We start from the raw sequence: 72,089 nt of genomic DNA, 5'->3' as shown, positions 1-72,089 counted from the left end.
GCAAGATCAAAAACATAAAACCACATAATAACAAGGAAAACAAACATCAAAATTAAAATTCCTAATTTACCGTAATTACTAGAAGTTAGAAAAATGAAAAAGAAAAGCAAAACTCAAACGACGGGTTGCCTCCCGCAAGCGCTTCTTTTTGTGCGAGTCTTGAGCTAGACTCCCAACTTAATAAACTTCCAATAAACTCAATGCAAATCCATCCGTTGCATTGAATATCTTCTTTGATGGACCAATTTGTAAAATTTGGCTCTTTGCTTCTAAAATTGGCTAAACGAGCTTGAATATATAAAACCCAAGAATCTTGATAAGGGTTGGAAGCGGTCGGGTACTAATCAGAAATGGATCGTGATTCAGAACTTTCTCCAAAGTTGGAATCGTCACTCCATGCTTCGAAACACAATCTGGGAAAATAGGGGGCCACGTCGTGATAATGGTCAAACTGCGACTTGGTTCCTACAACTCAGCTTGTTCGTGTTCTTCATCTGACCTCTCTGCTAGCAATCTTTCCAACTCCTCCAAATCTTTTTCTGGATTAAATTCTTCATCTTGTAGAATTAGCTCTTGTAACTCAGATTGCTCTTTTGTGTTGGGCAAGATGTTATCTAACCATCTTCCAAATTCCTTCAAATCATCATCTGAGTCATACTTCTCATCTTCTTGCTCAATTTCCTGTACTACTTCCTCAAGAAAAGCATCAAGAGCATCGAGATTCGGAAAATACATAATAAATAAAAATAAAAATAAAAATTAAACTAAATAAAAAAATTAATCAACAAATAAAAGAATGATAACAAGTAGCAAATAAAATTAACTATTTAGAACCGTTCCCCGGCAACGGCGCCAAAAACTTGATGTGTGTAAAACAAACTTGTTTTAATCCTAACAAACTCAAATGAAAACAAACACACGCAGGCATTGTACCTATCGATAGCAGTTTAGTTTAAGCAAGTAGGGTATCGAACACAGGGAACGGCAACAGCTAAGATTAATACTAATATTATCTAAATAAAACAATTAATAAAAGTAGGGGGTTTATCTAGTTTTGCAAGACTAGAAACTTAAACAATCAATTAACACTTAAACAAAGACAATTAACAACTAAGAAAAACAAGAACAGACAACTAGATTCAATGATAAAAGAGACTTCTGTTCAGATTCGATTCACTTATTCTTATGGTTGATTTCGTGGCAAGTGCAATGGATCGATATGTCAATGGTTACCGATTCCTAATGTGATTGGGTTCATGTTCACTATTACCAATCCTTTAGTAGACAAGTTAATTCAAACAGTAGCCAGTTGATTAAACTAACAAGTTTCCTAGTGTTCAATTCATATCAAGTAAGACTTGTAATAATAGCTAATCAAATTTGTTCAATTCAATCAACTCATATGTAGTTGTTCATCACACATGCTCACACATTGATTTACATATTTTCTAGTTAACCCTAGTTTCATGTTCACTATTCCTAGGCATACAATCTTGTATTCACAAAACTATATGAATCAAGTAATCAATAAGATGTTCATGCAACCCAATAACTTACTTAATAACAGAAAACATTTATCATCAATACACGAGGATCTTTAACAAGCTTAACAAGATGAATAACCAATTTAATATTAATCCAACCACTCAATCAAACCATGTTCATAAGATTATCTCATCCAAACAGAAGTAAAAAGCTTTTAGCTCATATCTACAGCAAGTAATAATCTAAAATCAAAATCTAATGATTCAGACATGGTTGAAAACAAAGATTAAGAAAAGGAGAATGATTATTTGTCTTTGATTCTCTTCTAAATTGTCTCTTAGGTTGCAATCTCGAAAACTGAAGCTTCAAGAACCCTTCTGGTCTTCAATAATCGCAGCTAGCCTCCACAAAAAGTTAGGGTTCGAATGAGAAGTGTTTTTATATATAAATTCTTAAAACATGGCCAACTCGACGAGTTTTCACCACAAAATCGTCGAGGTTTTTTGATAATCCGCATATACAGCGTGTACGGCAAGGCATCTTCGAATCGGGAACATTCTAACCAACTCGTCGAGTTTAGGCCCAACTCGTCGAGTTCTCTTGGAATCAACATTTTCTCAAAACACAAAAGTCGTCCGAAATTGTGTCTAGTTTTCATAAAATTTTGAATCTCGTCAATCGGAGTTACGGTTCATGAAATATGGCCAAAACACTGACGAGGGGTCAAGCTGTCCAACAACATCATTCTTTCTTCAAAATCCAAGATCCAAGCTTCCAATCGCCAATTCCGCTTCCTTTTCCTTCCGAGCATGTCTTTATTGCTGAAAATGAAATATTTAAGCTAATTAAGCACCTTTTGTTCATTAAATGAGATAAAATCAACATAAAGTATTCAGATAATGCATGCAATTTATAACTAAATATGCCCATATCAACAATCTTCATCAGACTCTCCGAGTTATTCTTCCACTCATCGATTCCAAGCTCATAATCATATGACTCGCCGAGTTCACCCATGCGACTTGCCGATTCACTATGCGACTCAATGTCTAAAGCCCTAGCCCAAATCGCCGAGTCATCTCCCAGACTCACTGAGTTGATACAGGTATTCCCATAATCGACAAATAGAGATCTACTCCTTTGCTCCAAGCAATAGATCTAGGTCCCTAGAGTGCATTAGCAACATAAAGTTTCTACCTTTACGTGCTTCATGTCCCATAATTCCAAAAACCAAGCTAGAAAGGAACTTAACTCATGGGGAATGGCTTTTGCATAGCAATTAGAAGGGCTTTCTGCATATTTGATCCAAATAGAACTCAGATCTAGAGTTTCAGCTCCAGATCTAACTCATGCACCAAGATCTCATCATATTATCTCCAAACAAACCCTAAAACTCCATGAAAGATGGATCTAGAAAGGAGAAGGCCAAGGATAACGATTCATTACCTCCAATACGACCTCCCACTGAAGAATAAACCGAATCTCCACAAATCTCCTTGATCCAAGCTCCTTGATCTTCAAGATCTCTTCACAAAATCACTTCTCTAAGCTCCAAATTTCTTTCAAGGACTCTCACTCATGATTTTAGGATTTCTGGATCTCAAAGGGTAGTAAGGGGGCTGAGGGGAGGACATTAAGTCCTTTAAATAGGGTGCAAACCCTAAGATTAGGGTTTTCCTCTTCCAGCACTGACTCGTCGAGTCCAGCCGCCGACTCCGCGAGTCAGGCCACTTATCACGTGCTCTTCACACGCTCCGACTCGACGAGTCATAGATCTAACTCGTCAAGTCCATCCTTCTAATAAAACTTTACACCCTTGAACTCTTGCTTCTGAACTTGGGGTGTTACAATTCTCCCCCACTTAAATTAGGCTTCATCCTCGAAGCCTGCTGCAGCACACAATTCCGGATGATACCCCCACAATGCATCCACTGATCTGACACAGCCCAGATTCCTTCAAACACTACTATCGAATCCCTATAAAATCCATCTCTTCCCCTACAGGGTCCTGACAACTCCCTCAAGCCAGCCGTCGACTTCTTTTTTCTGATGACAACACTCATCAACTAAGTACTTGTTGGATAAGGTGTCTAAGTCCATAACTATTTCGGGCTTGTACTTGACCCGACCCGGCATGGTCCATTTGGGTTGCATGGCACCATGCAATTGGATAGACTAAATGAGAGAAATAACACTTGGAGATTATTAAGATATTATAAGTTCTAATATATTAATAATATTATTTGATTAGTTGATCAAAGAATTAATTTGGAATTAATTAAGTGATCAAAGGATAACTAATTAAATATATGGGTTGATTATGTAAATCATCCATATCTTGTATAGTGGGCTAAGAGGCTCCATGGATCATCAAGTTGGGTTCTAACCATAGGATGCTCCATGGATGCTCCATGGGAGTTACAAACCCATGGGTCATGGAAATGAAGAGTCATGACACATTAGGGTTTACATGGTGTAACCCTAGATGTGTCAACACTATATAAGAATCATATTCTCCACCAAAATTGGCTACACTAAGAAACTAGAGGGCTTGGCCGATTTTGAGAAGTGTGTGTTATCTCAAGAGTCTTTCCAAGAGCATTTGGTGTTGTGTGAAGCATTTGAGGCATCACACTTGGGGTGCTAGGCTCACAAGGTTTCAAGGAACACAAGCAACAACAAGGTAAGTTATTCTATCTATGATTCAAGTTAAAATTGTTCCCCATGTATGCTAGATAGGAATATAACCTTGGAATTCAACTTTGCATGATAATTAGACAAACATAGATCCAAGGTTATTAGGGTTGCATGTACACTTAGGAAGTGTTAGAATGCTCAAAACCCATCAGTGGTATCAGAGCCTAGGCTTGTTTGTTTGTTATTTGTGCTTAAAAGTTGAAGAAAGTCGAAATTTCTGCTGTCTGACTGATGGACTCGGCGAGTCCATGGGGAGGACTCGTCGAGTTCATGTGTATCTTCAACCTACTCGGCGAGTAGGTTTATGCACTCGGCGAGTAGGGTCGACAGAGTGCAGAATTTCGACTTGAGTTGCTGGAAATGGATTAGAATCATTACCCTAAAATGTTTTGGTACTTGAAAACTTGTTTTAGAAGATGTAATGTCTTTTCTAACTCATTTACAACAACTAGTTATCAAAATTACAAAGATTAAATGTGATTTTGATTCTTGAAAGTGTTCACATTCATATTCTTGTTCTTATGATGTTTAGATGATCATAGGAATTATTTGTAACCTATGTGGTAGATTAATTCATGATCATAATGTGTTTTAATGGAGTCCATAACTTGTCCTCAAGTTATGGAAAACCAAAAGTCTCTTGGGTTAAAAACCATTAAAAGAACACAAGAGTTAGGAAAAATGAAAAGTCCTCATTTTATTACTCTATTAAACTCATAAGTTACAAGAAATGAAAAGTTTTGAAAGTTTACAAAACTTGCCCTCAAGTTTTGGAACAAGTAAAGTTAAGTTAAAACTTTAGTTCCAACCCCTAGAATTTTAAAAAGTTAAAATTCAACCCTTATACTTATATTATTATGATTTAATAATTATATATATATATATATGTATAAGAACAAAGTCGTCTTACCGCTAGTACGCCTCATTCACGAAGCCGGTCTATAAGGTGGGTATAAGGTTGTTGCCTATAAAATGGTGACTTAATGGGTGTCCACTCTCACCCACGGCTTGCTTGATCGGTGGAGGGTCGTTAGCCGAACGGGTAAGACAAGGACTTATTAATTCTCATTCAAAGTATGATGAATATTATAAAGTAACTAAATGTTTTATTAAATTCCTAATCTTAGTTACTTTAGGAAAAATGTGAATAAGGTGCTATTCCATGAAATTACACTTTACACTTTGATTAAGTCGTTGGTGGAGCGTGTGTGGTTAACCGGCACACTAACTTGGACTTAACAAGGTAGGTAAAGGGTGACTTAGGGTTTATTATAGTATCGATGGAGCGTGTGTGGTTTACCGGCACATCGATTGAGTGATAAACTTTAAGGGTACCAAGTGATTTGCATGGTTACTTCACACCTCGTTTTGTGATCCTCGGTATCCCAGTCACAAAACTTGGAGGGCACACTCGAGATTGAAACATGCCTTTGAAAAGTTCATTGAATCTCAAAGAATCTAGGAATTTCTAAGAACCATTCAAAAACCTAATACTAAAATATTGCGGTTTTCGTGGTGGAAATTGGTGAATCGTCATTCACCTACCTTTCAAATATGATATAGCTTAGATTACGGCATACCTCTTCTAAGTTATATTATATTGTGATTGGATCCTAGCCTTAATATTACATTTGGGTGTTTTATTAAGGACTCTCTTATATCTAAACTAATCTTGTCCTCTTTTCTTCAGATGTCTTTCAACAATGCTTCTGGCTCTAATCCTAATGGCTCCTTTACCCTTATGAACTTGTGTGGGAAAGTCACCTTTGATGGATCCAACTTCAATGAGTGGATCAGAAACATCAGGATGATTACCCGCTACGAGGACAAAGAATATGTCCTTGACAAGGAGCTTAAGGAGATTGATGAGTCCACTGCAACTCCTCAGGAGATCGCTGAATTTTGGGCACATGAAAGGGATGCTACGAAAGTGGCTTGCATCATGATGGCCACGATGACAGCGGAACTCCAAAAGTCTTATGAGGATTTCTACCCTTATGACATGCACCAAGATTTGATGGAAAGATACCATCAAAGTGCAAGACAAGAGAGGTATGAAATCATCTGCTCCATGATAACAACCATGATGAAGGACGGGGAATCCGTCACGAGCCACATGCAGAAAATGCAAAGGTATGTGGATCGTTTGCTGAAGCTTAATGTGAACTTCCCGGAGGATCTTGCAATAGATATTATTTTGCATTCCTTACCATCGTGCTATGATCAATTCCGCATGACATATCACATGAACAAGGAAGAAGTCACCCTCAGCAAACTTCAGGGACTTCTCAAGACCGCAGAATCAGGTCTTAAGGGGAAGTCGGTTGCTATCACTCCTACTCAAAACTCTACTCCGGTTTTGGCAATCGGGAAAAGTCGAGGGAGGAAGAGAAAGAGCTCTTCTAAGGGTACCAAGGTTCGGACCCTTGATGGCTCCTCTTCAAGTGGAACCAAGAAAGGTTTCATTACTCCTTCTTCTGACCCAAAAGAGGCTGAATGCTTCTATTGCCATGAAAAATCTCATTGGAAGCGGAACTGCCCAAAATACCAGCAAGATGTGAAGGATGGGAAAGTTAAACCCAACCATGCAGGTATTTACACTATCATTTCTAATAACTCACCCTATTCTAATTCTTGGGTCCTTGATACCGGGTGTGGTATTCATATTTGTTGTGACTTGCAGGGACTAAAAAGAAGTGAGGATGTGGAGCAAGGAAGGATAAACTTAATCATGGGGAATAGGAAAGCTATACCTGTTACCAAGATTGGAGTTTATACTTTATCGCTAAGTAGTGGGTTTAGTTTAGATTTGAATAAATGTTGTTACTCGCCAGGAATGGCAAGAAATATTATTTCCTTTCATGCTTTGTACAAACAAGGGTTTACCTTTTCATTTAATAATGAAGTTGGTTCTATTGATGCTTTCTTTAATAATGTTCTTTATTTTAAAGCATTACCTTGTGATGGTGTGTATGAAGCTGTATCTGTTGTAGATAACTTAGGAAATAATGTTTTGTGTATTGATTCTACTAATAATAACTTGGATAAAGCATCATTATGGCATTGTCGTCTTGGACATATAAGCAAGAAGCGCATAGGCCAACTCCAAAAGGATGGAGTCTTGGAGTCGTTTGACCTAAAGTCAGATGATAGTTGCGAATCATGCTTACTTGGAAAAATGACAAAGTCACCCTTCACAGGTTCGTGTGAGAGGGGTGAAGGTTTGTTGGACCTTATACACACGGATGTGTGTGGACCATTCAAACATGCCACAAGGGATGCTAATCGTTATTATTTGACTTTTACTGATGATTATAGTAGACATGGATATGTCTACTTGATCAAGCATAAGTCAGAGACTTTCGAGAGGTTTAAGGAATTTAAACAGGAAGTCGAGAATCAATTGGGCAGGAACATTAAGATGCTTCGATCCGATCGTGGTGGTGAGTATCTTAGTTCAGAGTTCCTCGACTATCTAAGGGAATGTGGGATAGTCTCACAATTGACACCTCCCAGGACACCACAGTTGAATGGTGTGGCTGAGAGGCGTAATCGAACCTTGTTAGATATGGTTCATTCCATGATGAGTCGAGCTACGCTACCAATCTCATTCTGGGGGTATGCCTTAGAGACTGCCGCCCATATTCTTAATCTAGTCCCTACAAAGAAAGTTGTCAAAACTCCTCACGAGATGTGGACTGGTAAAGTACCTAAACTAGACCACATCAAGATTTGGGGTTGCGAGGCTTTCGTGAGACGCGAGACTCATGATAAGCTCGAACCTCGAAGCGAGAGGTGTATTTTCATCGGTTACCCACAGCGATCCTTTGGTTACCTCTTCTACAGACCTAGTGACAATGTGGTCTTTGTAGCAAGAAGAGGAGTCTTTCGAGAAAGAGAGTTTATAAGCCAAGGAGACAGTGGGAGGCAAATTGATCTTGAAGAAATTCAAGAATCAAGCGGTGAAGGAACTTCAAACTCTAGCCCTCAACTTGAGGAGGAAACTCCTGTTGAGCCAATTGACAAATCTGTACCTCTGAGACGTTCCACGAGAGTTAGGAGTGCACCTGAGCATTACTATGGATTTCATATTACTGCAGAAGGTGAGACACTTATTAGTGATGGGACACTAGTAAGTCAAGATGACCCTAACAGCTACGAGGAAGCCATGGCAGGCCCCGAGTCTGCTAAATGGAAAGAGGCTATGGATAGCGAGATACAATCCATGTATGACAATCAAGTTTGGAACTTGGTTGAAAATGTACCAGGTCGTAAGACAGTAGGGTGCAAATGGGTCTTCAAGAAGAAGACCGACATGGATGGTAAAGTACACACTTATAAGGCTAGACTGGTTGCAAAGGGCTTCTCTCAAATTCCTGGAGTGGATTATGATGAGACCTTTTCTCCGGTAGCCAAGATTAAGTCTATTCGGGTTCTGTTAGCCATAGCTGCATTTCATGACTATGAAATATGGCAGATGGATGTCAAAACCGCTTTCCTTAATGGAAAGTTGGCTGAAGATGTTTACATGAGTCAGCCAGAGGGTTTTGTCAGCAACGAGTACCCTAATAGAGTGTGTAAGCTTGAGAAATCCATTTATGGATTGAAGCAAGCACCTCGCAGATGGAATCTTTGCTTTGATGAAAAGGTCAAGGAATTTGGCTTTTCTAGGAGTGAAGATGAATCTTATGTGTATGTCAAGGCTAGTGGGAGTATAGTTAGCTTTTTGGTATTGTATGTGGATGACATACTACTCATGGGAAACGACATTCCAACCCTGCAGGAAGTAAAGTCCTGGCTTGGGAAGTGTTTCGCTATGAAGGACCTTGGTGAAGCTGCCTATATTTTAGGGATAAGGATCTTGAGAGATCGGAGTAAAAGACTAATTTGACTTAGTCAGAGTACCTACTTGGATAAGGTGCTGAAGAGATTCAGCATGCAGGATTCCAAGAAAGGAGAGTTACCCATCCAGAGTAACACCAGATTGAGTAAGACACAAAGCCCTAGCACTGAGGCTGAGATAGCAGAAATGAGTCGAACACCTTACGCTTCGGCTGTAGGATCGATCATGTATGCTATGACGTGTACTCGACCCGATGTAGCTTTTTCCTTGAGCATGGTTAGCAGGTATCAGGCGAACCCTGGCAAGGCACACTGGACTGCGGTAAAGAATATCCTCAAGTACCTGCGGAGGACTAAGGACTGGGTTCTTACCCTCGGTGGGAGTGATGACTTGAGAGTTGTAGGGTATAGTGATGCTAGCTTCCAGACTGATAGGGATAATTTCTGCTCTCAGTCGGGCTGGGTCTTTACCCTAAACGGAGGAGCAATTTCTTGGAAGAGTTCCAAGCAAGAGACAGTCGCAGATTCTACTTGTGAATCAGAGTATATTGCAGCTAGCGAGGCAGCAAAGGAGGCGATATGGCTGAAGAACTTCATTGGAGACCTTGGAGTTGTACCAGCTATTAAAGAGCCAATGGAAATTTTCTGTGATAGTGAAAGTGCTGTTGCCTTAGCCAAGGAACCAAGGGATCACGGGAGATCCAGGCACATCGACAGAAAATACCACTTCATTAGACATCGGATCGAAGAAGGACACCTCGTGGCAAAGAGGGTATCATCAGATGAGAATCCGGCAGATCCCCTCACAAAGGCACTGACTCGGGTTAAGCATCTTCAGCATGCTCGGAGCATAGGGCTGAAGGATGATATTAGATTTAGTAGTTAGATAACCCAGAAATTTGTAAAGTGTAATTGACATTAGATGATGAATAAAAGATGTTTTATTTATGAGTAAAGTGTTGCTATCTCTTGTCGATCGTTTACTATATTTCTTTTGCATGTTTTGACTTCCAGTATAATTTTGTTTGGTATAACATATTATTCAAACCTCCACAGTCGGTCATATGTTGGAAGTAGATATGAATCAAGACTGTCATGTTTGGTTGTAGAGGTATTGGACAAGGCTACAACAATCATGAGTGCTCATAAGTTCTGAGCATTGGACTCAACCCACGCTCACTGGAATCACTTCATGGAATTCTATCTCGAGTGATCGTGAGACTGTAATATCATATAAGTCTTCAAACCTAGAGATATGATTTGTTACTTACAAGTTGGTTATGCATTGACTGTACGAAACCGCATTGGTAACTCGATGTTATAAAACGTACTTTTGTGTGTAATTCAATGAGTGGTAGAACAAACATATGAGTCGAAGTTTATCTGTTCCTTCTTGGATTAGAAGCTGATATCTGGGCCCCTCGATGATTTTGTTTTGACCCATGTACCGGGCCCGGTCAGAACTAAGTTGATGTGTTCAATTAAGTTCTATGTCAAACAAATCGGAAATCGGGAAACAAAAGCTGGACAATAAGCAAGACAATGTTCCATGTATTTGTCCGACTGATATCTAGAACGGAGGATTATATGATTACTTATCTTAAATGGCGTACCATCATCTTCTCAGTTCCGAGAGACCTTGAAAGAGCTACGATTGCCGGTCGGTTCATGAAGTACTAGAGATATAGTTATTAGACTTATCCAAGTGGGAGACTGTTGGATAAGGTGTCTAAGTCCATAACTATTTCGGGCTTGTACTTGACCCGACCCGGCATGGTCCATTTGGGTTGCATGGCACCATGCAATTGGATAGACTAAATGAGAGAAATAACACTTGGAGATTATTAATATATTATAAGTTCTAATATATTAATAATATTATTTGATTAGTTGATCAAAGAATTAATTTGGAATTAATTAAGTGATCAAAGGATAACTAATTAAATATATGGGTTGATTATGTAAATCATCCATATCTTGTATAGTGGGCTAAGAGGCTCCATGGATCATCAAGTTGGGTTCTAACCATAGGATGCTCCATGGATGCTCCATGGGAGTTACAAACCCATGGGTCATGGAAATGAAGAGTCATGACACATTAGGGTTTACATGGTGTAACCCTAGATGTGTCAACACTATATAAGAATCATATTCTCCACCAAAATTGGCTACACTAAGAAACTAGAGGGCTTGGCCGATTTTGAGAAGTGTGTGTTATCTCAAGAGTCTTTCCAAGAGCATTTGGTGTTGTGTGAAGCATTTGAGGCATCACACTTGGGGTGCTAGGCTCACAAGGTTTCAAGGAACACAAGCAACAACAAGGTAAGTTATTCTATCTATGATTCAAGTTAAAATTGTTCCCCATGTATGCTAGATAGGAATATAACCTTGGAATTCAACTTTGCATGATAATTAGACAAACATAGATCCAAGGTTATTAGGGTTGCATGTACACTTAGGAAGTGTTAGAATGCTCAAAACCCATCAGTACTACCTGATGATACTACCATACTTTCGTCTTATGCATTCATTCGCCGCCTGCGAAAACTGGATACCATTATAAATCACCGGGTCCTGACCCAGTATTAACCCGCTATCCTTTGTCCAACTGGCGCTACTTCTATCAAATTGCACTGATGGAAACTCATCCTGTTTCCTCCCTGAATCAAATCCCTTACTGCGCTGATATGATAATACCTCCTACAGCTTCCGCGCAACTTCCATGAACACCCATCCATAATGCATAAACACATCGTACCTGGCCCAACAGCCTTGGGTTGGAAAACGAGGTACGCCTACGATGGGTCCAGACATCCCTAGGATGGGACATCACCACATACATAACTCATGACCACAACCATACTTGGATCCCAAGGATCTACCCTTGCATCACTTTCCGAACTCCTCTGATTTGACATCAACGCTAATCATTTCATAACCTCAACGAACACCCAACCCGGGTGTGCTTCCATACAACTGGTACAATCTCAATGCTCACTACCAATAACTGAAAAACTTTCGATCATCCATTTACACTACTGCTTTCCTTCAGATGACCAACACTCCTTCCCGGAGCCACATACCCTTCCCTTCCATTTTTCAAGGAAGTCTACTCAACGAACTTTACCACATCAATAAGTGCCATGGTGCTAAAACTCAACTTTACACCACCCATGCAGAGCAACTGCTACTCCCTAACTCCCATATACTTCGAATCTGATCACACAGCTAACGAAGCCCATACATGGCCTTTAGCTAACCCCATCATTATGATCAATACTTGGGGCCAGACCTTATTGATTGCTATTTCACGGCGACATACTCACTCATTCTCCGCATATAGGTCTACTAACACATATAGAGTCTTCAGCATGACTGGACCACCTTACCAGGCCTTCAGCTGATTTGGACCACTCTTAGAACCTTTAGCATGTCTGGACCGCCCTTCTGGGCCTTCAGCCTGTCCGGACTGTTCTTTGAGCCTTCGTCCTGACTGGTACGCCCACCGACCTTCAGTCTATCCGGACCGCTCAAAATTATCGTACATCACTTTGAACCATTCCTCCCGGGAATCTCTCCCATGCAGTCTGTTCTAGCCCTCTAAGGGTTCCGAACTCCAGATCCATTCTATGAATTTCTACCCCGGCCTAATCCCAGGCCTTACGTCGATCAACTACCTTACCTGAAACCATGGTTTGTTCCCTGACCCATATGTCTATCACCTGCTCTAACCATACCGCACACTCGGCTAATGACACTGCTGAATCCAAACACTTAACCCACCTTGGATGCTTGCTGTTTCATCTGAGAATTTTCCAATTCTCCCCACTTAGTGCACCAACTACTAACTACCGATGACAAAACCGGCATGGCTCGATCGACCCTACTTGATATAGTCCCCCTTCTCCATGAACTGGTTCCCTTCAGAGTGAGCAACCTCCACAGAACAACTCTCCCATCATCGCACATCCCAAACTCTAAGGAAGTTCGAATCTCAACTGAACACTTCTCACATCGCAGCCGCTATTCCTAGCAGCGAGATCATATATCTTATCTTTCTATCATCAATCCTCCTGGACACTAACCGACTACCACTCCTAACTACTAAGATCCTCAATCATACTACGAATCATGTTGGGAAAGGCAGACAGGTTTACAATATCACACAAATAACAAGATAACAAGATGGAAACATACCCGCAACTGCATCTGGCTCCGCCCTGGCCTCCTCTGCTATAAGCTGGAAAATGCGTCCCTGAGCCCTCGGAGGCTCCGCTCCACCCTGACCCCCTCCCGTAATCCTCAAATTGGCCGGTGCTGGAGCCTGCACCGGTCTTGCAACAAACTGTGGACAGTTATACCTCAAGTGTCCAACCTGATGGCAGTGATAACAAATCCTCATATCCTGAACCGGGGCCGACTGACGGCAATCCCTCGCATAATGCCCCTCTCTCCCGCACTTACGACATGCACCACCGAATCTGCAAAATCTGGCATGACCCTTCCCACACTTCTCACAAGTGTGGCTGCTTTGACCTCCAATCCTAGAGTCAACGGTTTTGGACAATTTCGGCGCCGGCTGCGACTGTACCGGGGCCTACCTCTGCTCTCGTAACTGCAACTCAATCTCCAACTCACGCCGCCTGGCGGCCTCCTGCAACTCCAACAAGGTATCAGGACACAAACTGTCGGATATCCCTCTTGAGCATACTCAGATATCGGGAAATCTGAGCCTGCTCCGAAGTAAAGTCAGGGCAGAACATCGTCCTCTTAGTGAACATCCTGGTGATCTCCGTCACCGACTCTGAATCCTGCTTTAGCTCCAAGAACTCCTGAGCCAACCTCTCTCTCAACCCGCAGAACATAACGAGTACTGAACATCTCCCGGAACTAATCCCAAGTAACTGCAGCCCGCTGCGGATCAGAATAAGATCATGTAGTCAACCTCCACCAATCTTTCTCTTTAAGCCTCAAAAGGTTCAGAGCACACCTCACCCTCTGATCCGCAGGGCATGAACACGTGAAGAAACAACCTTCCACGTCTGACAACCATCTCATACTAATGATAGGATCCTGAACTCCATCAAAGGTAGGGGGCTTCGTATTATCGAAGTCCCGATACTGAAAACCTCGACCGGTTCCTCCCCCTGCCGCTGCTACAGCCGATGTAGCTGCCGCGGCAGCCGTCTCCGCAAGAGCTGCATAGCGCTCATCAAAGTACTCAACCATGGCGGTCTTGATCGACCCAAACATCTCCGACAACTTAGCCCGGAACATAGCAGCAACCTCATCATGTAGGATCTCATAAATCCTGGCATCCAAATCATCCGTACTCATTTGACCAATGACCTCGGGTGGTACTGGTCCATCCTGATCACCCCCTCCTGATCCTGATCCCGAACTAGATCCTGCCCTGAAACGTCTCGTAATCGCCATACTGCAATACACCAACAAGACCCTTAGACACATCACATACCCACCCGGGGAACTATCTCATAAGCGACACCCTAGAGAGTTGTGACCTCCTTGATACGCGCATGGGTCATGTGCTTTCAGTAGTACGGGCCCATACTACCTTCCACACCTACCCATATTTTTCTCAAGTATCAGCACAACACCCTAACCATATACACAGACAGCGAGCGCTCAATCCTCACTCCTAGAGGAAAGCTGAATATCTCATATAAGGGAAACCCTAGGCTAGTAGGCATCACATAATCAGGAAATTCTATCATGCAATTCCTGAAGATCCCTAGCCTAGTACTAGCATGTTGTTCTAAAATATCATATAATCAAATAACTTGTATGGTATTTTGGGGTCTACTTACTGGCTCTGGCTGATCGTACCCTCTGCATCCTCCTTTACTTATTTCGAAAACCTTTTGAAAACCATTTTGAAAATCCCTCCTTGATTTGAGACTGGATTCACACGAATGTTCCTCCAATTCACTCAAACCAAGGCTCTGATGCCAACTTGTAACACTCATAAAAATTTGCACCAATTTAAAACATTTTAATTCCTTCAAAAGCCATTAAATTATTACAACTTGTTTTCAAAAGAGTTTAAACATCAAAGTATCCCCAAAACCAAATCACAAAATCATGAAGTATGAGGAGCGGTACGATCACACATTCGCCTTGCCACGATCTCCTGAAGCACCTGAAACCAAAACACTACAACTGTAAGCCCGAAAGCTTAGTGCGTTACCCCCAAAATACAAACCACATATTACCACACTCATAACATATCACAAAATAGAATAGGCATGCATATCGAGTCTACAGTGTGATTGGTCCGCCCACATCTGGCCTTTAATCCACTTGGTCCACTCTCTGAGTCTACAATATGACTGGTCTGCCCGCACCGGGCCTTCAGTCGGCCTGGTCCACTCTCCGAGCCTCGGCACGTCTGGACCGCCCTCTTGGGGCCTTCAGCCTATCCGGACCGCTCGATGGGCCTTCGGTCTATCCGGTCTGCCCTAGGTATGTTGGCCTACAACACAAAGCAGGACCCGCTTCAACCCAAACCCAACCAAACTGTTGGGTTTTGAGCATTCTAACACTCCTATGGTGTACATGCAACCCAATAAACCTTGGATCTATGTTTTCTCTATTATACATGCAAATAAGAACTTTCCAAGGCTTTAATCCTAACTAGCATAATATGAGGCAACTATACTACAAAGACTGATGGGTTTTGGGCATAAGAACAATCCTATGTGCTCATACAAACCTTAATGCTTGGATCTAGGTTTCTCTATTGTACATGCAATGAATCCAACACTAATAAACCCTAGAGCTAACATATAATAAAGTGAATTAGGGTTTAGAGAATTACCTTTGATTGTTATATAGCAATAACAATCAATTCCTTGCTTGGATTGGCTTCAAAAGCTTAGTGCCTCAAGTGTTGCACCTCTAATGGAGTCACAAACACCACTAAGCAACTTGGATGAAGAGGGGAGAGAGGGGAGGCACCAAAAACGGCTGGAAACCCTAAGGAAAGTGTTGTCCACGTTTTTGGGGCTTAAGGGTCCTTTATATACATGTAGGCTATTAGGGTTTACAACTAGAAAACCCTAATCTGACTTCTTAGGCCCTAAGCAGCCCATGGACTCCTTAAACATATCCCTTGGACGATTTCTAATGGACTTCCCATAGAATTCGTCCAACCTATATATTATTAGGTGATCCATAGCCCAATTATAATTATCTTATAATTACAACTTCAGTCTCCTAAGTTTAATTTATCTCTTTTAGCCACAAAATTAATTCTTAATTAATTCTTTGACTAATATTAATTAAACAATATGATTTCTCCTTTAATATATTATTCACATAATATATTAATAAATCATATTTAAACCTTTCTCTCCTTAAATAATCCTACATATTGCTATGGTGAAGGCAACCCAAAAGGACCATGCTCATAATCGGGTCAAGTACATACCAAAATAGTTATGGACTTAGACACTAATCCAACAGTCTCCCACTTGGATAAGTCTAATAACTATTTTCCGTATGACTTCAGAACCTGATCAGCAATCGTAGCTTTCAAAAGCCGCTATCAACTCTGATCTTATCAGATAGCGTGTCCTTTAGATAAGGGATTATATATTCCTCCATTCTCAAGATATCGTATAGACATAAGACATGAATTTCAATCATTCTCTCTATACTGATTCCCAACTATCAATTTACGACGACTGATAACAGACTACAATTGAACACATCAACTTAGTCCCGGCTTGGCCAAGCGCTTAGCTGTCATCACTAAATCATTGAGAGGCCTACAAATATCGCTTTTATCCCACATTGAATAAAAAGAATGAATAAACCTCAACTCAAATGCTCGCTTGCATTTACTAATCGAATTACACACAACAATAAGTTTTATAACACCAAGTTACTGGTACGTTTACTTATTATCAATGTGTAACCGACCAACAAATAACAACTCACACGTCTCGGTTTCAAGAATATACAATATGATCGTCTCACTAATCACTCGTGATAAATTCATGAATTGATCCAAGTGAGCGTGGGTTTAATCCAATACTCTAATCTTATCAAAGCACTCATGAACTCTGCAGCAAACTTGTACCATGTCTAAACACTTCAGACAATCTACAGACAGATTCATGACAGTCTTCCTTCATACTTACTTCCAACGTATGACCGACTGTGGAGGTTCGAATAACCCAGTTATTCTGGAAGTCAAAACATTCAAATTGAAACATAACAATAATACTTAATCCTATATGGCCTCAAACTTGTGAGAGTAAATAAAACACTTCTATTTAACCACCATATTGATTACTCATTATTATCATTTACTGTTTCAAAAAATCAACTTATTACTCAAATTGCAACAATAGTTGTCCCATGCATAAAGCATGCACACTATGTTTCCTATGGTCCTTACTTTGTGAAATAGATCAATTGAAAACTTTTCCAATGATGCTCATTTCACAATTCCCAATCCTTATCATTAGTGTAAGAACATAAGGTTCTTTGCTACTATTAGAATATGCTAGATTCTAACATTTTATGCAACGATCCTTTCGTAAAATCATAGCACAAAAGGCACCAAGACTTGGCTAATGAAATTATGAAGTACTCTATCGGAAATTGTTACAAGACAATTCCATAGACGTGAAGTCTCACATTCAAAGTACATTCATTTGAACATCCTTCTTGCATAAAATTTTCTAATCTAGGCATAGACTCTCAATATCCAACTCCCAATATGGAAACATTTCCATATTTGCCATATAACAACTCGTTCTTAATAAAATCTTATCTATTCATAATAATGTCGATATGGTCCATCCAATACCATACTTCCAACTACTCACAAGCGACCAATCCTCAGCGAACTTTGGATCGTCCTTTGATAGTTGTTTAATTATTTTAGTCAAAACCAATTCTAGTCCTTTTTCCCTCTTAATGGGCTAGACATTTGGAAAATTTTAGAGGTGGTGAGTATTATGATCCAATTTATTTTGAATCAACTGGAATAATAGATCAAACCACAGCTCCTTATACACCACAACAAAATGGTGTAGCTGAAAGAAAGAATAGGACTTTGAAAGAAATGGTTAATTCCATGTTGTCTTATTTTGGATCAAGTGAAGGGTTTTGGGGTGAGGCAATGTTAACTGCATGTTACATCTTGAACAGAACTCCAAATAAAAGGAGTAAGAATACTCCTTATGAACTTTGGTGTAAAAAGGTACCAAATTTGAGTTATCTCAAAGTTTGGGGTTGCAGAGCAGTTGTAAGGCTCACTGAACCCAAAAGGAAAATATTGGGTGAGAGAGGTATAGATTGTATCTTTATTGGATATGTCGAGCATTCCAAAGCTTATAGATTCTATGTTTTAGAATCTAATGACTCTGTGTCTGTTAACACTGTTATAGAGTCAACAGATGCTATCTTTGATGAAGAAAGATTTACATCTATACCTAAACCAAGGGACATGATTCAACAATCTTTCAACAAAAACACAACTCAAGCTGGAGATGATTCTGGGGGTACAAGTTCTGTGCCTGAACTTAGAAAGAGTACTAGAGCTAGAAAAGCTAAGTCGTTTGGATCTGATTTTCAACTTTATCTAGTTGAAGGAACAAGGAATGAGACTATATGTGAACATCAATATTGTTTTAATATTGAGGAGGATCCAAAAACTTTTATTGAAGCTATGGGTTCTAGGGATGTTCATTTCTAGAAAGAAGCAATTCAGGATGAGATTGATTCTATCATGCATAACAATACTTGGGTATTGTCAGATTTACCTCCTGGTTGCAAGGCATTGGGAAGTAAGTGGATCCTCAAAAGGAAAATGAAGGTGGATGGCACAATTGATAAGTATAAAGTCAGATTGGTTATCCAAGGCTTTAGGCAGAAAGAAGGCATTGATTTCTTTGATACTTATGCTCCTGTTGCTAGAATTTCCACTATTAGATTATTGTTAGCTCTTGCAGCTATACATAATCTTGTGATTCACCAAATGGATGTGAAAACTGCATTCTTGAATGGTGACTTAGATGAGGAAATTTACATAAAACAACCTGAAGGATTTGTTATGCCTGGTAATGAACATAAGGTGTGCAAATTGAAGAAATCATTATATGGTTTGAAACAAGCACCAAAACAATGGCATCAAAAGTTTGATGATGTTGTCTTGTCTAATGGTTTTGCATTAAACCAAGCTGACAAGTGTGTATATATCAAATTTGATACTTCTGGTAAAGGAGTCATGATTTGTTTATATGTAGATGATATGTTGATATTTGGTACTGATTTGGAAGAAGTTGATAAAACTAAGAAATTCTTATCATCTAGTTTTGATATGAAAGACATGGGGGAGGCTGAGGTAATTCTTGGTATAAGAATTAGAAAAGGAAAAAATGGGATTTTAATTTCTCAATCTCATTATATTGAGAAGATATTGAAAAAGTTTAACTTTGAGAATTGTTCTGCTGTTAGCACTCCTATAGATCCTAGTCTTAAGCTTCTACCTAATAAAGGATCTCCAGTGTCTCAACTTGAATACTCAAGGGCTATTGGTTGTCTAATGTATGCCATGATTAGTACTAGACCTGATATAGCTTATGCTGTAGGAAGACTTAGTAGATATACTAGTAATCCTAGTTCACATCATTGGCAAGCTATGAGTAGAGTATTCAAGTATTTGAAAGGGACCATAAATTATGGTTTAACTTATAGTGGATATCCTTCTGTTTTGGAAGGTTATTCAGATGCCAGCTGGATTAACAACTTAGAGGATCACTCTTCTACTAGTGGTTGGGTGTTTCTTCTTGGAGGAGGTGCCATTTCTTGAGCATCCAAGAAACAGACTTGTATTACTAACTCAACCATGGAATCTAAGTTTGTTACATTGTCTGCTGCTGGTAAAGAAGCTGAGTGGCTAAGGAATTTGGTTTATGAAATTCCATTATGGCCCAAACCGATATCTACCATTTCTATCAGATGTGATAGTGCTGCAACTTTGGCTAAGGCTTATAGTCAAGTATACAATGGAAAGTCTAGACATTTAGGTGTTAGACATAGCATGATTCGTGAGCTCATCATGACTGGTGTGATATCTGTGGAGTTTGTAAGAACTCATTTGAATTTGGCCGATCATCTAACCAAAGGGTTAGCAAGAAATCTTGTGCACAAGGCGGCTGTAGGGATGGGTTTGAAGTCCACTTAAAATCTTTTATATTGAGATACCCAATTCCCATCTAATGTAATATTAGATGCTGAATTCAATGTGGAAAGCTTGATATTTGAAGATTGGAACACATTTTATCATCATCCCAAGGTATGTGTTCAGTACTGCAAGTTAAGAAGGTTGAAGTTTTATTTCTTAATAGTTCTTTGAAAAATTGCATTTGCAGGTGCAAGAACAAAAGAACTACCTATATAAGTATGAAGTTTAGCTGCTTCAAGAAGTTGGGACTTGACTTTGATATACTTATTGAAGGATGGGACACAAGCTAGTAAAATATAGTGTCAAGTTAGAACTTATGAGAATGTAAATTGTTGTGTGTATTATCTTCATGTATTCACTATGAATAGAAAGGGTTCAATCCGCAGTGACACCCTAATATTCGGATATTTGGAATGAATAATATACTAATGTGAAATTCAATCGTCACGACATTTAATTTATGCATCGATTTTGTTGTTGTTATGTTTCATTTTAAGTTAATCAAGATTATACTTAAATGGGGGAGGTTTGTTGGTGATTTTGATCATCAATGTTATTTAAGTGTAATGAGATTACTTTGTGTTGACCAAAAATGATCTTGATAAATATTAAACAAGTAAGGAAGGTGTGGAGTACACATTTGTTTGAGTTTGATCAAGTTTCAAAGTACACTGTCATTTAGGGGCGAAGCCCCTAAACGAACGGGGGTCTGGGGGCAGTGCCCCTGGGAGCGGGGTCCAAGGGGCGGCAGCCCCTGGCGGGGTCCAAGGGGCAGAGCCCCTGGCTGGGATTGAAAATTGATTTTTCAGATAATTGACCATTGGTTTGACCCTTATCCATATATTCGTTTTTATGACAGTTTTTATGGTTTTATGACAGTTTATAACTGTCATATGACAGTTTTTAGACAAAGATATTAAAGTTGGTTTTGGTCTCATTTTCTGGTACATACGAAAATATCATCAAACATTCTCGGTTCTTGTCTCTCTGAGTCTTATCCAATTGAAGATTTGGGAGTACCACCAAATACTTCGATTTGAAAGTGATAATCACAATTCTCAGAATTTCCAAGCCTTTCTACACCCAAATTTCTAACATAAATCGAAGTATTCTGTGATCATGGCAAGTGGCGATTCTGTGAAGGATATGACAAGCAAGTTTGACAAATTGAATAAGTTTGAAGGGCAAGATTTTCGTAGATGGCAGAAGAAGATGCACTTTCTCCTTACCACTCTGAAAGTGGTATATGTTCTGAGTACACCCATGCCAGTCTTACCAGAATCTGTTGAAGATGAACCTTTGGAGGCAACAAGAAGGAGATCAAAGTGGGAAAATGATGATTACATATGTCGTGGTCATATTCTCAATGGTATGTCTGACTCTCTTTTTGATATCTATCAAAATTTTGAATCTGCAAAAGAACTGTGGGATTCTCTTGAATCCAAATACATGGCTGAAGATGCTTCTAGTAAGAAGTTTCTTGTCAGTAACTTTATGGGTTACAAAATGATTGATTCTATGCCCGTTATGGAACAATTCCATGAAATGTTAAGGATCCTGGGACAGTTTGCTCAACACAATCTGAAAATGGATGAAGCCATTTCTGTGGCTGTGATTATTGACAAACTGCCCCCTTCCTGGAAGGATTTTAAACACAATCTGAAACATAACAAAGAGGAATTAACTTTGACTCAACTTGGAAGCCATTTACGGATTGAAGAGTCCTTAAGGACTCAAGAACTTGATAACAATCCCAAAGGCAAGAACCAAGTTGGTTCCTCTTTGGTGAACATGGTGGATGGAGAAGGATCAAAGAATCAAAAGAAGTCTAATGGAAAAAGGAAGTTTAAAGGAAAGGATGACAAGTCTTCCAACAAGAAGGTTAAAGTGGTGTGTTGGAATTGTAACAAACCGGGTCACTTCAAGAAAGATTGTCGTTTGCGTAAAGTGAACAAGGATGGTGCAGGACCAAGTGGATCCAAGGATCCAGAGAAGCAACAAGGTCAGATTTCTGTATTCATGCAGAATTCTAAATATATTCAGAATTATATTTCTGTGATTTCTGAAGCATTTTATGTGCAGGATGATAATGTTGCATGGTGGGTTTTCTGTATTCAAGATCTCTTCACAAAATCACTTATCTAAGCTCCAAATTTCTTTCAAGGACTCTCACTCATGATTTTAGGATTTCTGGATCTCAAAGGGTAGTAAGGGGGCTGAGGGGAGGACATTAAGTCCTTTAAATAGGGTGCAAACCCTAAGATTAGGGTTTTCCTCTTCCAGCACTGACTCGTCGAGTCCAGCCGCCGACTCAGCGAGTCAGGCCACTTATCACGTGCTCTTCACACGCTCCGACTCGACGAGTCATAGATCCAACTCGTCAAGTCCATCCTTCTAATAACACTTTACACCCTTGAACTCTTGCTTCTGAACTTGGGGTGTTACAATTCTCCCCCACTTAAATTAGGCTTCATCCTCGAAGCCTGCTGTAGTACACAATTCCGGATGATACCCCCACAATGCATCCACTGATCTGACACAGCCCAGATTCCTTCAAACACTACTATCGAATCCCTATAAAATCCATCTCTTCCCCTACAGGGTCCTGACAACTCCCTCAAGCCAGCCGTCGACTTCTTTTTTCTGATGACAACACTCATCAACTAAGTACTACCTGATGATACTACCATACTTCCGTCTTATGCATTCATTCGCCGCCTGCGAAAACTGGATACCATTATAAATCACCGGGTCCTGACCCAGTATTAACCCGCTATCCTTTGTCCAACTGGCGCTACTTCTATCAAATTGCACTGATGAAAACTCATCCTGTTTCCTCCCTGAATCAAATCCCTTACTGCGCTGATATGATAATACCTCCTACAGCTTCCGCGCAACTTCCATGAACACCCATCCAAAATGCATAAACACATCGTACCTGGCCCAACAGCCTTGGGTTGGAAAACCAGGCACGCCTACGATGGGTCCAGACATCCCTAGGATGGGACATCACCACATACATAACTCATGACCACAACCATACTTGGATCCCAAGGATCTACCCTTGCATCACTTTCCGAACTCCTCTGATTTGACATCAACGCTAATCATTTCATAACCTCAACGAACACCCAACCCGGGTGTGCTTCCATACAACTAGTACAATCTCAATGCTCACTACCAATAACTGAAAAACTTTCGATCATCCATTTACACTACTGCTTTCCTTCAGATGACCAACACTCCTTCCCGGAGCCACATACCCTTCCCTTCCATTTTTCAAGGAAGTCTACTCAACGAACTTTACCACATCAATAAGTGCCATGGTGCTAAAACTCAACTTTACACCACCCATGCAGAGCAACTGCTACTCCCTAACTCCCATATACTTCGAATCTGATCACACAGCTAACGAAGCCCATACATGGCCTTTAGCTAACCCCATCATTATGATCAATACTTGGGGCCAGACCTTATTGATTGCTATTTCACGGCGACATACTCACTCATTCTCCGCATATAGGTCTACTAACACATATAGAGTCTTCAGCATGACTGGACCACCTTACCAGGCCTTCAGCTGATTTGGACCACTCTTAGAACCTTTAGCATGTCTGGACCGCCCTTCTGGGCCTTCAGCCTGTCCAGACTGTTCTTTGAGCCTTCGTCCTGACTGGTACGCCCACCGACCTTCAGTCTATCCGGACCGCTCAAAATTATCGTACATCACTTTGAACCATTCCTCCCGGGAATCTCTCCCATGCAGTCTGTTCTAGCCCTCTAAGGGTTCCGAACTCCAGATCCATTCTATGAATTTCTACCCCGGCCTAATCCCAGGCCTTACGTCGATCAACTACCTTACCTGAAACCATGGTTTGTTCCCTGACCCATATGTCTATCACCTGCTCTAACCATACCGCACACTCGGCTAATGACACTGCTGAATCCAAACACTTAACCCACCTTGGATGCTTGCTGTTTCATCTGAGAATTTTCCAATTCTCCCCACTTAGTGCACCAACTACTAACTACCGATGACAAAACCGGCATGGCTCGATCGACCCTACTTGATATAGTCCCCCTTCTCCATGAACTGGTTCCCTTCAGAGTGAGCAACCTCCACAGAACAACTCTCCCATCATCGCACATCCCAAACTCTAAGGAAGTTCGAATCTCAACTGAACACTTCTCACATCGCAGCCGCTATTCCTAGCAGCGAGATCATATATCTTATCTTTCTATCATCAATCCTCCTGGACACTAACCGACTACCACTCCTAACTACTAAGATCCTCAATCATACTACGAATCATGTTGGGAAAGGCAGACAGGTTTACAATATCACACAAATAACAAGATAACAAGATGGAAACATACCCGCAACTGCATCTGGCTCCGCCCTGGCCTCCTCTGCTATAAGCTGGAAAATGCGTCCCTGAGCCCTCGGAGGCTCCGCTCCACCCTGACCCCCTCCCGTAATCCTCAAATTGGCCGGTGCTGGAGCTTGCACCGGTCTTGCAACAAACTGTGGACAGTTATACCTCAAGTGTCCAACCTGATGGCAGTGATAACAAATCCTCATATCCTGAACCGGGGCCGACTGACGGCAATCCCTCGCATAATGCCCCTCTCTCCCGCACTTACGACATGCACCACCGAATCTGCAAAATCTGGCATGACCCTTCCCACACTTCTCACAAGTGTGGCTGCTTTGACCTCCAATCCTAGAGTCAACGGTTTTGGACAATTTCGGCGCCGGCTGCGACTGTACCGGGGCCTACCTCTGCTCTCGTAACTGCAACTCAATCTCCAACTCACGCCGCCTGGCGGCCTCCTGCAACTCCAACAAGGTATCAGGACACAAACTATCGGATATCCCTCTTGAGCATACTCAGATATCGGGAAATCTGAGCCTGCTCCGAAGTAAAGTCAGGGCAGAACATCGTCCTCTTAGTGAACATCCTGGTGATCTCCGTCACCGACTCTGAATCCTGCTTTAGCTCCAAGAACTCCTGAGCCAACCTCTCTCTCAACCCGCAGAACATAACGAGTACTGAACATCTCCCGGAACTAATCCCAAGTAACTGCAGCCCGCTGCGGATCAGAATAAGATCATGTAGTCAACCTCCACCAATCTTTCTCTTTAAGCCTCAAAAGGTTCAGAGCACACCTCACCCTCTGATCCGCAGGGCATGAACACGTGAAGAAACAACCTTCCACGTCTGACAACCATCTCATACTAATGATAGGATCCTGAACTCCATCAAAGGTAGGGGGCTTCGTATTATCGAAGTCCCGATACTGAAAACCTCGACCGGTTCCTCCCCCTGCCGCTGCTACAGCCGATGTAGCTGCCGCGGCAGCCGTCTCCGCAAGAGCTGCATAGCGCTCATCAAAGTACTCAACCATGGCGGTCTTGATCGACCCAAACATCTCCGACAACTTAGCCCGGAACATAGCAGCAACCTCATCATGCAGGATCTCATAAATCCTGGCATCCAAATCATCCGTACTCATTTGACCAATGACCTCGGGTGGTACTGGTCCATCCTGATCACCCCCTCCTGATCCTGATCCCGAACTAGATCCTGCCCTGAAACGTCTCGTAATCGCCATACTGCAATACACCAACAAGACCCTTAGACACATCACATACCCACCCGGGGAACTATCTCATAAGCGACACCCTAGAGAGTTGTGACCTCCTTGATACGCGCATGGGTCATGTGCTTTCAGTAGTACGGGCCCATACTACCTTCCACACCTACCCATATTTTTCTCAAGTATCAGCACAACACCCTAACCATATACACAGACAGCGAGCGCTCAATCCTCACTCCTAGAGGAAAGCTGAATATCTCATATAAGGGAAACCCTAGGCTAGTAGGCATCACATAATCAGGAAATTCAATCATGCAATTCTTGAAGATCCCTAGCCTAGTACTAGCATGTTGTTCTAAAATATCATATAATCAAATAACTTGTATGGTATTTTGGGGTCTACTTACTGGCTCTGGCTGATCGTACCCTCTGCATCCTCCTTTACTTATTTCGAAAACCTTTTGAAAACCATTTTGAAAATCCCTCCTTGATTTGAGACTGGATTCACACGAATGTTCCTCCAATTCACTCAAACCAAGGCTCTGATGCCAACTTGTAACACTCATAAAAATTTGCACCAATTTAAAACATTTTAATTCCTTCAAAAGCCATTAAATTATTACAACTTGTTTTCAAAAGAGTTTAAACATCAAAGTATCCCCAAAACCAAATCACAAAATCATGAAGTATGAGGAGCGGTACGATCACACATTCGCCTTGCCACGATCTCCTGAAGCACCTGAAACCAAAACACTACAACTGTAAGCCCGAAAGCTTAGTGCGTTACCCCCAAAATACAAACCACATATTACCACACTCATAACATATCACAAAATAGAATAGGCATGCATATCGAGTCTACAGTGTGATTGGTCCGCCCACATCTGGCCTTTAATCCACTTGGTCCACTCTCTGAGTCTACAATATGACTGGTCTGCCCGCACCGGGCCTTCAGTCGGCCTGGTCCACTCTCCGAGCCTCGGCACGTCTGGACCGCCCTCTTGGGGCCTTCAGCCTATCCGGACCGCTCGATGGGCCTTCGGTCTATCCGGTCTGCCCTAGGTATGTTGGCCTACAACACAAAGCAGGACCCGCTTCAACCCAAACCCAACCAAACTGTTGGGTTTTGAGCATTCTAACACTCCTATGGTGTACATGCAACCCAATAAACCTTGGATCTATGTTTTCTCTATTATACATGCAAATAAGAACTTTCCAAGGCTTTAATCCTAACTAGCATAATATGAGGCAACTATACTACAAAGACTGATGGGTTTTGGGCATAAGAACAATCCTATGTGCTCATACAAACCCTAATGCTTGGATCTAGGTTTCTCTATTGTACATGCAATGAATCCAACACTAATAAACCCTAGAGCTAACATATAATAAAGTGAATTAGGGTTTAGAGAATTACCTTTGATTGTTATATAGCAATAACAATCAATTCCTTGCTTGGATTGGCTTCAAAAGCTTAGTGCCTCAAGTGTTGCACCTCTAATGGAGTCACAAACACCACTAAGCAACTTGGATGAAGAGGGGAGAGAGGGGAGGCACCAAAAACGGCTGGAAACCCTAAGGAAAGTGTTGTCCACGTTTTTGGGGCTTAAGGGTCCTTTATATACATGTAGGCTATTAGGGTTTACAACTAGAAAACCCTAATCTGACTTCTTAGGCCCTAAGCAGCCCATGGACTCCTTAAACATATCCCTTGGACGATTTCTAATGGACTTCCCATAGAATTCGTCCAACCTATATATTATTAGGTGATCCATAGCCCAATTATAATTATCTTATAATTACAACTTCAGTCTCCTAAGTTTAATTTATCTCTTTTAGCCACAAAATTAATTCTTAATTAATTCTTTGACTAATATTAATTAAACAATATGATTTCTCCTTTAATATATTATTCACATAATATATTAATAAATCATATTTAAACCTTTCTCTCCTTAAATAATCCTACATATTGCTATGGTGAAGGCAACCCAAAAGGACCATGCTCATAATCGGGTCAAGTACATACCAAAATAGTTATGGACTTAGACACTAATCTAACAGTCTCCCACTTGGATAAGTCTAATAACTATTTTCCGTATGACTTCAGAACCTGATCAGCAATCGTAGCTTTCAAAAGCCGCTATCAACTCTGATCTTATCAGATAGCGTGTCCTTTAGATAAGGGATTATATATTCCTCCATTCTCAAGATATCGTATAGACATAAGACATGAATTTCAATCATTCTCTCTATACTGTTTCCCAACTATCAATTTACGACGACTGATAACAGACTACAATTGAACACATCAACTTAGTCCCGGCTTGGCCAAGCGCTTAGCTGTCATCACTAAATCATTGAGAGGCCTACAAATATCGCTTTTATCCCACATTGAATAAAAAGAATGAATAAACCTCAACTCAAATGCTCGCTTGCATTTACTAATCGAATTACACACAACAATAAGTTTTATAACACCAAGTTACTGGTACGTTTACTTATTATCAATGTGTAACCGACCAACAAATAACAACTCACACGTCTTGGTTTCAAGAATATACAATATGATCGTCTCACTAATCACTCGTGATAAATTCATGAATTGATCCAAGTGAGCGTGGGTTTAATCCAATACTCTAATCTTATCAAAGCACTCATGAACTCTGCAGCAAACTTGTACCATGTCTAAACACTTCAGACAATCTACAGACAGATTCATGACAGTCTTCCTTCATACTTACTTCCAACGTATGACCGACTGTGGAGGTTCGAATAACCCAGTTATTCTGGAAGTCAAAACATGCAAATTGAAACATAACAATAATACTTAATCCTATATGGCCTCAAACTTGTGAGAGTAAATAAAACACTTCTATTTAACCACCATATTGATTACTCGTTATTATCGTTTACTGTTTCAGAAAATCAACGTATTACTCAAATTGCAACAATAGTTGTCCCATGCATAAAGCATGCACACTATGTTTCCTATGGTCCTTACTTTGTGAAATAGATCAATTGAAAACTTTTCCAATGATGCTCATTTCACAATTCCCAATCCTTATCATTAGTGTAAGAACATAAGGTTCTTTGCTACTATTAGAATATGCTAGATTCTAACATTTTATGCAACGATCCTTTCGTAAAATCATAGCACAAAAGGCACTAAGACTTGGCTAATGAAATTATGAAGTACTCTATCGGAAATTGTTACAAGACAATTCCATAGACGTGAAGTCTCACATTCAAAGTACATTCATTTGAACATCTTTCTTGCATAATATTTTCTAATCTAGGCATAGACTCTCAATATCCAACTCCCAATATGGAAACATTTCCACATTTTCCATATAACAACTCATTCTTAATAAAATCTTATCTATTCATAATAATGTCGATATGGTCCATCCAATACCATACTTCCAACTACTCACAAGCGACCAATCCTCAGCGAACTTTGGATCGTCCTTTGATAGTTGTTTAATTATTTTAGTCAAAACCAATTCTAGTCCTTTTTCCCTTTTAATGCGCTAGACATTTGGAAAATTTTAGAATGGTAAAATATTATAGCATTTGCAATCGATCCTATAACCGAAGCGTATGGGACACGATGCATAATGTCTTACATAAAGATATGATACTTTACCAATCTTTTGCCATAATATTTTATGTGTCATGTTCTCACAATTCAAACTATGAAGAGGGATGCCGTAATCATAATCGAATTTTGAGAACACACAATGTATCCTTTGACAAAAATATTAAAATTTCTCAATCTAAGCTTTAGATATTGAAACGAAGTATAATTATCTCTCCTTAATTATAGTAAAACAACTTTTCAAACCTTGCAACTTTGCAAATTGAATCTTCGTTTTTCTATAATTAATATTGCTAACTTGCAATACTTGCCTTAATAATCATACAAGCATAACACTTATGCTCCCACTATCATGATGATTATTGTCATATAAGGATAACACTTATGCTCCCACTAGCTTTGACATGTATTCAAAAAACAAATGAACGTCCAGAAAACAATGCCTATTGAATTTCTGAAGTTCATATTTCTAATACCAGATGCTTCGATAAGCCTTTATCTAAGCTTCTTAAACATATACACCTTTGCCTTAGATAGCTCATATGTGTGTTTAAACAATTCAGAACTTATGTTACTAAGTTCCAATTGTTCAAACTAATTGCCAAATCTCACAATTCGAACTATGGAAAGGGATGTCGTAACCATAATCGAATTTGAGAATAAAATTTTCACAATTGCTATCTTCTTAAAATCTCTCTTAGTGAAAGCATTTCCTCACAGTCATTTTCATGAAGGAGGGAATCTTATGACACTTAGATTTTATGGTGTACGAGTTCCTATCCATGTGAATTTGCCAAAACCAAAGTTTGCGACAAATCCAAACTCATATGGACTGAACTTTCTTAATCTTGATTTCTTAGCTTATGGTAACACGAGTGCCCACCATGTCTTCCAAGTAGTTTAGCAACTTATCCTTACATATCAATGTACTTTCCATTGATCAAGGTGCTTTGTTTTTATGCATTCAAATGAGAACTCATAGAACTCACATGCATAATTAACTCAATTGGAATGGCACAAAAACAAAATAATGTCAACACGATAGGTTGCAAACCTCAAGTCGTGTGCTAGTGATGATCGATAAGGTTTATTATTGATTTGTTTTCAAAACCTTTTCAAAAACATTAAAACTCCCACTATCTCCTTGATATATAAGGTCCTCTTATCAAGAAACATTTCTTGATAAACAAATATTCAAGAGTTAGTGTAGTATTTATCAAGACAAAACACTTCACAAATTGGTCCTAGTTGGTCTTTGTCTTATCCAATACATCACAACTTACCAATTTCTAATGTGCAAGAATAAGAAAACTTTTCCAAATTCCACATTCGTTAAATGTTATAAACCTACTAAAGACCTTTTCACTCAAGTCACAATCTTGACTCTAAGACTTGATATTGGAACGAAGTATGATTGACTTCTTGATTTAACCATTTATACAATTCTTGTTCCTCTTCTTAGACATGCAAATGCACTAAGACTCACTGAAAGGATCAACTGAGACATGGTTCTTAATCATTAAGACCTATCATAAACACAATAAAAGTTACTCTCCCTTCTTCTTAGAATAGAGAAACTTTTATCTTTCTGCCTACTAGATTCTTCTTATTCGTTCTGCTATTGATTGAAACTCTTTTGATCAAATCAGAATTATACTCAATCTTATAAGTATAACCATAATTACTAAACTTTAGTAAATCATGACGAATATCTTTATAACTCTTGTGGTGGACTTGATCAACGTACAATCTTATGTACTCGATCTCCTAGTCCTTCACTTGACACTTTGTCAAAGAGTCAGTCTAATTTCCAAATATGAAGTTTCTCATTCATCACACAGCCAAGTTGTATGATTCCAAATCTCTGTCCAATTGAAACTTGGGCGATGAGAAACTCTCCTTATTTGGTGAATTCTTGACATCTCCACAAATAACATAATCAAGAATCAAATCCATTATTGCTAATAATAGAAACCTTCAAACATCAGTTTTTCATACATGCCATTGCAAGGATAAATAAATAAGATAAAATCAAATTTTATTTTATTGCGGAAAAACTTGTCCTTACAATGCAATTCAACTGAAAAACTATGCTATTACATATTTCTTAGCAATCTACCCTAACTCTTAAGTGGCAGCTCAAAAATCTGATCCTTGAATCCATGTGATCGAAATCCATTTCTTCGTGATCAGATTCAACAGCTTCTTCATTAAGCTTCCTTTCTTTTCTTCGATCCTGCAAAACATGAAAATGTAATCTTATCACAACATGTATTAAGAATCTAGAATAGGAACTTAAAAGAGTCAGTTAATGGATTTTACCTGAAGTAGAGCCATACGTCTTGACTCTCCCATCTCTTAGATCTCTCAGGTAGTTTGGGCAGCTTCGTCTCCAATGCCCTTTCTCTTGGCAATAAAAGCAAATGGACTCCTTTGGCACAGAACATCGGACAATCACAGACTTAGCTCTTTTTGGACTTCCAATGTTGCCAGTGTCCCTTGAAGTTTGGGAGTTTGATTCACCAGACAAATTTGCTTGACCAACACACCAAATCATTGCTGATTCAGCAGCTATAAGCAAATAGGTGAGATCAATGAGGGTCACGTCGTGATCCATCATATAGTACTCTCTAACAAACTCACTATATGATTCAGGAAGTGAATGAAGAACCCAGTCAACAGCTAACTTACTTGAAATCTCGACACCCAACATGCTTAACCTATCAATGTGTGACTTCATCTCTAAGACGTGTGCACACACAGGTTTCCCATCTTCGTGTTTACTTGCCAAAAGGGCTTGAGTGAGTTTGAACTTTTCAAGCCTTTGAACTTGTGGGTCAGGGAGAACAATTGGAGGAGGTGGAGGAAGTGAAGCATGACTCTCATTTCCTTGATCGTAAATCGGAACGTCATCTTCATTTGGAAAGCTTGTTCCAAAGGATTTAGGAAGACCATTGTAAGATTCAGACATCTACAAAATGGGAGAAAATTCAAGTTAAGTTGATTGAGTCCTTAATAAAACACCCAAATGAGTTATTAAGGCTAGGATCCAACACAATATTCTACAACCTAGAAGAGGGATGCCATAATCTAGTTGCAGAATATTTGAAGGTAGGTAAATGACGATTTACCAGTTTCCACCATGAAAAATGAAAAAGAATTTTAAGTTTTAAATGAATTGAAACTCCTAGATCTTTTGAGATTCAATGAACTTTTCAATGGCATGTTTAATCTCGATTATGCCCTACTATTTGTGACTGGGATGCCGAGGATCACAAACAAGGTGTGAATAACCATACGAATCACGTGGTGCACCCAATGCTACTATCACCTAATCAATGTGCCGGTTAGCCACACACGCTCCATTGATCTATGATAAACATCGAGCCACCCTTCGCCACCAATGTCATCCCCGAATTAGTGTGTCGGTTAACCACACACGCTCCACTAACGTTTGACAAGGGTACGAAGTGTAATTCCATGGGTTAGCATACAATTTCACATTTTGCCTAAAGTAACTATGATTTGGGAATTTGTATAAGCATTTAGTTACTTTGTACTTCAGTATACTTATAATGGAAGGTTTCTGTCCTATCCTACCCGTTCGGCTAACGACCCTCCACTAGTCAAGAGTGCGGTGGGTAAGAGTGGATACCCATTCAATCGCCATTTTATAGGCAATTTCCTTAAACACCCCTTATAGACCAGCTTCATGAATGAGGCCTACTAACGGTAAGACTGACTGTTTACTCATACACATATATAATATTAGACTTTTAATGTTATATATAGTATAGGGTGTATTTTACACTTTTAAAATACTAGGTGGTTTAACTTAGTAAATTATACTTTTAATTTAATTAAATGTAAACCAACACTTTATGGGTTGATTAATTCACTTTTAATTATACACTTTAATTAATTAATAAAACCATAAGGGTGTGATTTGAACTTTTCAAATTACTAGGGTTTTAGAATTTAACATTTCAAAATTAAACTTTTAATCAACTTTTAAATTCCAAAACTTGAGGGCAAGTTTTTGAAACTTTTCAAAACATTAGGATTTAACTTATTTAAATTTCATAAACAAAACTTTTAAGTTCAAATTTAAACTACAAAAACTAAAGGGAGTAATTTGAAACTATTCAAACTTACTAGGGATCAAATAACAAATAACATAAATTAAACAATTAATTTGGTGATTATCTATATTTGACCTAATCTCATTTTATTCATAAGATAATTACCAAATAATTTAAATAATCCATATTTATCATATAAGGAAACTATTATTCAGAAGATTTGAAATTATCTTTTGTTTTATGAAGGATAATCAACCAAATATAATAAAAATCGAATTTTATCATCAAAATACGTCTTTGTATTAATCCTTCAGCAAAACAGCAAAAAATCCCGATATTCCCTCTGTCTGACCCCTGGACTCACGGAGTCAGGGACTGGACTCGTCGAGTCAGACAGACTCGCCGAGTTCATCCACTGACTCGCCGAGTCAGGTCGGGCAGGGGCCAAAAAAATCATTTTTCAGCAAGAATTCGACAATTACATCACATACAACAGAAACCAATCAAGGATCTGATACCACTGATGGGTTTTGGGCATAAGAACAATCCTATGTGCTCATACCAACCCTAATGCTTGGATCTAGGTTTCTCTATTGTACATGCAATGAATCCAACACTAATAAACTCTAGAGCTAACATATAATAAACTGAATTAGGGTTTAGAGAATTACCTTTGATTGTTATATAGCAATAACAATCAATTCCTTGCTTGGATTGGCTTCAAAAGCTTAGTGCCTCAAGTGTTGCACCTCTAATGGAGTCACAAACACCACTAAGCAACTTGGATGAAGAGGGGTGAGAGGGGAGGCACCAAAAACGGCTGGAAACCCTAAGGAAAGTATTGTCCACGTTTTTGGGGCTTAAGGGTCCTTTATATACATGTAGGCTATTATGGTTTACAACTAGAAAACCCTAATCTGACTGCTTAGGCCCTAAGCAGCCCATGGACTCCTTAAACATATCCCTTGGACGATTTCTAATGGACTTCCCAAAGAATTCGTCCAACCTATATATTATTAGGTGATCCATAGCCCAATTATGATTATCTTATAATTACAACTTCAGTCTCCTAAGTTTAATTAATCTCTTTTAGCCACAAAATTAATTCTTAATATCTTTGACTAATATTAATTAAACAATATGATTTCTCCTTTAATATATTATTCACATAATATATTAATAAATCATATTTAAACCTTTCTCTCCTTAAATAATCCTACATATTGATATGGTGAAGGAAACCCAAAAGGACCATGCTCCTAATCGGTTCAAGTACATACCAAAATAGTTATGGAATTAGACACTAATCCAACAAAGACTAGTTAGATGACATACCTTTTGGTGTAGCTTGATGTCTTCAAGCTTTTAGAGCTTAGCCCCAATAGTGTGGAAGCCTCAAGTGGAATCACAAATCACCAAAACACCTTGGAAGACTTTTGAATATAAGAATACTTTGGTTCTCTCTAGTGAAATTGGCTAGCCCTCTTAGTGTACCCACACTAGTGCCAATTTCACCAACCAAGGACATCTTTATATAGTGTGGAAACTAGGGTTAAACCCATGACCTTTCATTTCATATGATCCATGGGTTAAACACTCCATGGACTATCCATGAAAGCTTAGCCCAACCTAAATGAACTTGGCCCATTCCATATATATAAGAGTTTATATTTAATTAGTTCATTTTGATCACTTAATTAATTCTAAATTAAGTCTTGATCAATACTAATTAAATAATATAATTCCATATTAATATATTAGAACTTATAATATATTAATATAAATCATAAATATACTATTCTCAAAAGACTATCCATATAAATTGTGTCGGTGAAGTGCAACCCAAATGGACCATGTCTACAACGCCCGCAGATCAGGGCTAGTCAATTTAGAGACGTTAAGCATCAAAAATGACTTTTTGATGGAAGATTATCTATAAGGATTAATCTTAACCAAGTTGTAGTATATGTCACAAGGTTTCCGTGCATATAAAGAACGCCGAAATCCGAGTTATAACGAAGAAGTTATGACCTGTCGAAGTTTCGCGACAGAACCGACACGACCTAGCGCGACCCAACGCGACGTAAATAGTGAATTTAAGGTAGATAGATATCTATCCTTAGTAATCTAAACGAGAGTCGAAGATTTCTTCGATAGTAGTCCAACGATAAAAAGACAGACGAAAACGGAGTTCAGATGAAGGAGTTATGAATTTCGAACGAAGTTTTCGTGTCCCGGCCTACTAAAAATACTATATAAGTAATATACTTATAATATATTAAAAATCAATTCAAAATTATCCAATGGAGTCTAAACGAGAGTTGTAGATCATAATCTCACCTTCGCGGCAATATAAAGAACGTCGAAAACGGAGTTCGTATGCGAAAGTTATGAATTTCTGAAGTTCGGGGCACGAAACCCCAAAACTATCAGAGCCCACGACGTGGAACAAGGTTGCCACGACGTGGCAAGTGTCCTGACACCTCCGGGAGGCCCCCAGATGCAACTTGGGATGACGCATGCAGTGACGACCAAGCCCACGACGTGGAACAAGGTTGCCACGACGTGGCAAGGGCCAAATTTGCCCTATAAATAGATTTGAAGGGCCAGACGTTTAGGGTTGCTATTTTCTCTCTTCTCTCTCCCGTTTTGCATCGATTTGCATGCCAGAAATACCCCGAAGCCCCGGTATTGTTCTCGAGCCCCGAAGCAAGTCCCGAGATCCCGAAGATCCCGAGAAGTGCGGTTCCCGAGCCGAAGCTCTGCCCGCGAGAAGTTCGATTTTTGTGAAGATCTTCCAGATCTGCTGAGGATTACTACTTCTACAAGTCATAGTGCTGTCTGATCATCTTCTGATCAAGTGAGTGTATACAACTTTTCATAAACACGATAATAATACAAGTATGGTTTGAGTGTATTAAGTATATTGTTGTTTATATGTGTGAGTGTGTGGTTACTTTCTTCTAACATATATATATATATATATATATATATATATATATATATATATATATATATATATATATATATATATTAAGTATTTGCTATGAAATACACGCTATGTGTTTATATATTGTTGTTTATTTGAGATGTGTATGGAATGGATGTTTTATATAGGTATTAAATGAGTTAATATGTATATGTATATTATATCTACAAATATGTTGGGTAGAACATGGGTAGATGAATTAGATGATGTGTGATGATAATTAGGTGATGAGAAATAGGAGATGATAATTAGGTGATGAGAAATAGGTGATGATATAAAGGTGATGATAGATAGGTGATGATAAATAGGTGATGTGAGATGAGAGGAGATACCATAACCTTGACCGGCGATGTGGCAATTTGGCGATGTAGTCATCTACCAGAGTATAGATGGCGACCACGGACTATTCTAGATGACCCCGTGGAAACACCAGCAGGCTCATAACCTGTAGGTGATGAATTACGAGTCCAGGCGATGTTGTGGCTACGTATTCATGCGATGATACTCTAACCCTTACTATGAATTACGAGTCCAGGCGATGTTGTGGCTACGTATTCATGCGATGATAGACTAACCCTTACTATGAATTACGAGTCCAGGCGATGTTGTGGCTACGTATTCATGCGATGATAGTCTAACTCTTATTATGATTTACGAGTCCAGGCGATGTTGTGGCTGCGTAATCATGCGATGATACCCTAACCCTTACTAGACATATATTGAGGGAGTGATCCCCGAATTAATATTGTCTATGCAATGTAGTCGATGATCCTTAGGAAAAGTTCTTAGGAACAAGCATATAAGGATATAAGATGTAAGGAGATGAGCGGTAAAAATGATAGAGGAGATGACCCTTAGGATAATATCTTTAGGGAAGATTAAAATAAAATAATGGGGATGGGTAATTGGGTTGATTGTTTGATGATTGAATATAATAATTATATTATTGTGGGTTGAAAACCCTATATGCTCACCAGGCTCCCAAGCCTGTCCCACTCAGTTTAATTGTATCACAGGTATCGATATGAAGCTGCTTTGCACTGAGAGATTAAAGGAGATGTAAATCACTAGAGTAAATGAATGTATGTTCTGTTTATGCTTATGTGTCTGTATCGGAACATGACATCCCAAGGTTTTATTATTTAAATGAAGATACATTCTCTTTGAGAAATGTTTTGATATGTTTTTATCATATCTTGTTTTGGGAACAAATTCCGCAACCGTTTTCTTTAAACAATCACTCTGATTTATAAAACAAAGCATAAACAAATCGGTCTTTTCTGGCCGTGAAATTGGGGATGTCACAATGTCGGGTCGGGTCAAGTACATACCAAATATAGTTATGGACTTAGACATTAATCCAACAGTCTCCCATTATTGAGTATGACTTCAAAACCCAACTGGCAATCGTAGCTCTTAAATCCGTTGTCGAATTCTGACCTTGTAAATGACTTGTCCATTAGATAAGGGATCATATATTCGTCCATTCTAGATATCATATGGACTGAGACATGGATTATAATCATTCTCTATGTTCATTTGTTGTTTCCCGATTTCCGATTCATGACGACTGACTGATTGAACAAATCAAATCAGTCCTGGCTTGGCCAAGCACTCACATGTGTCATCACTAAATCATCGAGGGGCTCACAGATATCGCTTTTATCCCGAAGGTAAAAGGAATGGATAAACTTCGACTCATATGGCTTGTTCTACTACTTGTTGAATCATACACAAATGCATGTTTTATAACATCGAGTTACCAATGCGGTTTCGTTCAATCTATGTACAACCAACTCATAGTGACAACTCATATCTGTAGGTTTGAAGAATATAAGATATTATCGTCTCATGATCACTCGTGATAAAATCCATGAAGTGATTCAAATGAGCGCGGGTTGAATCCAATACTCAGAACTTATGAGCACTCATGAGTGTTGTAGCATAACTTTGTCCACCAACTTGGACCTCTACAAGCCAACCCATGATAGTCTTGATTCATATCTACTTCCAACATATGACCGACTGTGGATGGTTTGAATAACTTAGTCATTCCGGAAGAATAACCTAGTTATTATGGAAGTCAAAACATGCAAAGTGAAACACAAGAATAAATGAATCAAATATGGTATCAAACCCTATAAATATAAATAGACCACTTTTATTTATCACCATACTGATTACTCATTATTCATTGTTTCGGTTTTATCAACTTTATACCTAAATTAAAAAACACTAGTTGTCCCATGCTCCAAGCATGTACACTATATTTTTCTAAACAATAGCTTTGCCATACACCAAGTATGCACTCTATGTTTATCTATGATCCTTTTTCTTTGTGAACTAGATCAATTGAACATAATTTCAATGATTCTCTTTTCACACTCCCAAATCCATATCGAAAATGTAAGAACTCCAAATTCCTATCATTTATCGAAATTTGTTAGATTTTAAACTTATATGCATTGATCCTCTTGTAATGATTATGCACAAAGTCACAAAGACTTGTCAACAGACATTACAGATTATTCCTATAGAGATCAACTCCATAGAAACATTCTTCTTGCATTAAGTTTTTCTAACCTTACACAAAATGAATAACTTCCACCTATGAAAATATTTCCATATTCCCATTTTGACTATCACTTCTGAACAAGAGTTGCCTCTTTTCAGATTATGTCAATATGGTCCTTCCAATATTAACAGTATACTTCCAACTGTCCTTGAGCAACCAATCTTTGGTAACCTTAGATTGTCCTCGACAATTGCTTAATCACTTTAGTCATATCCAATTCTAGACATTTTCCTCCTTAATGCCCCAAGGCATTTGGAAATTTCAGAAAGGATAAATATTATAGCACATGTAATCAATCTTGTACCCAAAGTAAATGGGACACGATTCATGATGTTTCACATAAAGACATGGTTCTAGACCAGTCTTTTGCCATAATAATTTTTGTTTGCCGTATTTTCAAAATTTGACTATGAAAAGGGATGTCGTAATCATAATCGAATTTTGAGAACGCAATATATAGAATTTTCTTAAGTGGAACCAATCCAACATGAAATTCATATACATATATATATATATATATATATATATATATATATATATATATATATATATATTCTTGACTAAAGGTGATTAAAACCTCAATATAAGCTCTTTAGAATGATTATAAACTCAATCTAAGCTTTTTAGAATTGAAATTAGTTATAATTTCCTCTCCCTTAATTATAGCAAAACAACTTTTTCAACCCCTGCAACCTCACGAATTGAAACTTTTGTTTTTCTATAATTAACATTGCTAACTTGCAATACTTATCATAATTATCATGCTCCCACTAACATGATGATTATTAGCATAACACTTATGCTCCCACTAGCTTTGACATGTATCCAGAAAACAGTTGGACCTCTAGAAGTCAATACTTTATTGACATTCTTACCAAAGTTCAGATTTCTGATACTAGATTTCTTTGATAAGGCTTTATCAAAATTATACACCTTATCTTAGATAGCTCACAGGCGTGTCTAAACAATTTCAGAACTATGAAAAGGGATGTCGTAATCATAGTCTCAATTGTTTAGACCTTTTGCCATTTCTCATAAGTCAATGTTAGTGTGTCGGTTAACCACGCACGCTCCACTAACGACTTTGAGAACTGCAAATATCACAATTGCTATCTACTTAAAATCTACTTAGTGAAAGATTTTCCTTACCATCATTTTCATGAATCGAACAGAAACCTTATGACACTTAGATTTTATGGTATATATGTTCTTATCCACATGAATTTGTCAAACCATAATCACAAGACTAGGTTAGTGACAAATCCTAACTCATATGGATTGAACTTGTGCAATCTTAACTTCTTGCCACCTGGCAGCTCAAGGGCCTGCCATTGCTTCGAAGTAGCTATGAAAACAATTGAGAACATGTAGAACTCAAATGTATAGCCAACTTAATTGGAATGGGCACAGAACTGTCAACACGATAGGTTATAAACCTCTAGTTGTGTGCTAGTGATGAAATACAGGTTTTATTCTTGATTACTTCTTAAACCCCTTTCAGGATCTTTTAGACTCCCACTTTCTCCTTGACCTATAAGACTTTCTTGCCAAATATTCAAGAAATAGTGTGGATTCTAATCAAGACAGACATTTAACACAATTAGCCTTAGTTGGTCTTTGTTTTATCCAAAACATCACAACTTACCAATTTCAAAAGTACAAGAGTACGATACTTTTACTCTTACATTTTACTAGTGTTAAGAAACCTTTCTTTAAGATATGTCACTCATATTACAATCTTGGAGTATGACTCTAAGAATTGTTTTCAGAACGAGATATGAATCATCTTCTTGATTTGACCACTTCAACAATTCATAGCTCCTCTTCTTAGCTATCAGAATGCACTTAGAGGATGAATTGTGATAAGGTCTCTTAAACATTAAGATGATCATATTACATGATACTAAAGTACTCTCCCATCTTTTCAAATTTGAGAAACTTTTATCCTTCTGCCTAATTTAATTCTTCTCATTCGTTCTACCATACATCGGAAATTTTCCAATGTATCAGAAATACACTTAAACTTGTAAGTGTAACCATATTTAATAAATTTTAGTAAATCATGACGAATAGTCTTATAGATCTTTAGTGGTAGACTTGATCAGTGCACAAGAATGTGTACTCGATCCCTTAGTCCTTCACTTGACTCACATATAAATGTGAACAAGTAACTAGTCTTAATTTTCCAAAGTTGAAAATTCTCACACATCACACTCAACACCTTGTATGATTCCAAGTTTCGGTCCAATTGAAACTTGGGTGATGAGAATATTTCCTTATTTGGTAAATTTACTCACTACCACAAATGAAAGAATCAAATTCATATTTCCAATATTGCTATAAACATACAAACATCAAGTTTTCATGAATGCCATTGTAAGGAGATAAAAATAAAGTAAAACAAACTTTTATTTATTTTAAAATGCAGAAAAAACTTTTTCCATACAATGTAACTTGAAATGAAAACTATGTTATTATATGTTTCCTAGCAATCTATCATAACTCCTAAGAAGTAGCTCAAGAATCCGATCTTCAATCAAGCGATAGAAATCCATCTTCGCGATCAGATTCAGCATCCTATATCTTTAAGTTTCCTTCACTTTTCCTTTGATTCTTAAAACATCAACATGTGACCCAGTCACATCATGTAATAAGAATCTCATAATAGAAACTTAATCGAGTTAGATAGTGGACTATACCTGAAGTAGAGTCAAACTTATTGACTTTACTAGCCTTATGATCTTTCAGGTAAATTTGGCAGCTTCGCAACCAATGCCCTTTCCTTTTGGCACTTTAACATATGGACCCTTTGGTAATGGTACATGGAACTATCACAGACTTAGTTTTTTCTCTTTACCATTTGGTCAACCGAGTTGACTATGGCCGATCCCTTTCCATTGGGAAGAGAATGCTTTTTATGGATTTCCAGTGTCTTCATTGTCAATGTCCACAAAATTTTAGGAAGTTGATCTTAGCAAATAGATAAGATCATTAAGGGTCTTGTCATAGTCTGTTTCATAGGAGTCCCAAAGGAACTCACTATGTGACTTAGAAAGTAGTTGAGCCACCAACTTTCTCAAGACTGTGACACCCACCAACTCTCCCGGCTTGTCAATATGTGACTACATCTCCAAGATGTGATCACACATAGACCTTTGCTTGCCAATAGGGCTTGAGTGACCTTAAACTTTTCAAGAACTTGTGGGTTAGGGAGAATAATTGGAGGAGGTGGAGGAAGTGAAGTTCCAAGAGATTTGGGATGATCATAGATATCTAAACTAGACATCTTTTGGGAGATATTCAAGATAGTTGATTTAAAGTCCTTAATATAACACCCAATATGAAATATTAAGGCTAGGACTCAACACAATATTTTATAACTTGGAAGAGGGATGTCGTAATCCAAGCTATAGAATATTTGAAGGTAGGTGAATGACGATTCACCAATTTCCACCAAGATAAACGAAATATATTATTAGGTTTTAATTGGTTTTGAAACTCCTAGATTCTTTTGAGATTCATTGAACTTTTCAAAGGCATGTTTCAATCTCGAGTGTGCCCTTCAGGTTTTGTGACTGGGATGCCGAGGATCACAAAACAAGGTGTGAAGTAACCATGCAAATTACTTGGTACCCTTAAGTGTTTACCCCTCAATCGATGTGCCAGTTAACCACACACGCTCCATCGATACTATGACAAACATTAAGTTACCCTTTTCCTACCTTGTTAAATACGAGTTAGTGTGTTGGTTAACCACACACACTCCACTAACCAACTTAAACAAAGTGCAAAGTGTAGTTTCATGGATTAGCACCTTATTCATATTTTCCTAAGTAACTAAGATTGGGTATTTATAAAAGGTTTATTTACTTAGTATTTATCATTAATACTTTTAATGAAGGGAGAATTTTATAGTCTTTGTCCTACCCGTTCGGCTAACGACCCTCCACTAGTCAAGGAAGCGGTGGGTGAGAGTGGACACCCATTAAACTGCCATTTTATAAGAAGTAACCTTATACCCACTTATAGACCGGCTTCGTGAATGAGGCCTACTAATGGTAAGACTGACTTGCTCTTATACATACATATATATATATATATATATATATATATATATATATATTTATTTATTATTAACTTATAATATTATAAAGTATAAGGGTTGAATTTTAACTTTTAAAATTCTAAGGGCTAAACTTTGAATTAAAGTATTCATAAGAGAAAACTTTTCAAATTCCAAAACTTGAGGTTAAGTTTTGAAACTATTCAAAACTAATTAATTCCATAACTTATGTGTTAAAAGTAGTTTTAATTAAAAGACTCTTCAAGTTCCATAACTTGAGGACAAGTTATGGAAGACTTTTAAACTAATAAAAGAATGTGACTGTTCTTTATTTTCTAACTTATGGAATTAATTAAGGTAACATTTTATTAGTTAATGAAGTGACTCTTGAACCTCCATAACTTGAGGACAAGACTCTTCATTTTTTGTAACAATTGCCAACTTTTATGAGTTTTATGAAACTTAAATGTGACCTTTCATGTAACTTGAGGACAAGTTACACAAACACATTTTAGAATCATCTCTTAGATTAAAATGGATTGAAAACACATAATCAATTAACTTATCTATTAATCTACGCAACTCATATGAATAAAGATAATACACATCAAACTTTTTCATGTAATTAGCATAACTTTTAAACTAATACAAAACATGAATCTATTGACAATTATCTTTGAAATTGGATTAGCATGAACATTACCACATCAAAAACAAGTTTATAAGTCCAAAAACAAGTTTAGAAGTCCAAAAACATCTTAGGGTAATGTTCCTAGTCCAATTCCAGCCAAAAAAAATCGAATATATGATGTTTGGGGGTCCAACTCGTCGAGTGCATGAACAAACTCGGCGAGTTGGATGCATTTTTCCTTGGACTCGTCGAGTCCCTCCATGGACTCGACGAGTCTGCTGAGCAGACAGCATAAAAACTCAATTTTTCAGCCAATTTTGCAAGTATAACAAGCAAACAAGCCTAGGCTCTAATACCATTGTTGGGTTTTGAGCATTCTAACGCTCCTATGGTGTACATGCAACCCTATAAACCTTGGATCTATGTTTTCTCTATTATACATGCAAATAAGAACTTTCCAAGGCTTTAATCCTAACTAGCATAATATGAGGCAACTACTACAAAGACTAGTTAGATGATATACCTTTTGGTGTAGCTTGATGTCTTCAAGCTTTAAGAGCTTAGCCCCAATAGTGTGGAAGCCTCAAGTGGAATCACAAATCACCAAAACACCTTGGAAAACTTTTGAATATAAGAATACTTTGTTTCTCTCTAATGAAATCGGCTAGCCCTCTTAGTGTACCCACACTAGTGCCAATTTCACCAACCAAGGACATCTTTATATAGTGTGGAAACTAGGGTTAAACCCATGACCTTTCATTTCATATGATCCATGGGTTAAACATTCCATGGACTATCCATGAAAGCTTAGCCCAACCTAAATGAACTTGGCCCATTCCATATATATAAGAGTCCATATTTAATTAGTTCATTTTGATCACTTAATTAATTCTAAATTAAGTCTTGATCAATACTAATTAAATAATATGATTCCATACTAATATATTAGAACTTATAATATACTAATATAAGTCATAAATATACTATTCTTAAAAGACTATCCATATAAATTGTGTCGGTGAAGTGCAATCCAAATGGACCATGCCGGGTCGGGTCAAGTACATAGCAAATATAGTTATGGACTTAGACATTAATCCAACACAAACAACCATGTGCACATAAAACAGTTAATCACATAAAAATCCTCAGCCAAACAAACGAATCTATCAGATCATGCAGCATAGCAACATCCTAACTAGGATACCTACCTAACCGGTCACTAACATAACATTACCCTACATACCAGGATACCGAACTTAACTAGGTCACTAGTATAACACCATCCTAAAACCAGGATGCAGATCCAACAACTCAAAAACATATCAAACATATACCCAGATTCCCATCCGATAAAGGGTCGGCCTTGGTGCCTTAGACCCTGTTGATATAGTGAGGATAACTCACCTTGCAACTGCCAAACCGAATCACGAAAGCACAAACCCGAAGCACTGCCTCCAACTTCAACACCCATAATCATCAATGATCCAATGACATAAATATCCAAAAATTACCATAATATCCCTGATGGTCAAACTGATCAAAGTTCACCTTCCTGATTGACCTTACTCGCCGAGTCAACCCATTGACTCGTCGAGTTCCTAAACTCAGGAAACTCTCATAACACGACTCAACTTGCCAAGTCACCCCATGACTCATCGATTTCAACAATCTCCGAGTCCTAACATGTCCAACTCACTGAGTCACCACTCAACTCACTGCTCTGAGTCTAACCTGAAAAGGTTGGGGGTTTTCGCATGACTCGCTGAGTCCAAGAACCGACTCGACGAGTCCACGACAATCTTCATCAGACTCTCCGAGTTTTTCTTCCACTCGTCGAGTCCAAGCTCATCATCATATGACTCGCCGAGTTCACCCATGCGACTCGCCGATTTAGTATGCGACTCAATGTCTAAAGCCCTAGCCCAACTCGTCGAGTCATCTCCCAGACTCGCCAAGTTGATACGGGTATTCCCATAATCGACAGATATATATCTACTCCTTTTCTCCAAATAATAGATCTAGGTCCCTAGAGTGCATTAGCAACATAAAGTTTCTACCTTTACGTGCTTCATGTCCCATAAATCCAAAAACCAAGCTAGAAAGAAACTTAACTCATGGGGAATGGCTTGTGCATAGCAATTAGAAGGGCTTTCTGCATATTGGATCCAAATAGAACTCAGATCTGGAGTTTCAGCTCCAGATCTAACTCATGCACCAAGATCTCATCATATTATCTCCAAACAAACCCTAAAACTCCATGAAAGATGGATCTAGAAAGGATAAGCCAAGGATAACGATTCATTACCTCCAAAACGCCCTCCCATTAAAGAATAAACCGAATCTCCACAAATCTCCTTGATCTTCAAGATCTCTTCACAAAATCACTTATCTAAGCTCCAAATTGCTTTCAAGGACTCTTACTCACGATTTTAGGGTTTCTAGATCTCAAAGGTTAGTAAGGGGGCTAAGGGGAGGACATTAAGTCCTTTAAATAGGGTGCAAACCCTAAGATTAGGGTTTTCCTCTTCCAGCACTGACTCGTCGAGTCTAGCCACCGACTCAGCGAGTCAGGACACTTATCACGTGCTCTTCACATGCTCCGACTCGACGATTCATAGCTCCAACTCGCCGAGTCTATCCTTCTAATAACACTTTACACCCTTGAACTCTTTCTTCTGAACTTCGGGTGTTATTGTGGCTCTTTGAGGGTGCCTTCCTCTTCTTATCCTTCTCGTGCCCAATTGCCAAGACTAGGACAGCAGTAGGAGTTGGAGTTGATGCAACATATTTATCTTTGAGGTTGCTCTCATCAGTCCTCAACAAGCCTTGAAGCTTGCTCAAAGTGACCTCCTCCTTATTCATGTGGTAGGTCATGCGGTACTGGTTGTAGCAGGGAGGCAAGGAGTAAAGGATAATTTCAATTGTCAGCTCTTCATCAAATTTCACATTCAACTTTAGCAGGCGATCGACATATCTCTGCATCTTTTTTAGATGAGCAGTAAGGGACTCTCCATTACACATTTTGGCAGTGATCATCAAAGTGATGATCTCGTACCTTTCTTTCCTAGTGCTCTGGTGGTACCGGTTCAGCAAATCTTGATACATCTCATAGGGATACATGTCCTCATAGGACTTCTAGAGTTCTGCAGTCCACTACTAGAAAAACAGCCTTTTACGACGCTCATTGCACGTCGTAAAAGGCTCAGACGACGTGCAAATGTGCGTCAAGGAAGGCTCTGTCATAAAGAGAGACGACTCGCTTTTGAGCGTCGTCTATTTCGGACGCTCATTTATGACGCGCAGTTACGACGCGCGTTTACGACACGTAAAGCATATCAAGGAAGGCCCTGTCATAAAGTAAGATGACACGCATTCGCGTGTCGTAACCTTACGACACGCGTGTTAATGACACACAATGCGTATCAAGAAAGCCCCTGTCAACAAAGGCCATGTCATAAATAAAGATGACACACATTTTTGCGTATCGTAATTTTAAATGTTTAAAAAAATGTTATTTATAGATTTACCAATTTTCAAATTAAATTTGTATTTAATGTCTCATAATAGAAAATAAAATATCATATACAAAAAATACAATCCATTACATAAAATTTAATGTCATACAAATAATCGTTCCATGGAAAGATAAACCAAATCAATAAAAGTTGTAACTAAAATTTACAAACTAATTAGATACAAGAAATATGAAAAACTTGAAATCCCTAAGATTAATAGTTCTAACAGAAGCTTCACGTGAGATACATATAGTTGGACCAGTAAGCAAGGATCCACAATAGCAGCATAAGAACACGTACATGATATCTTTTGCAAGAAGGTTTCAGTCCAAAACTACTGTTGAAGGTTGCCTTGATAGCTGTTAAGATTTAAGCATAACAAGAAACCAATCAGTGACTATAATAAGCTAGAAAACAAGCAACTAATAAACAAAATAAGCAACTAATTAAGTCAAACTATGACTATGTATTGTTCAAACAAGAAAAAGAAGGAAAAAAATGTTGATTTATTGTTGTTCATACAACACCCTCCAGACAACACTTAATTGAAGAAAAGAATAAGGCTAAACTTACAAGAAAAATAAGGAAAAAAATAGTTTTGAGTGTAAATTTCAAGATAAAGTCACTTGCACCCTAGTATAAATTTCAACAAACAGCTTTTGAATGACAAAGATCAGGTACCTATTGATTAGCACGTGCATGGTCTCACAATTGAAATAATAACAAATTCACTGCTCCACCCATAAACACCAACAACTTGAACATTTTTCAGTTGCAACTCTACCCCCTGAAAATAATGTATCAAAATGACTATTAATTTATGTCGGATAAGAATAAAGTTGAGGTTCACCCCATTTAATGAAAGAATATGCATACAAATTGGCAGCAAACAAGTAAATAAATGAAGAAAGTTACCTTCCATTGTAATAGATTAACAAGTTCAACATATTTCCCAAGGCCTAAAGCAGGTAAGTCAACATGAGAAGGAATGTAGTCAAAACGAACAACAACAGGTGTTATGCTTTACCTTGTGCTTATCGAGACGAGTTCTTTTCACCAAAGAAATTGATTAACAATTCAAGTTGTAGAAAGAAACCAAGTGATAAATATACTTTACCTTGTGCATATCGTGACAGAGGGCTCAAAGCAACATCTTCATGGAGGCTTTATTTAAAAGTAGAAGTATATATGAGCATGGACACGGATGGTGCTTGCAAGTTCAGGGTGGCTTTGTCTTGTCCATATATCTATTCAACTTCATCTATCAATCATCATATGAATATGAAGAAAAAAAATGTATGAAATTCACTCATTGAGTTTAAAGAGGAAAGTAAGATATGTTACCCCAAATCTCAAGGTTTTATTGTAAAGGGTGACAAGCCCAGTGAAAATCCTGACAGCATAATCAACAATCTCCTCTGTTTCATATTCTGCAAACGCAAAGCCTTTTGGTTTATCAGTTTCTTTATCTCAAGGAATATGCAAATCAACTACATGACCAACTTGAATACACGTTTCATATAAGGACGAATATTTTTTGTTTTGGGATTTACTACATCTTCATTGTTTATTGGAGCCATTTCAGGAATGTAAATCACACTTCTAAACTCTACTTCACCCTACAAAAATAAATATATAGATTTAAATTTAATAAATCAATCTAGAAAATGTAAGAAAAAGGTAGAACAAGTACCTCTATGGTGAAATGAGTGTATGCAAGAGGATCAAGAAACTTATTGAATGTCTTCTTGTAAAACTCACTGTATTGATATTTTTCAATTTCTTTAGGATTCCTCATCTACATTTCAATTATATAATTAACAAATTGTTAAGCAAACAAGTGGCTCAAAATTTTAAAAAAAAAATCACTCTTTTAACTTACCCATATTGGTTTTGTCTCATTGGCCAATTCCCAATCCCAGTATTTTTCTATTTTTGTTTTCTTCTTCTCACCCTGGAAAACAAGATTACTTTTTTATAAATAAATCATATAAAAGCAACAAAATTTCATTTAAGCTGAATTAGACACTTTAGTTTTTAGTTTTTACCTCTGATGGTGTTTCTTCACCATCTTTTGGTTCTTCCTCCTCTACCTGAAAACAAATTTCAAATCATATTTCATTAGCTACTTTTTCAGTTTGTGGGTCCCAAATCATAACACAAAAACAGTAAAAAAAAACCTTACCTCAACTGTTCTTGATTTCTCTTGCCACGTAAAAATCAGAAAAGAAACAAACTGTGAGTATGTACATCTTCAATATGCTTTTTAAAAGATAACCATCTATAATTCCAACAATCATTATTCTTAGTAATAAGTATATAAATATACAAGTCCTTAATAAAATCCTAAATTTAAGGTTAAAAGGAAGGTTAATATTGTAATTTTCCTTTGAGTGTATATTCAGTCTTCTATTGTTGCATTTGGCCCTAGACCCCCAAATAACCAGACAATCAAAATGACAAATCATTTTTACCCAAACACTAAACTTAAAATCGCTCTAATCATTCTTTTGTGCAAATTAAGTAAAATAACATCAAAAAGCACACCATGAAAAACGAATCATACCATATGATGACAAGTATGAAGTAGATAAATTTCTTTATTTCAAACATCAAGTCATCTGTTCAATTCTACACTAGCTTTTTCACAGGAAAAAATGCAAAGAAAGGACATATTTACCCTTGAAACAAACTCGGGTGGAAACTGCGGCCACGAACGCCATATGCTCTATCAGGTCCAACACCCGATTACTGCATATAATCAGATAAACCCTAATCAGTCAAACACAAACACAATACAACCTGTTCCATGTCTCGTTTTCTGTGTTTTGTGTAACAAACAATGAGAAAGAGACAATATATGTTTTTATATACCTATAACAAACTATTATTATCTTAAATATATATATATATATATATATATATATATATATATATATATATATATTTAAAGTACCATGTCATTTCTGAATTCCCCATTACATTGGGCTAAGTAACATAGCCAGGGAATGCCATGCCAACAGCAGGAACTCCAAGCCCACCAGGATGCTGCCCCGCAAATTGCACAACTACAAATTTAATAACAGATTAGACACCATAAAATTTAACATTTTTTAATGACCAAATAGCCCTTGGGTTTACCTGGCAAAAACGGTGGAGCACCAGGGAACAACTGCACTTCTTGTTTTCTCATCTGTGACATGTACAACAGCTGCAAAACTTGCATTATGAGTCCATATTTTAGCATTGACTACAGTACATCCAAGATTTGTGAGAACTGCAGATACTTTTGATAATAGTCCAGGTCTGTCTATTCCAGCTAGTTCTATTACTGTGTAATCTTCAGAAGGCTTTAATCCAACTGAACCACTTAATGAAGGGACATAAAAAGCATCACTTTCAAGCACCTGTAATGAAAGAAACATTACATAGTGAGCATTTATTCCAAGATAGGCTTTAGAAGGGGTAGAAGTAGAAAAGATGCGTACCTTTTTTATGTAATTGACAACACCTTCATCTTTAATTTTGCATCCGTCAGGGTTAATAACATTGAAAACTATGGATTGTCAAAATCAAAGAAACAGGATCAGATACTGTAGGGAGAAAGAGAATCCAGATGGAAATGGCGTAAAAAGTTATTCATATTCTTATTTGATGCAGTGACGTGAAAGAGAATAAAGAATAACGTACCATCCATGAAGCATCCTCCATCTGATGAGATTGAACACAAATCTCCACAGGGGCATGTTCCCTTTACACATTCTATATTCAGCATCCTATTAAGACATTCATCCCAACATACCATGCACCCATCTAATGAAGGTTTACATGTGTCCATCCATATCCACCGGACCTGCAATAATCCCCAAGCCACCCAATCATCTTTTACAAAAAAAATAATAAATAGGCTGAATGGAAACAGTAACAATCATGTATGTGAGTTTTGAATAAAAAATGTAACATATAGAAAGGTAAGTACTAGGTACCTAAATATTTCAAAATAACAGCACATGCTGTAGATTGTTCAACTTTCTTCTTGGTGAGACAGTTATCTCCAGTGAAAGAAGCATCATCAAAAAAAAACACAGAAGAATGAAAAACTTGAACTAATGAGCACACTAGAGTTGTCTGATAAGTGGGTCTTTGTATATCCATCCTCACAGCATATTCCACAAGAATAGCCTTGCAGAAACTTTTATCCTGAACATATATATAATGCCTCACAATGTAAAGGGAAATTATATACTCAAAAGCAAGAATCAGTGTATGCACAAACCTCAAGAACATGATGTAACGCTTCGACTTTTAGCTTCTGCATTATAGCAAAAAGTGTGACTTTAGAAGCATCTTCCTCAGCCAGCCTACATATATCTTCAGAAATGTGATTCCCTCCATCCACAAATTTTAGCATTGAGACAAAAGCACATGAACTTTTTTCTTGGCTACCAGATATACGTCTGAAGATCTCAAAGAGACATTCATCATGAAGGGAATCAATGGTGCTTTGCTGCTTTTTGAAGATTTTTCAGAGAACACAAATGGGGCACTGACTCTTGACCTCTTGCGAGGGGGGAAGTACACATCAACCTGGGCTTGAAGGTCTTTCACACCTCTTTTCAGATTCTTAATGTTTACATTTCTTCAGAGAAGAAGGTTAATGGAGTATCAGATTGGTACAATGTTCTTGGTGTGGACCCCACAGCTGATGCTGAAGCTATTAGAAGGAGGTACAGAAAACTAGCTCTCTCTCTTCACCCTGACAAAAGCAAATCCATTGGAGCTGAAGGTGCTTTTAAGCTTGTATCTGAAGCATGGACGATATTGGCTGATAAAGCTAGAAAGAAAACATATGACCAAAAACGAAACCCTAAACCAATTTACCAAAAAGTTTCCACCTCTACCCTTCCACCCACCACATTTTGGACTTCATGTACAAAATGAAAAATGCACTTTGAATACTTGAAAGTTTACCTCAACCAAAAGATCCTTTGCACCAATTGTCATGAACCCTTTTGGGCTTTAGCAATATCACCCCCACCTGCAAATCTTCATCAAATGTGGCATCCTCCTCAACACAAGAACCTCAATGCAAATGCAAATCATCAGCTGAATAATCTTGGTGGAAAATTTAAAAGACAACATGAAGTGGGATATCAAAGTCCAAATTCAGTTAAAATCGATGGAATTGCAAAAAAGAGACGTGTAGCTGAACAGTCAAACATGGAACGTGAAAGAGTCAACCTTTCTACAGTCAACAAACCTAAGAATAGTGTGAGAGAATTGTCATCTACAGAACTTCGTACCATTGTGATGTCAAAAGCCAGGAAGAAATCAACAAGAAATTGGACGAGTGGAATGCAGAAATAGAAAATGAAAAAGAAAAACAAAAAGAAATAAAGAAAGAAGTTATCAAGAAACAAGAAATCCGAGACCTAAAGCCCAAAAAACCCTAATAAAAAAACTAAATAATGAAAATTAAACAGAAAATAGTCAAACTAACTAACAGAAACAACATATAATCGAAATTAAAGAGTGATTAAAAACCCTTACCAAAGAATTTATGCATGAGTACAGTTGAAGAAGGCCTAAAAGAAATCCTACACCTAAAGCCCAAAAATCCCTCAATCGAGAGCAGAAAAGAGCAGATCCACCAACAGAAAGAGAAGTGAGAGATGTGTAAGCCATGAATCTTGGAACAACATCAAAACCGATTTACGATCAACTGTGAGAACGTGGGTGAAGGTGGGGGACCTAGGGCTTCTTTTTGGATGCGCTGGAGGTGAGTGAAGGCGGAGGCCCTAGGGCTTCTTGTTGCTAATTCAAAGATCAACATCGATGGTAGAAGGTGGAGGCATCAATAGAGGGAACAAGGTAAAAAGAGAGGAGATCGAACCATTTAGTGCGAGGGTCGATTTGGAAGAAATCTCAAACCCTTAACCTTAAACATTATGTGAAGCAATTGATCCATAATCTTCTTCGTCTCCATCAATTCCTTGGGTTCACACAATCGGAAGATGGTGGCAAATGAAGCATTCTTCGAGAAGGAAGGTGCATCGCCGTAGTTTGAGGCTAGAAGAGGAAATGAGGATTGGAGGTAATGGATGTGGATGAGGGGTGGAGACGAGGGAGAAGAAGGTGGGGGTTTAAAAAATTTGGGGATTTTGTGACATCCCCAAAATCACGGCCAGAAAAGACCGGTTTGTTTATGCTTTGTTTAAAAATCAGAGTTACATTTTAAATGAAAGTGTTGCGGAATTTGTCCCAAAACAAAAATATGATAAAGATTTATCAAAAGCATTTCCATAGAAATGTATTTCATTAAAAGACTCGGGATGTCATGTTCGTACAGATCAAAAGCATAAACAGTACAATATAAGCCTTACTACATTATTTCATATCTATAGGCCTATATCCGTAATCCCTCGTCCGAAACATCACACCTATGCTCATGCGCCACTACCTGTAATACATAAAACTGAGTGGGTCAGGCTTGGGAGCCTGGTGAGCACATAGGGTTTTCAACCCACAATAAATAAGTTTATTAATTTCATCAATCAACAATAACCCGATTACCCGTTCCCGTTATCCTCACTTTACGTCCCTAAACACCTATCATAAGGGACCTAGCCTAAGGATCATCATCGGGACGGACACTACTGCTAAGGGGATTCCTCAGCAATAAATGTCCTAAAGGCAACCATGTGGGGGATGGAGTACACCGGTGAACACATCGTTCACAAACACCTACATGTTGCGAGCCTGCTAGTGTTCCACTGGACTGTCTAGAAGAGTCTGTGGTCGTCATCCATACTCCGCTAGATGACAGAAACAACAACATCAACATCGAGGCCTCTCATCATTTTATCACACATCACCTATTACATCTACCCATGTTTTACCCCAACATTTTCGTAGATATAAAATACATATACAGTTTAAATCACTGAAAACATGTATAACAACGTTCATCAAGCATAGATAGCAAGTAATCATATAATATGCACACATAGCACGTAATTTATAAAATACTTCATATCTATGTGTAAGCTGAAAGTAACTATGCACTCACTTGATTAGGTGGTGACTCAGCACTCGGACAGCGCTTCGATACTCTCAAAACGATATTCCTTCGATAAAACCTAGTATCGGTACCACTAGGGTTTAGTTTAACGATAACCGCGACAAATTAATTAGTCCGAGTATTATTAAGCGTTTATAATACTCATAATAATAGCCCAAATAATTATTTTAAGGACCTAATAACATTCCTATAATTATTTGAAAGTTATATTAAAAATGGCGTAAGCGTAGCACACTTACAGCGAATTTTATCGAGAACCGGGACTTAATTGGAGCAGCGTTTCGAAACCGAAAAACTCCTTTTTCTCGGGACTCCGGGAGCCTCGGGGCTTCCCTAGGGTGCTAAGGGTTTTACCTAGGGCTTAGGAGGGTTTAGATGAGCTAGAGAGAGAAACTAGTGAGAGAAAGAAGAGGTTTTGGGGTGAAGAGAAATGGCAGCCTCGCACCTCAATTTATAGGGTCTGGCTTCGGACATTACGTTGGGCGTACCGAGGGTACGCTGGGCGTACTCCTCGGATAAGATTGCTAGCCTCGGACCAGCTGTCTTGCACTCCATCGGACGGATAAGAACCGAAGTACGCGGGGCGTACTTGGCCTCGGACGCGGGGCGTTCTTCGGACGCTAGGCGTATCCTCGCTACGCTGGGCGTAACCCTCGCACCAGGTGTCACCATCCGAAGCGATTTCATCCGACGGCTGGGAGTTCGGCCACGTCATCCTTTCATGCATCAGTTTCGCAAGTTTACTTTCCAACTTTAAAAATTCGTAACTTTCTCATACGAACTCCGTTTTTGACGTTCTTTATATCCACGCGAAGGTGGGAACGTACTCTACAACTTTCATTTAGACTTCGTCGGCTAATTTTGGCTCGATTTTAAATTTTATATTATTAACGGGCCGGGACATGATTGGTCCGTTAAATCCTCATAACTTCTTCATCCGACATCCGTTTTCGCCCATCTTTTTCTCGTTACGCTACTCTCAACGAGACTTCGATTCTCGTTTAGGTTGCATCGGCTAAAAATCGCTCAATCTAATATTCGAATTTCGGGCTGTACACTGCTATTCCGAAACTTCGAAAAATCATAACTTCTTCATACGAAGTCAGATTTGGGCGTTCTTTTTATCGATGTTCTTAGTTTAACATATTCTACGACTTTCGTTTAGATCGCTAAGGCTAAATCTCGCTCTATCGTAAGTTCACTATTCACGCTTCCCGGTATCGTGCCGGTTCTGTCGCGAAACTTCGACGGGTCATAACTTCTTCGTTATAACTCGGATTTCGGCGTTCCTTATATGCACGGAAACCTTGAGACATATTCTACAACTTTATGTAGAGATATCAGGCTTATATTACACTTTAATTTTGACGCTTATTTTTATTATTTATTAATTATACATTTATAATTAAATTATAAGCACATAAATACACATAATTCACATAATACTCAAATATTTCATCTTTATTACTTCAAAAAGAGTTACAAGAGTTGACCTAGACTATTACATTAACAAAAATGCTTAGCCCTGAAACCCGGGCGTTACAATTCTCTCCCCCTTAGGATGATTCCGTCCCGGAATCATGCATCAGCAAACAGATGTGGATAGCAACTCATCATGTCATCCTCTGTTTCCCAAGTGAGATTCGGCCCATTCGAATGTTTCCATCGGACTAGCACCAAGTCGACCATCTTGCGTCGTGACTTCTTAGTCTTACGGTCAACAATTGCCTCAGGCTCTTCGATCAGCCTTTTATTCCCATCCATCCTTAACTCTGAGATTGGAATTATGTCGGGAACATCTCCCGTGAATTTCCTCAAATAACACACATGGAAAGTGTTATGAATACCATTGAGTTCTTCGGGCAATTCCAGCTTGTAAGCTTGGTTCCCAATCTTCTGAAGAACTTTGAACGGTCCAATAAACCTTGGACTCAACTTTCCTCGTTTCCCAGATCGTATAAGTCCCTTCCACGGTGAGACTTTAAGCAGAACGGAATCCCCAACCTCGAAGGTTATCGGTCGTCTTTTCTTGTCAGCATAGCTCTTCTAACGATCCTGAGCTGCTAACATTCTTTCCCTAATCACCTTCAACTTCTCAGCAGTCTCATGGACTATCTCGGGGCCCATAAACTGCTTCTCTCCGGCTTCAAGCCAACAAGACGGCGTACGACACTTTTGTCCATACAAGGCTTGGTAAGGTGCCATCTTGATGCTCGAGTGAAAACTATTGTTGTAGGAAAATTCTACCAGAGGTAAGTGCTCGTCCCAATTTCCTTGGAATTCGAGGGTACATTCTCTTAGCATATCTTCCAATGTCTGAATCGTTCTTTCGCTCTGGCCATCGGTTTGCGGATGGTAAGCAGTACTCAAACATAACTTTGTACCCAACTCCTCTTGTAGACTCCTCCAAAACCTCGATGTGAAACGACTATCACGATCTGATACAATCGTAAGAGGGACACCGTGAAGTCTTACAATTTCCTTCACGTAAGCATTTGCGAGCTTATCCATAGACCACTTCTCGTTGGCTGCTATGAAGTGTGCACTCTTGGTGAAACGATCCACGACTACCCAAATCATGTCGTGACCGTTCTTCGTCCTGGGCAGTTTAGTCACAAAATCCATGGTGATGTCTTCCCATTTACCCATGGGTACAGGTAAAGGTTCTAAACTCCCATACGGTTTCTGATGTTGTGCCTTAACCCTCGCACATGTTACGCACTCGGCCACATACTTCGCAACATCGAGCTTCATCGTCGGCCACCAGTAGTAGGGTTTTAGGTCCCTATACATTTTAGTGCTACCGGGATGAATCGAGTACATGGTCTTGTGTGCTTCTTCCATCAGAAGATCTCTTATTCCTCCTATCTTAGGTACCCAAATTCGATCTTGGAATACCTTCAGTCCTCGACTGTTTGTACCGAACACTAACGTTCTTCCCAAACGTTCTTCCTTTCGCTCATTTTTCTCTAAAGCTTCTTCTTGAGCTTTCCTAATACTTTCCACAATCGTTGAGACGACCTCAATTCTTAACGCTCTTGGCCTTTTCCTTTCAAGATTGACTTTCCGACTGAGAGCATCAGCAACAATATTTGCTTTACCTAGGTGGTAAAGTATCTCACAGTCGTAGTCCTTGAGAAGTTCTAGCCAGCGTCGTTGCCTCATGTTCAACTCCTTCTGATTAAAGAGATACTGGAGACTCTTATGATCAGTGAAGAGCTTGCACTTCGTGCCGTAGAGGTAATGCCTCCATATCTTTAAGGCAAAAACTACCGCTGCCAACTCTAGATCATGAGTGGGGTAGTTCTTTTCGTGTTCTTTCAATTGTCGAGATGCGTATGCTATCACCTTTTCTCTTTGGGTCAGAACACAACCCAACCCGACTCCAGAAGCGTCACTATAAACCGCGAAATCTTCGACTCCATCGGGTAGAGAAAGTATCGGTGCTTCACATAACTTCTTCTTTAGCTTCTCGAATGCCTCATCGTGTTTCTCACTCCATGTATACGTAGCTCCTTTATGAGTCAAAGCTGTTAATGGAGCAGCTATCGAAGAAAAGCCTTGGATAAATCGTCAATAATATCCGGCTAATCCTAGAAAGCTTCGAATTTCCGTGGGACTTTTCGGACGTTCCCACTTCATCACAGCCTCGATTTTTGCGGGGTCAACCATTATTCCCTCCTGGTTAACAACATGACCCAAGAATTGGACTTCCCGTATCCAAAAGTCACATTTGGAGAACTTTGCAAAAAGCTTCTCCTTCTTCAACACTTCTAATACTTCCCGTAGATGCTTGCCATGCTCCTCTTGGCTTTTCGAGTAGATGAGGATGTCGTCGATGAACACTATCACGGATTTATCTAGGAATGGTTTACAAACCCTATTCATCAAATCCATGAATGCTGCAGGAGCATTGGTTAGTCCAAATGACATAACCAAGAACTCGTAGTGTCCATATCTTGTTCTGAATGCAGTCTTTTCAATATCCTGCTCTCTCACCTTCAGCTGATGATATCCTGACCTAAGATCGATCTTTGAGAAGTAGCTCGAACCTTGCAGCTGATCGAATAGGTCATCAATCCTCAGCAATGGATACTTGTTCTTCACCGTTGCCTTATTCAGCTCTCGGTAGTCTATGCACATCCTCATGCTTCCGTCCTTCTTCTTTACGAATAACACTGGAGCTCCCCAGGGTGATGAACTAGGTCGAATAAAACCGTTGTCCAACAGCTCCTGAAGTTGCGTCATGAGTTCCTTCATCTCCGTCGGTGCTAATCAGTAAGGTGCTTTTGCTATCGGTGTCGTTCCTGGTAACAAGTCTATACGAAACTCCACTTGTCTATCAGGTGGTAATCCGGGAAGATCTTCGGGAAAGACTTCCGGATAATCACACACAACCGGTATATTCTGCACCTCTTTCTTCTCCTTCTTGGCATCGATTACGAATGCCAAGTATGATGCACATCCCTTTGACAAACATTTCCTGGCTTTCATCAGGGAGATGATTCCAGAATTCACTCTGCGTTTGTCCCCGTACACCATAAATGATTCTTTTCCGGGTGGGTTTACCTTTACTATCTTCTTTCGGCATTGAATCTCAGCATCGTTGGCGCTAAGACAATCCATACCCAAAACGATGTCGAAACCGTTTAACTATATGGGTAATAGTTCTTCGTGGAATTCGTTTCCGTTTAGGTCAATGACGATGTTCCTAATATGATTACTAACAGGTACGAATTTGCCACTGGCAACTTCTAAAATCAGGGAATTATCTAGTTTTTCTACAGGCAATGCTAATTTCCCACCAAATTTATGCGACACAAAGGAGTAGTTGGCTCCGGAATCAAATAGTATATTTGCAGGCAAACCATTTACAAGAAAGGTACCTGAAGCGACGTCTGCTGCCTCCTTCGCAGCCTCGAGCGTCATCTGGAAGGCTCTCCCCTTCGGCTTCGGTGGTATGTTGGGTCTTCCTGTCTCCTTCTTCTTCGGGCAATCCCTTGAAATGTGCCCCTCCTCGTTGCACTCATAACAGACCTTCTTAGTGAACGTGCATTCGTTGGCATAGTGCCCAGGTTTTCCGCATTTGTAACAAGTGACCCCTCCATCACACTTCCCAGAGTGCTTTTTCTTGCACTTGTCACACCACTTCGCTTCTGATCCTCCTCCTCTCGAACCAGACTTCGAGAATCTACCCTTCTTACCGGACCTTGAGGATCCGTCAAATTTCCTTTTCTCGCCAACCTCGACTTTGCTGGCAGCTCTTCCCTTAATCATATCCTCCACAGACTTGGCAGCCCAGATAGCTGCCTCCAAAGTAGGTGCCTGACGCACTGGCACCGCGTACTCCCATGGTAATCCCTTTGCGTACTTATCAATTTTCGTCAGCTCATCCGGAACAAGACGCAAGGCAAATTCCATCTTTTCTGTGAAGTTGTTCGTGTATTCATCGATTGACATGCTCCCCTTCTTTAGGGTTAGAAACAGGTTCTCTAGCTCGAGCAGGTTTTGAGCTGAGCAGTACTTTCGTTTGAATTGTACCAGAAATTCTGTCCATGTCAGTTCCAGGGGTTTGTTGGGGCTTAAAGTCTTCCCCAAAGTATTCCACCAACGTACAGCGCCTCCTCGAAACTGACGCACTGCAAACGTGGTCTGTAGCTTCCCTCTGCAACCACATGTCATGAAAGCTAACTCCATCTCCGAGATCCAATCCATGACTCCGATTGGATCTTCCTTTCCCGTGAAATTCGATGGCTTGCAAGTCTGAAAATCCTTGTACTTGCATCCATTTCTCTCGAATCTGCCATCTTGGTTATTTTCTTGAACTATTGGTTGGTTGACTTGACCAACAGTTCCACTGTAGTCTCCTTCCTCAGTCTGCCCTTCGTTCAACTCGGGCTGTTCGATTTGAATAGTGCCTTCCTCTCGATTTTGCTGGAGCAAGCGTCTAGTTTCCTCCATTTGACGATCCAACATAGCCTGGATCATCGCTTGTACTCCGGCCATCGTGACTGGTTCAGGTGCAACTTCTTCTACAACAGGTATTTGCTGAACCACTGGGGGTTGGTTCCTATCTCCATTTGCGTTTACGTTTCCGCTACGGGTCCTTGCCATCTTGATCTATACACCGAATAAGGTGAATTTAGATCTTTATTTAGGATAGACGTTTAAATCGTCCTTATCACTCCGAAACGTTTACATGCTAGTTCTAATATCGTAGTCGTACGTTTAGAATCCTAAACACATAAGGTTTCCAGATCCGGTCGGCAAAAGACCATAGATCCGAACAAATAACAGCATATCATGCACAAAGCATTTAGCACATAAAGGCATTTCAGGCAGAGTTCCTAAAATAAGCTAGTGCTCACACCTCACAATCATCGCTTAGCATTCTAAGTTTAAGTCTAGAAATCCTACAAATTCCTAGTTCGCTTAAACTAATGCTCTGATACCAACTGTGACATCCCCAAAATCACGGCCAGAAAAGACCGGTTTGTTTATGCTTTGTTTAAAAATCAGAGTTACATTTTAAATGAAAGTGTTGCGGAATTTGTCCCAAAACAAAAATATGATAAAGATTTATCAAAAGCATTTCCATAGAAATGTATTTCATTAAAAGACTCGGGATGTCATGTTCGTACAGAACAAAAGCATAAACAGTACAATATAAGCCTTACTACATTATTTCATATCTATAGGCCTATATCCGTAATCCCTCGTCCGAAACATCACACCTATGCTCATGCGCCACTACCTGTAATACATAAAACTGAGTGGGTCAGGCTTGGGAGCCTGGTGAGCACATAGGGTTTTCAACCCACAATAAATAAGTTTATTAATTTCATCAATCAACAATAACCCGATTACCCGTTCCCGTTATCCTCACTTTACGTCCCTAAACACCTATCATAAGGGACCTAGCCTAAGGATCATCATCGGGACGGACACTACTGTTAAGGGGATTCCTCAGCAATAAATGTCCTAAAGGCAACCATGTGGGGGATGGAGTACACCGGTGAACACATCGTTCACAAACACCTACAGGTTGCGAGCCTGCTAGTGTTCCACTGGACTGTCTAGAAGAGTCCGTGGTCGTCATCCATACTCCGCTAGATGACAGAAACAACAACATCAACATCGAGGCCTCTCATCATTTTATCACACATCACCTATTACATCTACCCATGTTTTACCCCAACATTTTCGTAGATATAAAATACATATACAGTTTAAATCATTGAAAACATGTATAACAACGTTCATCCAGCATAGATAGCAAGTAATCAGATAATATGCACACATAGCACGTAGTTTATAAAATACTTCATATCTATGTGTAAGCTGAAAGTAACTATGCACTCACTTGATTAGGTGGTGACTCAGCACTCGGACAGCGCTTCGATACTCTCAAAACGATATTCCTTCGATAAAACCTAGTATCGGTACCACTAGGGTTTAGTTTAACGATAACCGCGACAAATTAATTAGTCCGAGTATTATTAAGCGTTAATAATACTCATAATAATAGCCCAAATAATTATTTTAAGGACCTAATAACATTCCTATAATTATTTGAAAGTTATATTAAAAATGGCGTAAGCGTAGCACACTTACAGCGAATTTTATCGAGAACCGGGACTTAATTGGAGCAGCGTTTCGAAACCGAAAAACTCCTTTTTCTCGGGACTCCGGGAGCCTCGGGGCTTCCCTAGGGTGCTAAGGGTTTTACCTAGGGCTTAGGAGGGTTTAGATGAGCTAGAGAGAGAAACTAGTGAGAGAAAGAAGAGGTTTTGGGGTGAAGAGAAATGGCAGCCTCGCACCTCAATTTATAGGGTCTGGCTTCGGACATTACGTTGGGCGTACCGAGGGTACGCTGGGCGTACTCCTCGGATAAGATTGCCAGCCTCGGACCAGCTGTCTTGCACTCCATCGGACGGATAAAAACCGAAGTACGCGGGGCGTACTTGGCCTCGGACGCGGGGCGTTCTTCGGACGCTAGGCGTATCCTCGCTACGCTGGGCGTAACCCTCGCACCAGGTGTCACCATCCGAAGCGATTTCATCCGACGGTTGGGAGTTCGGCCACGTCATCCTTTCATACATCAGTTTCGCAAGTTTACTTTCCAACTTTAAAAATTCGTAACTTTCTCATACGAACTCCGTTTTTGACGTTCTTTATATCCACGCGAAGGTGGGAACGTACTCTACAACTTTCATTTAGACTTCGTCGGCTAATTTTGGCTCGATTTTAAATTTTATATTATTAACGGGCCGGGACATGATTGGTCCGTTAAATCCTCATAACTTCTTCATCCGACATCCGTTTTCGCCCATCTTTTTCTCGTTACGCTACTCTCAACGAGATCTTCGATTCTCGTTTAGGTTGCGTCGGCTAAAAATCGCTCAATCTAATATTCGAATTTCGGGCTGTACACTGCTATTCCGAAACTTCGAAAAATCATAACTTCTTCATACGAAGTCAGATTTGGGCGTTCTTTTTATCGATGTTCTTAGTTTAACATATTCTACGACTTTCGTTTAGATCGCTAAGGCTAAATCTCGCTCTATCGTAAGTTCACTATTCACGCTTCCCGGTATCGTGTCGGTTCTGTCGCGAAACTTCGACGGGTCATAACTTCTTCGTTATAACTCGGATTTCGGCGTTCCTTATATGCACGGAAACCTTGAGACATATTCTACAACTTTATGTAGAGATATCAGGCTTATCTTACACTTTAATTTTGACGCTTATTTTTATTATTTATTAATTATACATTTATAATTAAATTATAAGCACATAAATACACATAATTCACATAATACTCAAATATTTCATCTTTATTACTTCAAAAAGAGTTACAAGAGTTGACCTAGACTATTACATTGACAAAAATGCTTAGCCCTGAAACCCGGGCGTTACAGATTTCATTTTCCCTCCGAAATGCGTGTTTCTTAAAAAAAAATATTAAACGACATTTATAGACGACGCACAAGTGCCTTCCGTGTTTTTAATATTTTTACATGAGACACTAATTTAAGGGTACTCAGTAATGCGCGACCTAAATCCTTAAATTTTTTGAAGAGATGACACTTTTTTAATATCGCTCTCTATTGCGTAACATAAATCAAAGAGCGTCGTGTTTTGCGCGTCGTAAAAGGGTCTTTTTCTTGTAGTGGTCATAGTTGCCAACATGATGCAATGGACTTTCATAGAATCATGCTCATGGGTCTCAAAGGTCGCGATCTCTTCAGCAGAGGCAGTGTTGATATTGATTTCCTTCGGCTTCTCATCAAGGACATACTCCTTGTCCTCGTAACGAGTGACCATTCAGATGTTGCGGATCCAATCATTGTAATTGGACCTGTCAAATATCACTCTCCCACACAAGTTCATGAGTGAGAACGAGCCTGAGGAATTTAAGTCGAAAGCATTGTTGTTGATGTTCGACATCTGAAATAGAAAAGAGACAAAGTTGATTAGAAATGAATCCCCAATTAAACACCCAAATGAGAAATTAGGGCTAGGACCTAACAACATTATATACAAATTAGAAGAGGGATGCCGTAATCTAACATGCAAATAATTTGAAGGTAAGTGAATGACGATTCACTAATTTTCCACCATGAAAAACGAAAAAGAGATTAAGTTTTAAATGTATTGAAAACTCCTAGATCTTTTTGAGATTCACTGAACTTTTCAATGGCATGTTTAAATCTCGATATGCCCTTCAAGTTTGAGACTGGGGTGTTGAGGATCACAAAGCGGGTGTGAATAACCATGCAAATGTACATAGTGCCCTCAATGTTACAGTCACTTATTCGATGTGCCGGTTAACCATACACGCTCCATTGAACTATGAAAAACATTGAGTCACCCTTTTCCACCTTTTCTAAGAGCCCAATTAGTGTGTCGGTTAACCACACACGCTCCACTAACATCTTATCAAGGGTACAAAGTGTAATTTCATGGAATTGCATCAATTCACTTTTGCCTAAGGTAACTAAGATTGGGAATTTTATAAAACATTTAGTTACTTTTATAAATTCATTATACTTTTAATGAGGAAAGGGTTGTCCTATCCTACCCGTTCGGCTAACAACCCTCCACCAATCAAGGAAGCGGCGGGTGAGAGTGGTCACCCATTAAACAGCCATTTTATAGGCCATAACCTTATACCCCCTAATAGATCGGCTTCGTGAATGAGACCTACTAACGGTAAGACTAACATTTAGGTTATACATATATATTAATCTTATAATAAATATAGTATAAGGTTGAATTTTAAACTTGTAAAATTCTAGGGTTTGAAATTTAAATAGTTCAAATTAAACTTTTAATTAAAAAAAATTAAATTTCAAAACTTGAGGGAAAGTTTTGAACTCTTTAAAACACATAGGATCAAATAACAAATAATTTAAATTAAACATTTAATTTAATGATTATCTAGATTTGATCTATTCTATTTTAATCACAAGATAATTCATCAAATAAATGAAATAATCAAATTTTATCACATAAGGATTTTATTATTCAATTAAATGGTAATTATCTTTTGTTTTGGTAAGGATAATCATATAATAACAATAAAAATCTGATTTTATTAGTTAAAAATAGTTTTGGTAATTATCCTTCAGCAAAACAGCAAGAAATCCCGAGATATCCTCTGTCTGACAGATAAACTCGCCGAGTTCCCAGTGTGGACTCATCGAGTTCATCCAACTCGTCGAGTTCACATTGGGACTCGACGAGTTCTTCAGTCATAGGGCCAAAAAATGAATTTTCAAAGCATGAATGAAATACTAGGCATCAAATACAATAGAAACCAACCTGGCTCTAATACCACTATTGGGTTTGAGCCAAAAGAACATCATATGTGCTAGGAGATGTATCATTGAGTTGATGGAGGATCGCCTTAGGGCATTCAGAAGTGACATGACACCTGGCCAGTCTGGGACTCACATACTCTCTTTCAAGGACTTCAGGGGATGTGGAGCACTAGACTTCAGCGGAGTGAAGGACCCCATTGTGGCTAGGAGATGGATTACAGACATTGAGTCTGCACAGTCGACGAACTTCTACCCTGAGGGGTCAAAGGTCAGTTATGTTGCTGGTTGTTTGAGGGAGAGAACTAGAGACTGGTGGGAGGCAGTCAGTGATACATTGGGAGCCCCGGCCATTGAGGCTATGACCTGGTCGGACTTTATGACTAGATTCCGGGCCGAGTTTGGGCCAGCTGTGGAGATTCAGCAGGGAGCCAAGGAGTTCTTGGATATGAGACAGACTACTGACATAGTGGTGGAGATTAATGGCAAGTTCAGGGAGAGGGCCTTATTGGTGCCTCAGTACGCAGATGATGAGGAGATGAAGAAAACCAAGTACTATGACATGTTGAGAGCTGACATTCGGAAACATGTCAGTTACTCGGCGTGTCCTACATTGGAGGACTTGATAGCCAGGGCACGGGATAGGGAGATTGATATAGAGCACATCAGGAAGAAGAAGGAGGAGACTGGGCAGACGATTGGGGTTTGCAGATTAGGGGCATCGACTCGAGGTCAAAGGGCCAGCAGGGCCAAAGCCGCTGTAGGAAATGCGGCAAGACGCATAAGGGGGTTTGTAGATTAGGGGCATCGGGCTGCTATAAGTGTGACAAACTTTGGCACTTTGGCAGGGATTGTACTGCCCCTACCCCCACCATTTAGACATCATACCTGATATGCTTCCATTGCAATCAAAAGGGCCATAAAAAGGTCAACTGCAAGAGATTGGTATCTGGAGCGCCAGTGGCGGCGCTAGCTCCAGCGACCCTGCACATCATAGATGTCCGACGGGGCAAGCCAGATGCTCATGTGGTGAGGTGCTGAGACTTCCAGTTGATCGTCGATGAGGTGCGTGTTGCACCAGATGTGGTGACGGGTATGTTTCTTCTCCCTATCTTTTACTATGTTTCATTTTTCATATTTATGATTATGTATTCTGTTTTAGCATTGTTCCATGTGAACGGTATCCCATTGTTGGTGTTATTTGACTCAGGAGCTACCCGATCTTTCATTTCTCTTGCACTCAACAAGAGGTTTTCTGAGTCTTCAGGCACGTTAGATTGTCCTTTAGAGGTCGAGATTATGGACGACCGATCCGCCCGGGCATCAGAGGTTTGAAGAGATTGTGTCCTGAGGATGTATGACGAGCGTTACCTCATGGATTTGGTGCATATTCCTTTGCGCGGGAACAAGGTCATCACAGGAATGGATTGGTTGAGCCCAAATGGGGCAATGATCAAATGTGAGAAGCAGTTGGTTCGAGTTAGGACCCCAAGTCGGGGAGAGCTGGTGATTCAGGGTGAGAGACCGCAGCGTGGACCGGTCCTGTGTTCAGCAGCGAGAGCCAGACGCTACCTTCATCAGGGATGTACCGTTTTTTTCGCCTACGTTATGGATACCCGGGAGGAGGGCAAGGCGACCATGGATGATGTGCCAGTGGTGCGGGAGTATCCGGATGTATTTACAGAGGACTTGCCTAGGGTACCTCCGGAGCGACAGGTGGAGTTCAGAATTGACCTAGTTCTGGGTGCGGCTCTGATAGCCAAGGCATCGTACCGATTGGCTCCTCCCGAGATGCAGGAGTTGTCTACACAGCTATAGTGGCTGTTAGACAAGGGATTTATCAGGCCGAGCAGTTCGCCATGGGGAGCCCCGATCCTATTTGTGAAGAAGAAGGACGACCCACATTGGATGTGTATAGACTACTGAGAGTTGAATAAGGTAACTATAAATAACCGTTACCCACTCCCGAGGATCGACGATCTTTTTTTACCAGATTCAAGGAGGATCTTGGTTTTCCAAGATCGATTTGTGTTCCGGCTATCACCAGATGAGAGTCATAGATGAGGATGTACAGAAGACTACTTTTCGGACTTGCTATGGTCACTATGAGTTCGTGGTGATGCCATTTGGGCTAACCAATGCTCCTGCCACGTTCATGGATCTCATGAACCGTGTATGCAAACCAATACTGGATCGATCTGTGATAGTCTTTATTGATGATATCTTAGTCTATTCCAAGATGTAGGAGCAGCACGAGGAGCACTTGAGGTAGGTGTTGGAGACACTGAGGAAGGAGAGACTTTTTGCAAAGTTCTCCAAGTGCGAGTTTTGGTTGCGTGAGGTGTAGTTTCTGGGGCACCTCGTCAACCAGAACGGTATACTGGTCGATCCGACCAAGGTAGAGGCCATGATGAGATGGGAGGTTCCGATGTCTCCATCCGAGATTCGGAGCTTTCTCAGTTTAGCAGGCTATTATCGTAGATTCATTCAGGATTTCTCCAAGATAGCGGTACCACTTACCTGGCTGACCAAGAAGTCGGTGACTTTCCACTTAGGGCCTGAGCAACAGGCGGCATTCGAGACTTTGAAATAGAGATTGTGCGAGGCACCGATCTTAGCCCTGCCAGAGGGCGTGGAGGATTTTGTAGTGTACTGTGACCCGTCCATCTTGGGTTTGGGCACAGTGTTGATGAAGACAGAGCACATCATCGCTTACGCCTCGAGGCAGTTGAAGTATCACGAGGCGAATTACCCAAAGCCCGACCTGGAGGTTGGGGGCGGTTGTTTTTGCCCTCAAGATTTGGCGACAATACCTCTATGGGGTCCGTTATACCATTTACATGGATCACAAGAGCTTGAGGTACATGATGGACCTGCCAAATCTGAACATGAGGAAGCGGTGGTGGTTGGATGTGGTGAAGGATTACAATTGCGAGATCCTCTACCACCTGGGAAAGGCCAATGTTGTCGCCGATGCACTTAGCCGCAAGGCATTTGCGGCCCCGATTAGAGACATCTATCTAAGGATGATAGTGGTGACTCCACTTTTGGAGCAGATTCGGGAGGCTCAGCAGGAGGCTATGAAGGATGAACATCAGAAGAGAGAGCGTATTATGGTTCAGATTTCCTCCTTCGACTATGATAGCCATGGGCTATTGACACTCCATCGTAGAGTGTGGGTTCCATATCTTGGGGGTGTGCACCAAGTTTTGATGGAGGAGGCACACAAATCCAGATTTTCTATCCATCCCGAGGTGACGAAGATGTATAGGGATCTTCGTCCTGACTATTGGTGTCCCTGCATGAAGCGAGATGTAGCCTGGTACGTTGAGAGATGTTTGACTTACAGGAAAGTAAAGGAAGAGCACTAGAGACCACACGACAAAATGCAGCCGTTGGATATCCCTGTGTGGAAGTGGGAGGAGATCACTGTGGACTTCATTACAAAGTTACCTCAGACGGCGCGTGCATTTGATGCGATATGGGTCATCGTGGATTGATTGACGAAGAGTGCCCACTTCATACCGATTCAGGAGAGTATTTCGGCCAAGAAGTTGGCAGACATCTACATCATGGAGGTAGTAGCTCGGCATGGGGTGCCGATTTTTGTGATTTCTTATAGAGATGTGCGATTCACTTCCAGATTCTGGAGGAAATTTCATGACGACTTGGGTACTCATCTTCACTTCAGCACGACTTTCCACCCGCAGACGGATGGTCAAAGCGAGCGGACCATCCAGACCTTGGAGGATATGCTGCGGGCATGCGTTTTAGACTTTGGTTGTAGTTGGGATACCTACCTTCCATTGGTAGAGTTTTCTTATAATAAAAGTTACCATGTCAGTATCGATCGGCCTCACTTTGAGATGCTTTATGGGAGGAGGTGCCGCACCCCGATATGTTGGGGTGAGGTTGGACAGAGAGTCATGGGGAGTACCGAGGTGGTATTCAAGACTACTGAGATGATACAGCAGGCTCCAAACTGCTCAGAGTCGGCAGAAAAGCTACACCGACAAGCGCCGATTGGACCTAGAGTTTCAGGTAGGGGATATGGTCCTCCTGAAGGTCTCACCTTGGAAAGGTGTCATTCGGTTCAGGAAATGGGGCAAGTTGGGCCCCAGGTACATTAGGTCGTTCAGGGTTTTGGCCCGGGTGGGCCGGGTTGCGTATCGATTGGATCTGCCAACCAAGCTTAGTCTGATCTACATTACTTTCCATGTCTCGCAGTTGCGGAAGCACATAGCGATGATTTCGCAATCGTTCCTTTGGAGGACATTCAGGTGGATGATAGCATGAACTACATCGAGAGACTATTAGCCATCCTCGACAGGAAGATGGAGGATCTGAGGAACAAAAGGGTAGAGTTTGTGAAGGTGCAGTGGCACCACCACAAGGGCTCGGAATGGACGCGGGAGCCGGAGGACGAGATGAGGGAGCATTACCCCGAGTTATTTCCGGCAGCAGCAGCAGACTTCGAGGACGAAATCTAATTCAAGTGGGGGAGATTTGTAACATCCGAGTCACCAGGTATTTCCCTTGAATTATTTAAGTGTTTAAATATGGAAATATTGTGAGAATGATCATATGTTGGGCGTATATAGTGTACGCGCGACGTACACGAGCGAGGCGCGAAGCGAGGGGAAGCCTTGTGTACGATGGGCATGCCCAGGCATACCCTGGCGTAACTTGTCCAGTTGTAAACCCTAAAATATAGGGTTTGCACCATATATAAAGACATTAACTCCGTCCCAAACCTCATTCCCTCAGCCTCCACTGCCCCTAAAGAGTAGAAATCGAACCCTAGACCTCTTGCATGCTTTGTGAGCTAATTTGGTGCACTTTTGGGTGATTTTTGGTGGTTTTGAAGAGAAATAAGTTTGGAGAAGGAGCAAGGAATTGAAGAGAGCTTGTAGATCCAGGGGATTAGCACCATTTATGACTCATTTGAGGTATCAAGCTTCAAACTTGACCATTGCATGTTTAGTTGTAGTTTTGGGGTGTTTATGAGTTATTTTTACTCCATTGTTAAGTTTTCTTGTGTCTTGGTAGTTCCATACCATAAGAGTTGCCCTATTGGGCTCTTGGGAGCATTTAGAGTCATAAAAATCAGACCTTGATGGTTAAGCCACAACCATGCAAGTATTTGATGGTCACAAAGTTTGTTTAAGGACTTAAATCATGTTTTAACCCCATCTATGCATGCAAAGACATAAACTTTGTAACTTTATGGATTAGGACGTCTTAAAGGACCTAGATCTATGTTTTGGACGTTAGGACTTAACAGATTAAGTCACAAAAGGAGTCCTAAGGAATTTGGCCAGTACGTTGGGCGTACACCCTGGTACGCTATGCGTACTAAATCAACTTCCCGCTTCTGGTCAAGGCCAGGGTATGTTGGGTGTACGTGCCAGGTACACCACACATACGCATACAGAGTGAAGAATATGAGTTTTGGGCCTTAAAAGTTTGGGCTTGGATTGTTGGGCCTCATGGCCCACTGTGGAGTAAGGCCTTTGGGCCTAGAATTGAGATTTATGGTATTAGGCCTTTTGGGCCATAATGGGCCATCAGAAAATATTTATTTTGGGCTAAGAGTATGTTGGGCTTAAGATAAGGCCTATTTCAGGAGTTGGGCCCAATTTATAAAATTGGGCCATTGGTGGGCCACTAGTGGGCTTGGGAAGGCTATCTAGATTTGGGCATTTCATGTTATGGTGTTGGGCCTTAGGCATTGGCCAATTTAGATCAGGGGTAAAATGGTTATTTTACCCTAAGAAGGATTATTAGTTTTTGACTAAGTGTTATTGTGGTAATGATAGCTCGGGGAGTCCTCGGAGCAGCTGTTAGAGATTTCTTACCGTGAGATTCTGCATTCAGTTTTCCGAGGTGAGTTACCTTCTCGGTAGCAGTGGGTCTAAGGCACCAAAGCCGACCCACTAGTAGGAGTTTGTAGTTAGATAATTGTCTTTATGATAATTATCTAGTATGCCACTATCTGTTATGATTTATGTGCTAATATGCTATGGTATTATGTGATAGTGGTAGAGGAGTGAAATAGACCTTGTATCCGGCCAATACGACCAAAGGGATAGGTCAGGCACCCAAATATGCCTGGCAGTATGATTATGTATGCTATTATGTGGTAGGGGTAGGGGTGAAATAGTCTCATAACCGGTTGAAAGAGACAGAAGGGGTAGGTCAGCACCATGATATACTAGGCAGGTACCGATTGAAAGAAACCAAAGGGGTAGGCCAGCACCCTGATATATTAGGCGGTTACTGGTTGAAAGAGACCGAAGGGGTAGGCCAGCACCCTGATATACTAGGCAGTATGGTATTGTATGGTATGTGGTATGATGGGGGAACTCACTAAGCTTTGTGTTTACGGCTTTCAGTTTTTGTTTCAAGTACTTCTAGCTCGAAGGGGAAAGGGTCGGCTTGATCGTATCGCATCACACCATGGATTTTCCGCACTAGTGATTTTGGGATTATGACTCTGATGATGATTTTGTATGTATCATGGATTACACAACTAAATTATTTTATGTTGTCATGGTTTTGGGAAAAATGAAATTGTTTGTTTGATGATTATTTAACTTAAAATGAAATTTCCGGGTTGTAATTTAAAGGTGTTATAGAGTGGTGAGTAGAAGTGGTTTAAAATGAAGGGCTAATTACGACAAAACACTATATTTTGTGATTTTTCTTGGTTTAACCACTAAATTGTGCTAAAAAAACCATCCATTTTTGGATAAAAGTTTTACCGTGAACACTATAACTTGCATTCATGCTAAATAAAACCACCAATTTTCATTTGTGCTAAAAAACCACCTATAAATTGGTGGTTAAACTGAACTTTTGAAAAATATAGTGTTTTTTTCAT

General features: G+C 39.6%; 3 protein-coding genes across 17 annotated transcripts; 1 reads left to right on the top strand and 2 right to left on the bottom strand.

Moving 5' to 3' along the window:
- Window positions 1-47,428: 47,428 nt before the first annotated feature.
- LOC145070105 (heat shock protein 90-5, chloroplastic-like) lies at window positions 47,429-50,711 on the bottom strand. Of its 8 annotated transcripts, XM_079017039.1 has the most exons (14): window positions 50,590-50,711; window positions 50,444-50,513; window positions 50,259-50,370; window positions 49,983-50,053; window positions 49,488-49,507; window positions 49,351-49,395; window positions 49,185-49,256; window positions 48,996-49,100; window positions 48,814-48,921; window positions 48,647-48,732; window positions 48,420-48,563; window positions 48,218-48,261; window positions 47,984-48,089; window positions 47,429-47,661 (listed from the first exon to the last, which is right to left on the bottom strand). In XM_079017039.1, exons 3-10 carry the CDS (start codon window positions 50,279-50,281, stop codon window positions 48,655-48,657), a joined length of 522 nt encoding a protein of 173 aa, XP_078873165.1. In that variant the 5' UTR covers window positions 50,282-50,370; window positions 50,444-50,513; window positions 50,590-50,711; the 3' UTR covers window positions 47,429-47,661; window positions 47,984-48,089; window positions 48,218-48,261; window positions 48,420-48,563; window positions 48,647-48,654. The 8 variants fall into 8 exon arrangements, with proteins under 8 accessions (XP_078873165.1, XP_078873169.1, XP_078873170.1 ...); XM_079017043.1 differs by having other exon boundaries at window positions 48,806-48,921; window positions 50,444-50,705; XM_079017044.1 differs by having other exon boundaries at window positions 48,420-48,549; window positions 48,806-48,921; window positions 50,444-50,705.
- A 77-nt stretch (window positions 50,712-50,788) lies between these two features.
- On the bottom strand, window positions 50,789-53,411 carry LOC145070106 (uncharacterized). 8 transcript variants are annotated; one of them, XM_079017049.1, is made up of 6 exons: window positions 52,853-53,411; window positions 52,274-52,417; window positions 51,579-52,058; window positions 51,289-51,502; window positions 50,993-51,155; window positions 50,789-50,858 (listed from the first exon to the last, which is right to left on the bottom strand). In XM_079017049.1, the coding sequence occupies exons 3-5, from the start codon at window positions 51,711-51,713 to the stop codon at window positions 51,127-51,129; spliced, it is 378 nt and encodes a 125-aa protein (XP_078873175.1). In that variant the 5' UTR covers window positions 51,714-52,058; window positions 52,274-52,417; window positions 52,853-53,411; the 3' UTR covers window positions 50,789-50,858; window positions 50,993-51,126. The 8 variants fall into 8 exon arrangements, with proteins under 8 accessions (XP_078873175.1, XP_078873173.1, XP_078873171.1 ...); XM_079017047.1 differs by having other exon boundaries at window positions 51,579-52,106; window positions 52,274-52,384; XM_079017045.1 differs by having other exon boundaries at window positions 52,274-52,384.
- LOC145066595 (uncharacterized) lies at window positions 51,786-52,243 on the top strand. The gene is made up of 2 exons (XM_079013890.1): window positions 51,786-51,801; window positions 51,948-52,243. The coding sequence occupies exons 1-2, from the start codon at window positions 51,786-51,788 to the stop codon at window positions 52,241-52,243; spliced, it is 312 nt and encodes a 103-aa protein (XP_078870016.1).
- Window positions 53,412-72,089: the final 18,678 nt, after the last annotated feature.

Source organism: Lactuca serriola, chromosome 8 (genome assembly GCF_051521515.1).
Source record: "Lactuca serriola cultivar US96UC23 chromosome 8, Lser_US96UC23_V15, whole genome shotgun sequence".
In the NCBI taxonomy this organism is placed as follows: domain Eukaryota; kingdom Viridiplantae; phylum Streptophyta; class Magnoliopsida; order Asterales; family Asteraceae; genus Lactuca; species Lactuca serriola.
Note: the sequence above shows the minus strand (reverse complement) of the source record. Positions and strands in the feature narration are given on the sequence as shown.

What these genes read in the sequence shown, in the direction of transcription:
- LOC145070105 (XM_079017039.1), bottom strand. Translation starts at nt 50,281, where the DNA reads ATGGGGAATTCAGAAATGACATG. An exon ending in ACACTCATTTCACCATAGAG is followed by an intron (nt 48,922 to 48,995) that starts GTACTTGTTCTA and finishes TTATTTTTGTAG; the next exon opens with GGTGAAGTAGAGTTTAGAAG. An exon ending in TTCGTCCTTATATGAAACGT is followed by an intron (nt 48,733 to 48,813) that starts GTATTCAAGTTG and finishes TTGCGTTTGCAG; the next exon opens with AATATGAAACAGAGGAGATT.
- LOC145070106 (XM_079017048.1), bottom strand. Translation starts at nt 51,713, where the DNA reads ATGCTAAAATTTGTGGATGGAGGGAATCACATTTCTGAAGATATATGT. An exon ending in CGTTACATCATGTTCTTGAG is followed by an intron (nt 51,503 to 51,578) that starts GTTTGTGCATAC and finishes ATATATGTTCAG; the next exon opens with GATAAAAGTTTCTGCAAGGC. An exon ending in TGTTATTTTGAAATATTTAG is followed by an intron (nt 51,156 to 51,288) that starts GTACCTAGTACT and finishes GGATTATTGCAG; the next exon opens with GTCCGGTGGATATGGATGGA.